This window comes from Capsicum annuum, chromosome 7, assembly GCF_002878395.1.
Source record: "Capsicum annuum cultivar UCD-10X-F1 chromosome 7, UCD10Xv1.1, whole genome shotgun sequence".
In the NCBI taxonomy this organism is placed as follows: domain Eukaryota; kingdom Viridiplantae; phylum Streptophyta; class Magnoliopsida; order Solanales; family Solanaceae; genus Capsicum; species Capsicum annuum.
In genome coordinates, this window is record NC_061117.1 from 60,726,785 (window position 1) to 60,798,873 (window position 72,089).

General features: G+C 35.3%; 1 protein-coding gene across 1 annotated transcript; it reads left to right on the forward strand.

Moving 5' to 3' along the window:
- The first annotated feature begins 25,686 nt into the window (after positions 1-25,686).
- On the forward strand, positions 25,687-55,252 carry LOC107855750 (ATP-dependent DNA helicase Q-like 3). The gene is given in 20 exon segments (XM_047393981.1): positions 25,687-25,845; positions 26,537-26,701; positions 33,121-33,228; positions 33,355-33,362; positions 33,450-33,539; positions 35,466-35,600; positions 35,685-35,719; positions 42,204-42,291; positions 42,447-42,787; positions 43,216-43,668; positions 43,976-43,995; positions 45,660-45,794; positions 45,874-45,967; positions 46,250-46,403; positions 46,662-46,727; positions 46,839-46,972; positions 49,987-50,005; positions 50,177-50,281; positions 54,272-54,378; positions 54,489-55,252. Coding segments are annotated over 19 exon segments (2,706 nt in total). The 5' UTR covers positions 25,687-25,845; positions 26,537-26,550; the 3' UTR covers positions 54,952-55,252.
- The last annotated feature ends 16,837 nt before the right edge of the window (positions 55,253-72,089 follow it).

Consider the following 72,089-nt stretch of genomic DNA (forward strand, 5'->3'; position numbering starts at 1 on the left):
TATACTACTATGTGCCATTTTAGTACTCTTATTTATGCTAACTTAGAGATAAATACTAATAATGATTCTAATGATGAAGAACAAGAACAACCCGATTTGTGGACGGCTATGGGTGATGCAAACGCTTGCATAGATAAATTATATAACCACTATGCCGATTTACTTGATTTAGCTGTACCTACAAATATCACTCCAACTGTCGCTCCTCATTCTCCTGAGGATCCTTCATCTTATAAAAGGCTGGCACATAGTAGTTTTCCTTATTAATTTTATGATTTACCTTGTTGAAACAGTGTTGAGGAGGGATCTTTCATAACAACTTATCGAGAAGAGCTAAAGTATTATCTCTGAATGCCGTTAGAGGATCGCAGATGATGGATCAACGCATTGGATTGGTGGAGGAATAATGAAACACAATATCCTGTGCTTTCAAGATTAGCCAGACATATCTTGAATGTTCTAATGTCAACCATTGTATCGAAGAGCACTTTTCATTAGGGACGACAGTATCTTGGAGACAACCGACATTCATTGGGAAGCAATGCAATGAATGTTCTAGTTTGCCTTAGAGATTGGATTAGAGCGGAACAAAGAAACCAAGGAATGGAAGCGGAGCCGAACGACGAGTAGAGACTTGAAGAAATTATGACTTCACTGGAGAACTTAGCAGAATCAAGTCAAATGCATGATTTTTCCCTCGTTGACTTTGACTATCCTATTCAAGTTCCTGTTAATATTAACATAGATGAGGTGGAAAAAATGATGCAAAATTTGTAGATTTTTCATCCGTGTAAATTATAAATTTTGAATCATTTTACAATCAGTAAAATTCAATATTCATTCACTCCTTAGTCCTTAGTTTATAATTTTTTCCATTTAATGATTTAAATTGAATTTCTAATTTAAATTAAATACTTAGTTTTAATATATTACTAATTTACTATAAAGTATTATTAATTTATTATATTAAGTAGCATATTTTTTATTTAAAGAAGTACATATATTTTATATGTGTACGTATATATTGAATGGTACGTATATATGTGTATATATCTTCTATAGACGTACATATTTAACATATAGATGAGTATATGTTTTATAAATTAGTATATAACTATATATATTGTGTGTGTGTGCATATATTGTAGTATTTACATATTGAATGGTAGGTATATATGTATATATATCTTCTATAGACGTATATATTTAACATATACATGTGTATATGTTTTATAAATTAGTATATAACTATATATATAGTATGTGTATATATTGTACTATATTTTATTTAAAGTAGTATGCATATATATTGAATGGTACGTACATATATGTGTATATATCTTCTATAAACATATATATTTAACGTATACATGTGTATATGTTTTATAAATTAGTTATAACTATATAGTGTGTGTGTGTGTGTATTATAGTATATATATTGTAGTATATTTTATTTGAAGTTGTATGTATATATTGAATAGTAGGTATATAGGTGTATATATCTTCTATAGATGTATATATTTAACGAATACATGTGTATATATTTTATAAATTAGTATATAACTATATATATATATATATATATATATATATATATAGTGTGTGTGTGTGTGTGTGTGTATGTATTGTAGTATATATATCGTATTATATTTTATTTTAAGTAGTATGTATATATTGAATGGTACATATATATGTGTATAAATCTTCTATAGACATATAGATTTAACGTATACATGTATATATGTTTTATAAATAAGTATATAACTATATACATAGTGTGTGTGTGTATATTGTAGTATATATATTGCAGTATATTTTATTTAAAGTACTATGTATTATTGAATGGTACGTATATATGTGTATATATCTTCTATAGACGTATATATTTAATGTATACATGTGTAAATATTTTATAAATTAGTATATAACTATATATATAGTGTGTGTGTATATATTATAGTATATATATTGTAGTATATTTTATTTAAAGTAGTATGTATATATTGAATGGTACGTATATATATGTCTATATCTTCTATAAACGTATATATTTAATGTATACATGTGTACATGTTTTATAAATTAATATATAACTATATATATAAAGTGTGTGTATATTGTGGTATATTTTATTTAAAGTATCATGTATATATTGAATGGTACGTATATATGTGTATATATCTTCTATAGACGTATATATTTAACGTATACATGTGTAAATATTTTATAAATTAGTATATAAGTATATATATATAGCGTGTGTATATATTATAGTATATATATTGTAGTATATTTTATTTAAAGTAGTATGTATATATTGAATGGTACGTATATATGCGTCTATATCTTCTATAGACGTATATATTTAACGTATACATGTGTATATTTTTATAAATTAATATATAACTATATATAGTGTGTGTGTGTCTGTGTGTATTGTAGTATATATATATTGTAGTATATTTTATTTAAAGTAGTATGTATATATTGAATGGTACATATATATATGTATATATCTTCTATAGACGTATATATTTAACGTATACATGTGTATATGTTTTATAAATTGGTATATAACTATACATATAGTGTGTGTATATATTGTAGTATATATATTGTAGTATATTTTATTTAACGTAGTATGTATATATGGAATGGTACGTATATATATATATGTATATATCTTCTATAGACCTATATATTTAACGTATACATGTGTATATGTTTTATAAATTAGTATATAACTATATATATAGTGTGTGTATATATTGTAGTATATTTTATTTAAAGTATTATGTATATATTGAATGGTACGTATATATGTGTATATCTGTAGACATATATATTTAATGTATACATGTGTATATGTTTTATAAATTAGTTTATAACTATATATATATAGCGTGTGCATATATTGTAGTATATTTTATTTAAAGTACTATGTATATATTGTATGGTACGTATATATGTGTATATATTTTCTAAAGTAGTATATGTTTAACGTATACATGTGTATATGTTTTATAAATTAGTATATAACTATATATAGTGTGTGTGTGTGTGTGTATATTGTAGTATATATATTATAGTATATTTTATTTAAAGTAGTATGTATATTTTGAATGGTACGTATATATGTGTATATATCTTCTATAGATGTATATATTTAATGTATACATGTGTATATGTTTTACAAATTAGTATATAACTATATATATATATATATAGTGTGTATATATTGTAGTATATTTTATTTAAAGTATTATGTATATATTGAATGGTACGTATATATGTGTATATATTTTTTAAAGTAGTATATATTTAACGTATACTGTGTATATATTTTATAAATTTAGTGTGTGTATATATTGTAGTATATATATTATAGTATATTTTATTTAAAGTAGTATGTATATATTGAATGGTATGTATATATGTGTATATATCTTCTATAGACGTATATATTTAACGTATACATGTGTATATGTTTTATAAATTAGTATATAACTATATATTTAGTGTGTGTATATATTGTAGTATACATATTGTAGTATATTTTATTTAAAGTAGTATGTATATATTGAATGGTATGTTATATGTGTATATATCTTTTATAGACATATATATTACATGTGTAATTGTGTATATGTATTATGTGTATATATTTTTTAAATAGTAATGTAGTATATACTATATATATAGTGTATACTATTGTTTAACGTATTTAAAATGTATATAGGTGGGTATATCTAGTGTATATTGGAGATAAAACTTTTTTTTGGGTTTTTGACCGATTTTGACCGGGTTTAGGTGGGTTGGACCGGGTTTGGTTAAGTGGGTTGGTTCAGGATTTTTTTTAAAATTTTTACTGTTGGGTCCAAAACTGGACCAGCCCGTTTAACTAGGCCCGGATTCGGACCGGCCCACTAACTGTATAAAATTCACGGGCCAGTTCCGGGTAGACCCTCCCCGGCCCACTTAACACCCTTACTGGGAAGGATCAAGTGATTAGATGAGATAGCAGGAACTAAAAGGTGGGGGTAAATCTCAAATCACTGTCTTAATCTTCTTTTCCCAATCACAAGCTCCCTTGTAGAGATGAATGTGAATACAGGCTATCTCAAGTTACTGTAGATACTTGAGATTAATTATCATGAAGAAGATTAAGATACATTCATAAACCCTAGAACAGTTGAATCTCAAACTTCCTCTACGTAGCTAATCCGCTAGGGTTCCCACAATTCTAGTCGAGGAGATTAGTCACTCATGTTTGTGCAAGAATCCATGATTATCAATGAAGAACACATAAAATCAATTGCACAAGAATAAGATCATTAAAATCCAAAGTCTTTAATTGAATAAACCCTAAAATCTCAAGAACAATTGTGAAAGTATTGTAAAAATACCTAAAAGAGTGTAAAATAATGTGACCTAATAAAAGATAAACCCTAGGGTATTTATAGTATCGCAAAATAACCTTAAATTCTAATAAAAATGGAAAAGGTAAAGTTGAGTCGGCAGTCGGTATGACTCGGTCTTCACTCATATCAAAATCATACGAGTCATACCCTGCCTTAACGTATCCATTCCAGTGTCTCATCTCCCCAGGCTTTAACTTCTTATTCAACTTATAACTTCTTCTTACGAGTCGTACCTGAGTGTAGGACTCATGTCCTTCTCTCGTATCCACCTGGGACGTTTGTCCTTCCAAGTCTTGAACACTGATTTGTATACGACATCCCTATATAAGTCGTGCTTATGCTTTCGACTCATATACTTCTGATACTTCAATCTTTGAATAGTAGCTCAGTTTCTATTATGCTTATGACTTTTCTGTATGTATTGTATCCTCAGTGTATGGATCGTATGGACAAGTCGTATCTTTTCTTCACTTGGTCTTTTATTTAGGTCCTTGATTTTGGAATGCTTACAATTGGTTGACACAACTCGTATCCTTATCTTACGACTCATATACAAGAGTCGTATCTTACCCTCATTAGGCATTTTGTCATGGTGTTTGGTTCTGTTATGGGTAAGATTCCTCCTGTGAGTCGTATGTTGACTATATAATTCATGAGCTGATTCGTATCTTGATCAGCTTTGATATTTTTTTGATCTTTTTCTTATCTTTTCATTCGAACACTGTTGTAGACCTGTTTTACCTGCAATATACACCAAAATGCATCATATCTAACAAAACACCCTAAGTTCACACAGAAATTTACGGTTTTAAGCATCGAAAGTGTCGTGTTTCCATGTCGCATCAGTTGTTGGTGCTGAGAGGTGCACAATCATACAAAGTGGTATCATGATTTCCCTATGGCAATTTCCATAAGAGGGGCCGTGATTACCCTTAGCGATCTCCATCCATGGATGGCGATCACCACACCTGATTTTCTGTGGTGGCTATAAAAGGGACCCTTGGGTCGAATTTTTGGACATTTCCACTCATCTTTGAGACCAAGGAACCCTAAAATGGTGTGCCGAACTTATATTGAGTTTTTGGCGCAACTTAAAAGCTTGATTAACATATATTTTTGTGATTAATAATGGATTTGAGGTATGAATCCTTCCATTTTATGTTTAAATTTCTTAATTATTTGACCATAACCTCAAATAGCTTAAGGGTTTGATTTTAGCCCAAATAAGCTTGGTTTTCACCAATTTCTTAAGGGTTATGATTCCCTAATAGTGTATGAATATTGGGTTGATCTCGAAACATATTTTTCATAAGTGGGACCTAATTGGGGGTTTTGATGTCATTTTTGGATACGGATCATAATGGTGCAATATGAGTATTGATAGTCTCATAATGATGCATAGATTGTATTTTTGATAGCTTGACACCTTAAGGAAGCTTCTCGGAAGGGAAAAGCGAAGGTTTAGCAGATTGTTGAGCAATCTTCGGATTTGAGGTAGGCTAGGCTTACTCCTTGTTAGATTGAGCTATGTTATAGTATAATTGTGATATCTTATTAGATTGGAATGGGTTTTAAGTATTGGATTGATGAGGTGCAAGATTTGGGTTAGTTGGACCAATTAGGATATGTGAATCTTAGAAGTTGAAAGCTTGACTTGTTTCCCTCTATTTTAGGTGGAATAGACTTAATTACTCATGTTTAGTAGGAGAATGCCTTAGAATACTCAACCTTATATGAAATGCTCTAGTTGTTCATACTTAGATTAAAATTAGCCCTAGTTTCTTATACTAGAGGAGGTTGCCTTAGTTCTATTGGACTTAGTAAAAGTGCTTGAGTAGAATATCTACCATAGGGCTTATGGTGGCTTGCTATACATCTAAGAGCTGATTTAGATACCTTATCCTAGTCCGGGATAGAAATTGACTTAGAATTCATTTTGGGGATTTAGAAGTGTGCTAATTGACCCACCTTAGGGCATGAGTAAAGATTAGTTCCCTTGAACCCTTATGCTTAATAATTGATTAGAGAGTGCCTTTTTAGGGCAATATTGATTATTCTTAGTGTTTTTTGGTTATGTGGAATGGCATTCAGAATGATGCCCAAGTGATTATGCCTTTGTATGCGTTATTAGCTAAAGCTTATGTCAAGTTATTAATTATGTTATTGTGATTAACCATTGTTTGGGCTAATGAACGGCTATTAGATGAGCCCTTGACTGTAATATGGCCTAAGCCATTGTAAGATCCCGCAAAGTTTCCTCGTAGTCTGAGCCTTAGACCGTGTCAAGTGAAGTGTAATTCCGTCCCTAAAAATTGAGAAGAGACTTCCCAAGTGATTAGTGTTTAAACCATATAGAATTTTCTTAAATTTGACTTTTTGTCGTGTAGAGAATTGAATTAGCTTTCCAATGATACCAATTTCGTCCAAATTCGGCATCAGGGTGAGCAGTTATGGCTGTTTAACTAAGAGTTGTCGAAACTGCCCAGGTGCGATGGATGACCCGACGGACCGTCAGGCTAGCAACAGACCGTTTCTTCGATCATTGTAGCCCCAGTTCAATATTTTTAACTCATTTTTAAAAGGGTTTTTCGGTCTTTTCCACTCTTTTATCAACCAGATATATTCCAAGCGAAGCAAATGGCTTCATTCATCATCCAAAACACAAGAGAGCTAAGGTTTCTCCCTCAAGATCAAATCTAAAACCCTTCTCCAAGAAATCTAAGAACTTACCATAGATTTTACAAATTGAGTTGAGATTTAAGTTTTCCAAGTTCAAGGGTTGCAAGAACCCTCTCTCAAGAGTATGAAGAAGAGTTGAAGCAAGCTTGTTCATCCAATTTCATAATCTAAGGTATGTGGGGTTTTGAACAAGGGTAATCCTTTCACCATTGTGCCCAAAGGCTTATTCAAACTACAATTTTCTGCAATTTATGAGATTTTACATAAAATTGAATTAGGTTTTTTCACCCATTTTTATTGGTTGAAAGCATTTGATATTTCCCCACGAATTGAGAGTCTAATGGCATGATTTTTACATATTTTCTTGAGAAATTGCAGCTAGGTCTATAGCCTATAATTTTAATCTTTGAGAAGTTAATAGTTGAAATGTTTAAGATATTGAAGTATATGAGTATGTTGAGATTATGAGCTAAATTGCTGTAAATTCCAGATTTCTATATGATTTATGAATTTATATGCTATCTAATATGCATTTTGATGAGTTTTAACTTGAGATTAAATTATAGGTCATTAATCCCTACTTGAGACTTGCAATTTTATGAACTATTGAGCTATAAGCACCCATGATTTGAGTATTTTGAGATTATTGAGAAATATTTTGAACTAATGGTCATAAAGTTTTGAAATCCACTCTCCCACATGAGATTACAGATTTGATTGTTGGGTTCTTATGAACCATGAGATTATTTTGAAAGTGGATTTCCCTGAGATGAGCGAGATAAACTAAAGGGAGTAGTATTTAGCACCGATTTGGGTAAGTTACCACGGTTTCTTATCCCAAAACTACGTGCCATTATAGATTTAAGATTTTGGGCCTGAGGCCAAGATGATTGGGCCCGAGGCCGAGATAAGTGACCACTGAGTTGAGGTTATACTCCTTGGCAAGAGTATGACGCCTCTCCCCAACGTGAGGTTTCTTCCTTAGGAGGACAAGACGTTAGACTCCATGTAGCTCGCATGGTTTATGTCAATTAAGAGAACCTCCCTAAACTAATGTATTTTCCATTGAGATAGAATATTTCCCCTAAAGTTTTGAGATGAGATATTTTCTAAAGTGAACGAATTACTTTTGAGCATTTTCCAAAGAAGGAAGTAGTTTTCTCTACTAATAAGAGTTGATCATCAGTTTTTAAACCAAAGTCATATGATTTTGAGTTCCAAGTGTTTGAGTTCAAAAGAGTTATAAATTCTTAAGCAATAAAGAAGTTTTATTCTCCATGAGATATATGCATGAGTTGAAAGTATTGTTAAAAGCTTCTTTCATCCTATGAGTAATGAGAATATGAGGGGAGCATAGATTTTAAAGCCAAAGTATAATGACTCACGAGATTTGTGTTACATGCTTCATTCTACATGATTTATGAGCTTTACATTTTAGAATTATTCAAGCCACGTGAGTCATGTCTATTTGCATGCATGATTTGATTAAAGAGTATTGATATTATTTTATGTAAATGCATACACCCTCATATACTCAGTACATTCCCAAGTGTTGATCCACATATACGTCTATGTGTTACATTGTCTTATAATGTAGGTTCAGGTGCTCATTCCCAGCCTTGTCAGTGATTCCCGAGTACCTTTGTCTACATTCCTCCAATGGTGAGTCCTCATGGTTCAAGCGCCTATCTTCAAATATTTCAATACTTGAGTGTTTATTTCATTACTTTCAGTTTAGTTTGAGTTAGTTAGGGACCTGTCCCAACGGCTCTCGAGTTCATAGAATAGTAGAGGCTTTGTCAGACTAGTTATCAGACAGTGGTTGTGTTGAGATTTCTAGTATTATGGTCGTTTGGACCGAGTATTACCTTCCTAATCCCTTTTATTTGATATGACAGTGCCAGTATTTTGTGTATTCCTTCTTAAATGAGTTATTATGAGAAGTGATAGGCTCAAAGGGCTAGCTTGGGGCCACTAGTAAACTTAAGCACCGTGTGACGTCCTGGGAGGTGATTTAGGATCGTTACAGCCATAACGGATGTTAATGACCGTGCTATGAACAAGTTATAGATTAGGTCATGATTTAGCTATTGCTCATACTAATGATGAATTATCTTTAGGTCAATAGTAGGCCAATAATATGCTATTAATGGGATATTGTTCCTAATATTACTTATGGTTATGCCCATAGACTAAATGACCAGATTATGGATTATGTAATGATCAGTCTTTGATTATAATTTTGATTAAGCCATAGATTAGGCTAGTGTTTGGGCCGTTAACTATGCAGTTGTCCTAGTTATGATCATGCTTAATAATTACACTAAAAAATATATTGGAAATCTTCCTTATTGTCAATATTAAAAACGATGATGTTAATGCTGCTAGAAGGCACTCTTATTAACTATATGCAAAGATATTCAATAGATTATGCTTGGACTCATGATACTTCCTTATATGATTACTTATGCTAATGTTTTTGCCACTTCTTATACATATCTATATACCCACCTCTCCTGTATGGGATGGAGGAAAGACGTTGAAATTAAAGATATAAGTTCTGAGGAAAAATCATCCTACTTTCTCATATGATTACTTATGCTAATGTTTTTTCCACTTCATATACATATCTATATACCCACTGCTCCTATCTGGGATGGAATAAAGATGTTGGTATTAAAGATATAAGTTCAGACAAAAAACCCGATGATAGTTTATGTTATTCATATTACATAAACATATATCTATTGATAAATTCACATTGATGATGAACGTTGAATTATGGAGGTATGCTCTTCTTCGTTTCTCCTTTAAATCTATTTACTTTAAGCCCTCCTAGGGTTTGTCATTTACTTTAGCCCTCATGGGGCTTGTTTTTTATTAATGATATAAATTTGTGTACTATGAATATTGATGTTATGATGATACCCAGCATGAATAGAGGATATTATGATGTTATGTTGATACTCGAAAAGGGCGGAGGATATTGTGATGATATAATAATACCCAGTATGGCCAGATGATATTATAATGATATGATAATACCCGACAAGGCCATATGATATTATGATGATATGATGATACCCGGTGCAGCTGGATGATAATGTGATGATATGATGATACCCAGCAAGGCCGGATGATATTGTGATGATATGATAATACCCGGCAAGTTCGGAGGATATTATGATGATATATTGGTACCCGATGTAGCCGAAGGATATTATGATGTTACATTGATACCCGACAAGGCTAGAGAAAACTATAATGTTATAATGATGCCCGAAAAGGACGGAGGATGATTATTGATGTACTTACGTGAACATCTACCGATTTGAATTCGGCTAGCCCTTTGTATGGCAATTATGTGTTTATTTATGCTCTTGTGTAGTTAGGTATACTTTGATACTAAAGATGTCGATCATAGTTTTTGATTGAGTTAAGGTATAAAGTGGTATAGTTGATGATTTAAGGATGAGAGATGCTTAGTGGTGGGTATTGCTTAAGTGGCCAATAATGACTAATGGATTAGTAAACCGTGGTGACAAAGAGGACTAGTGGCATTGATGGTTATTAATAGTGATTATCAATTTATTATGGAGGTTAGTGATAATAGGTTTAGTATTGGTGGTGATTAGTTGCTATTGATGACTAAGTTTATAATGTTGATTAGTTGTTAAGCAGGGATTTATGGATTAATGATGCTAGTTAACTAAGAATGTTGGTTGATAGATGGTTAGTGGATAAATAGTGATTAGCGGTTATTTGATGATTGGTGACTAGTCGGATTATGATGGCTAGAAATAAATATTGGTTAATGGGCAAATATGGTCTAGTGGTGAATCATTGACTAGATGCTAGATATTAGCTAATTAGTGAATAATGGTAGTTGTTGAACCATGAAAAGTGGTTATGTAATGAATAGTGGATAGATAATAATTAGAGGTTATATGATGACTAGTGAGTAAATGGTTTGGTACTAAGCGTTGGCAAGCTACTAATGTGTGAATAGGGTGTATTGACGAGGCAGATGCCTCTATAATGGTATGGTCACGGTTATGAATATATTGGTATATGTAATTCCATTATGATTATTGGTGATGATCATGAATGTTCGCAAATGGTCGTTCGATAAAAATTGAGTAAGACTATGGATAATAAAGAAGTTTAGATATATTGTTGATTTGATTCCTTTATATTTCTCTTGGGTGTACTATATGGTGGTATGGGACACTGAGATGAGTTCTTTACTTTATACACTAGTTAGTGTATGGGCGCCAACTCTGTCCTTGTGTTTGCTTGTGACTCTACTTGTATTACTACATGATTTCGAATAGTTTATTTCTTATGCACGACCGTATTGACGTGCCTTTATGCCTTAAGTAATATTGTTATTCCGTTAGGTAATGCTTATTATGTACATCGATATTGGCATGTGTTGATGCCTTATGTTACACTATTATTTCGGTTTGTTTACTTATTATATATAGTGGTGATGGAGATGATTCAGGTTTGATTCTGTACCTTGAGTTAGTTATGATTATCTTGAACTTTATCATTCTTATATCATGATTTAGCTTAGTCGGTTGATGATGCCTACTGAGTACCCATTATTTTGATACTCATACTACACTTCTGTACTTTTTTGGTATAAATCTGAGTATTAGCTGTCGTCGTTGATCGTGGTTCGTGCGGTGATTGATTTTCGGAGATAGGGTGAGCTCTTGGAGTTTGAGTCACCTAATTTTCTTCTATCTCTTGTATTCAATCTGTAGTATTTGAGACAGATGTATTAACTATTCCAAACTTGGAGTTGTATTGATACTACTAATTGCTCTTGTACTAACTCTACCAGATTTTGGGATTGTTATCTTATTAACTTTTATTCTATTTAGAACCCCTTATGTTCATAATGGATGTCCTTGAACTCCGCCTATGTTGGGCCTTTCTTACCGAATAACCCATTGTGTTAGCTCTTAGTTAAGGTATTGGCTTACCTACTGACGGGTTGTGGTAGGTGCCATCATGGCTCATAAATTGGGTCATGATAATTTGATAGATAAAATATTTGTCCATCGATCAACATACATTGAAGAGGTTTTAGGAGATTAAAATGTATAAATCACGTTTATGGAGTACTCCGACTGTTATGAGATTGTTTAACATAAATAAAAATTCATTGTGGCTTCAAGAAAAGAATAAAAAGTTTCTTATACAAGAAATACTAGCTATCCATAAAGCAAGTCAAGAGTTTTTCAACTCACGATTTTGAGAAAAGGGGTGAAACAGATGTTTAACAAATTTGATCAGCTGACAATTTGGCGAATATATTCATTAAGGTGTTTCCAATATTAATATTTTAGAAGCTAAGATATAATATTGGATGCACCATCTCTGAGAAATCAAGTAAAATTATCATCAGAAGGAGTAAAATACGTATTGTACTCTTTAATTGGGTGTTGTCCCAATTGAGTTTTCCTTAAAAGGTTTTTAATGAGGCCGCAAAATGTGTATTACAAAATATGTGCACTCTTTTTTCTTGACTAGCAATTTTTGCCACTGAATTTTTTCTAGTAAAATTTTAACGAGACACATTATCTATGTACATCAGAAGGGGAGTATTATGAATATAATAATTTTTAAGTGAATTGACCTTATCAAATACATGAACTTCTTACATTCATATGTATATACACAATACATAACTACTAGGCTACATGATCAATTTGTAGATAAGAATGTATTTATTAAGTTGACCCTTAATGTTGGTGATCTTTGATGTGATTTCTCATCTTATAAATTGGGATGTTATTTACCATTATAAGACACACTTGAATATACTTGAATAGAAGAAAGTTCTCTCCCCTTTCTACATATCTTGTTTTCTTAACTTCATATTTATAGTGTTTTGAGCTTAATTTTACAACATTCATAATAATATCTATAATATAATGTATTTATAACATGTTGAAATTCTTTTTAGTTTTTTTCCAAGTTCACTTGGGGGTTTGTAATGATAATAGGGAAAATTAGATAAATTCACAACATGAAGTGGTAGAATCAGCCACTAAATCAGCCCTGGAACGCCCAACAACAACAAATGCAGCAACCACAGGCACAAGGAACTAGTCAACTAGCAATATGGAAGAGATGATGAAGCAGATTCTTGCTAATCAGACACAATTCGTTGCGGATGTAAAAAATCAGCAAGCTGCCACAAGAAGTTTAGAGTTACAGTTGGGGTAGTTATCACAAACATTAAATGCCAGGCCTCAAGGTGGGTTTCCCGAAGATACATCAAATCCAAAAAAAAGCTATGGCAATCACCTTGAGGAGTGGTAAAGAGCTTCATGGAGAACCTCCAAAGGTAACTAAGAAGGCTGATGCTGAGGTGGTGACTCAACATGTATCCGAAAATATTGTCGAAAATTCAAGGAAGTTTGAGTACTTGAAAACTAAAGTTGTTGAACTAGACAAGAAGCAGACGCCACCACTTTCTTTACCATAAGGGAAAATAAAAGTGAACGAGGATGCTTGTTTCAAGAAGTTCTTTGACACGTTCAAAGAGCTTCACATTAACTTACCTTCGTTAGATATTTTGCAGGGTATGCCCAAGTACGCTAAGTACTTCAGAGATGCATTGGCTAAAGAAGTTAAATTGTAGGATTATAAGTGGTAGCACTCACTGAAGAGTGTAGTTTTGTGGTTACTCAAAAGATGCCAAAAAACCTTAAGGACCCAGGGAAGTTTACTCTTCTTATTCAGATTGTCAACAATGAGGTGGTGCAGGAAGTTAGTGATATAGGGGCAAAAATCAACTTGATGCCCCTACTTTGTAATACATTGGGCTTGGGAAAACCTAGATCGAGATCTGTACCATTGTAATTGGCGAACGGGACCATAGCTCCCCCACAAGGAATTATTGAGGATGTCCTCATCAAGGTTGGTAAATTTGTTATTCCTACTGACTTTATTGTTTTAGATTTTCAAAAAGACGAACAGGTACCAATCATCTTAGGGCATCCATTCTTAGCAACGGAAGAAGAGTAGATTGACGTAAGAGACGGTATGCTTAAAATAAGGTTGGAGGATGAAGAGGCATTATTTAAAGTTTATAAGTCGCTTAACACACTGTCCCACTATAAAGACATGTGCATGATTTTTGTAATTGAAGTGGATAAGTGTGGGGTGGTTAATCCATCAAAGGCCTCTTCTGACACCCTCATTGAGCAACCCAAGGCTCTAATACCACAACCTTACATAATGGAAATTGATGAGCCTGAAAAGGCTAAAGGTGAAAAAGCAGGTACCCTTGAGCGTTCACACCCAAGAGGGGTAAAAAGAATAAGAAGATGGAGAGCAAGTGTGAGAAAGAGACAGAAAGAGAACGACTAAGTCATTAATTGTTGCGACACTAAATTAGCCGCTGCTTGGGAGGCAACCCAAGTTAAGTAGGTATGTTATATTTTTAGTTTTTAGTTTTTACTTCACGTAATTTTTATTTTGTTGAGTCGCAGGTTGATAGGAGGTCTGAGTACCAAAAATTTGAGTTAAGGAGCATGACAAAGACTGAGTGTAGGGTCCATGGACCTTCTTTATGTGTAAGGGCTACTAGCTAGGCCTAGAGGCCTCAAGAGTATACCTATCTCTTACTTTTAAGTCACTTTGGAGACAAAGTAGATTTTTTTAGTGTGGGGTAGGGGAAATTCCCAATTTTTGGCTCAATTTAAAATTTCTTTGTGTAAGATATTTGAGTTGGAGTTATTTTTTATTACATGGTGAAAGTGGTTCGATTGTATAAGCATGCTAATTGATGCGAATTACTACTTTTGAGACTCTTAAGCTCGTGTTTGTGACTCTAGTACTTGTGGCTTAAATGTGAATTCATGCTTTTGTTTGGTTGAGAGCCTATGATGATCCTATTAAATTGAGCATGTGCCATGTGCGTGTAAGGTATTTGTATATTTCTTGCTATATGTGATGTCTAGAACTTGACCGGTATGTGTGCAAAGAGAAATAAAGAACGTGGGTTTAGGAGATGATATATGCATTTCTTTGATAGCCTTGTTTTATACCTTCTTTTTTACCTACCCTTTATGCGTATTCCTAGTCAACCTCGTTGAGCCTTTAGCTTTTCTTTGGCAACCTCATATGTAGCCAAACTCTTATTTTATAGACCTTAATTTGATCCAAAAGCTCCTAGGTGCTTTAATAAAAAATTAATTGAGTAAAGAAATTTAAAAATAAAAGGAGAAAGGTGAAATTGATGCCCCAAGGTAATAATTATTGGCGTTGATAATCGATGTGTGGTGGTTAAGAGTGATAGACATTGAGCTAGAAATACTACCATAGTTATGAAAAAGAAAAAAAATTATTCATGTAGTAATAATCAATACTTCCACCATGTGTTTGTGAAAATGTTTCAAAGAGATAGGGCAAAACAAAAGATATGGGTGGATGAAAAAAGTGTAATTTGGTTGTTGGAGATTGGTTTTAAATGTATGATGTAGTGTATTAAAGTGCTTAGAGAGATTAGTCATTATTCTCAAATAGTTCCTACCCGTCCCATTGCCTGCATTACAACCCAGAAAAGACCTAATTGATTCTAAGTTCATCATTATGATATTAGTGGAGCACTACACTAAGGGCAAGCCTATGGTTCATTGTGTGTAACTTATGAATTCTTTATGAGAGTGAGTGTAATTTGATTCTTGTACCCATCATGTTATAAATTGCTTAATTGTGAATGATTATGGGTAACTCTCTTATTGTGAGGGGAAAATGCTTGATGAATATAGATGTTTTGTAGGATGTTCTTGATTGAGCAATATGCATGAGTTTTCCAATTGGTGAGTCAACTCTTGAGGCTAAGATATTTTGAAGTAGTGTTCATAAGCTTTCAATTGTGTTTGTAACATGCTTAGAGTAGAAACTTGCATTCCATGTAGTCATTGTAGTACTAGCTTGAGTGTCTTGAATTTAGTAGAAGTATGGAGTCTCTTCAACTCATGATGCTTATATTTAAGGGTTGTTCGAGGACGAACAAGGCTTGAAGTGTGGGATGGTGATGTTAGGTGTATTTATGCATTCTAGCGTTACTATTCTAGCCTATTTAACCTTGTTTAGAGGATGATTATTGTGCTATATATGTTGATAATGATATAAATGTGCATCTAATTGTCCAAGTATGTGATTACAATGTTTTATGGTGTTTTCACACAAGTTTTGATTCAAATTGATCATTTGGAAGTCAACCGAGAAAACTAGTGTGACTAGCTTGAGCTAGGTGTTTGTCAAGTCTATCGTGTTGGGTTATAACGTGTTTAATGAGTTCCTAAGGTTTTTATTGTGTATTTATATGTGAAACAACTTGGTTATAATGTTCAAGGGTCAATTGGATCAAGACAAGAGTCAAAACAACAAGCTTAAGATCAAAGTGAATAAAGTTTATGCTTAGCTCGTGTTTTTAGTTCACCGTTGAGGATGTTGTGTTATTTTAAGCTCTAAATTATTGTTTTTAATGCTATATGGTTCTTTTTTAATGTATTATGATGATATATTAATGACATACAAGCTTCAAATCAAGTGGAAACAACTCAAAAAGGCTTGAAATGGATCAATAGAATCACAATACACAATTTGGACACCTGGAATGTCCAGGGTGAGTGAGGGTGCGTGGAAAGGCCTATTGGTGCGTGCAACCCACCACTAGATTCATAAGGGGACTAAAATGGTAACCCACTATGTCGCGTTCCTAATAGTGTTGAAGGAGGTACCGCATCACAGTGAAAAATAAATCTGCAATTGTCAAATTCCAAAATCTTAACGTAATTTCACCGCTTCGCGGTCTAATAGCGATGATCCCACAACCGCGATGCGATGGCCATCAAAAGTAGAGTTTTTGTGCCCAGATAAAGGATAATTATGTGTAAACCTAATCCCATTTGGTTTATGACTTGTCTACTATAAATATAATGTCTTAAAACATATTTTGGACATCTTGGAACTCCTAGATCAATTAGAACAACATTGGAGGCTACCACAGCTTCTTTTTAGATTTTTATTTATTTTATTTAGCTTTCTTTATGGCTTTAATCATTCATACAATTATTTGGATGTTGATTATGGCTATGAGTGGCTAAAAACTCCTTTTTCCGGGATTAAAGCCAAGAACATGAGTATGATTGTTTTGAATTGATTTTGTTTGATTTACTTATCATTATTGGTTGTTTGTTTATTCTTGATTTAACTATTTGATAGATTGATCACCTGAAAAATACATCTACTGTCACCTTTGTGATCTTGGAAGAGGGAATTGGGGGATAGAACACGGGAATGAACAAAGTATGATTTGTATTCTAGAATAAAATAAGGAGTTCAAATTAGTATCTAGGACAGGGATGTACTTAAATTCCTTACTTGATTCACACGTAGTATAATATATTTAAAGAACTTCAATAGATTATTACATCCTCTCTCAACGATGTAGTTGTAATGTCCAAATTAGGTAAACGGTTAGAGATCAGGTGACCGTGATCATGCAATTAACCTTACGAATCAACAACCAAGATAAGTAAATTAACGAATGAAGTTGAATAACATAGTATGATCGTTCGAAGTGCTTTAAACCTGGGCTTTACTCTGTTGATTATTTCAAGACCTTTATTTTTCGGATTGTTTACTTTAATTTTAATTACAATATTAAACACTCTATTTTGGTTACGCTTGCACCAACTGAATCTAAACTGTGAACTGAAATTAAATAGTTGTTAAATCAAGTCCCTATGGGATCAATAACTCAGCTTTCTTGAAGACCACTTTACTACTTGGTTGACCACGTACACTTGCGTGTGCGCTTGGCGCTGTTAGGTTTTTGGCTCCGTTGATGGGGATTTGAAATTTGGAAACTATTTTTATTTTAGTTTTGCTTTTTGGATTTATTTATTATTTTACGCTTGGTCTTGTTTGTGTATTTGCAGAAAATAGGTTAGTAAGCTGGCAAGGGATAGAGATTTGGTAGAACCAAGCCCCTAACTTGAGCAACACTTTCATAAAAAAGGAGAGAAACAATCCTTCTCCCCCAAATTCCGCAAAGCCAAAAAGACCAAGAGAATCCTGCCATCATGACTTATGAACAAGCAACCCGCAGGACAGTCAAAGAAGTGGCAATCCCATTTCCAACTAATTTGACCTCCCTATTTTAAAAGCCGATAGTTGGAGGAAATTTCGAGCTTAAACAGAATATGGTACAACTTCTGATTAGCAATGGACAGTTCATAGGGCTTTCACATGAAGATCCATAGGTCCATTTGTGAAATTTTCTGGAAATCAGTGACATATTCATTCCTACGGGTGTGAATGCAGACTATGTAAGGATGATGTTGTTTCTCTTTTCACAAATTGGGAAGCAAAAAGGTAGTTGAATACGGAACCGAAAAACTCAATCATATCATAGGATGACATGGCCAGAAAATTCCTTATTTGGTTTTTCCCGTCAGGTAAGACTGCGAGACTTCGCATTGAGATAGTGTACTTCTAATAGAAGCCATATAAGAATATTCATTATGATTGGGAGCGCTTCAAGGCTCTTCTTCGGGACTGTCCACACTATCAACAGTCCAATGAGGTACTTGCTCATACTTTTGTAAAGGCTCTTGATCACAATATGAAAATTTTGTTAGATTCTGTTGTAGGTGGTGAATCTCTTGAGATGACATATAATGAGATGTACACTTTACTGAACTGCATAGCTCAAGGAATTCTAGAATGGCATGGTGATCCTAGGAGTGCAACAAAGAAAATTGCAGGTGTATTATAGGTGGACCAATTTACCGCCTTATCAGCTCAGGTTGTGGCATTGCAAAATATGATAAACACTCAGTTCAGCAGCCTGAAATTAGGAGCTACACAGCCTAATTCAGCAGTTAATGCAGTTCAGCAAACTAGTGGTTGGTGCGAGGTCTGCGGAAACAGTGGTCATTCTGTGGCCATGTGTACAGCCAATCTTGAATCTGTGATGTATGTAGTAAATGCTCAAAGGCAAACTATGAGAATGCCTACAACATGAAGTGGCAGACTCAGCCACTAAATTAGCCCTGTAATGCCCAACAGCAACAAATGCAGCAACCACAAGCACAAGGAACTCAGTCAACTAGCAATATGGAAGAGATGGTGAAAAAAACTCTAGCTAATCAGACACAGTTGGCTGCGGATGTAAAAACTCAGCAAACTGCCACAAGAATATTAGAGTTGCGGTTGGGGTAGTTATCACCACCATTAAATGCCAGGCCTCAAGGTGGGTTGCCTGAAGATACATAAAATCCAAAATAAACTATGGCAATCACCTTGAGGAGTGGTAAAGAGCTTCATGGAGAACCTCCAAAGGTAACTAAGGAGGTAGATGCTGAGGTGGTGATCCAACATGTATCCAAAAAAGTTGTCGATAATTCAAGAAAGTTTGAGTACTTGAAAACTAAAGTTGCTGAACCAGAGAGAAGCAGATGTAACCACTTTCTTTTCCTTAGAGGCAAATAAAAGTAAAAGAGGATACTTGTTTCAAGAAGTTCTTTGATACGTTAAGAGAGCTTCACATTAACTTACCTTTGTTAGATATTTTGTAGGGAATGCTCAAGTACGCTAAGTACTCGAGGGATGTGTTGGCTAATAAAGTTAAATTGTATGATGTAGAAGTGATAACACTCATTGAAGAGTGTAGTTTTATGGTTAATCAAAACATGCCGAAAAAGCTTAAGGTCCCAGGGAAGTTTAATCTCCCCATTCAGATTGGCAACAACAAAGTGGTGCAGTCACTTAGTGATTTAAGGGCAAGTATCAACTTGATGCCCCTATCTTTGTTTAATACATTGGGCTTGGGAAAACCTAGACCGAACTCTGTACAATTGCAATTGGCGAATGGGACCATAGCTCCCCCACAAGGAATTATTGAGGATGTCCTCATAAAGGTTGGTAAATTTATTATTCCTGCTGACTTTATTGTTTTAGATTTTTAGGAAGACGAACAGGTACCAATATTCTTGGGGCATTCATTCTTAGCAACGGGATGAGCTTTGATTAATGTAAGAGAGGGTATGATCAAAATGAGGTTGGAGGATGAAAAGGCATTATTTAAAGTTTATAAGTTGCTTAACACACTGTCCCACTATAAAGACTTGTGCATGATTTCTGTAATTGAAGGGGATAAGTGTGGGGTGATTAATCCATCAAGGGCCTCTTCTGACACCCTCATTGAGCAACCCAAGGCTCTAATACCACAACCTGACATGATGGAAATTGATGGGCCTAAAAAGGCTAAAGTTTAAAAAGCAGGTACCCTTGAGCGTTCACACCCAAGAGGGGTAAAAAGAATAAGAAGATGGAGATCAAGTGTGAGAAAGAGACGGAACGAGAATAATTAAGTCGTTAATTATCGCGACACTAAATTAGGCGCTGCGTGGGAGGCAACCCAACTTAAGTAGGTATGTTATATTTTTAGTTTTTATTTTTTACTTCACGTAGTTTTTGTTTTGTTGAGTCGTAGGTTGATAGGAAGTCTGAGTACCAAAAATTTGAGTTAAAGAGCATGACAAAGACCAAGTGTAGGGTCCACAGACCTTCTTTATGTGTAAGGATGCTACTAGCTAGGCCTAGAGGCCTCAAAGAGTATTTCTATCTCTTACTTTTAAGTCATTTGGGGACAAAGTAGATTTTTAAGTATGGGGTATGGGAAATTCCCAATTTTTGGCTCAATTTAAAATTTCTTTGTGTAAGATATTTGAGTTGGAGTTATTTTTTATTGCATGGTGCAAGTGGTTCAATTGTATAAGCATGTTAATTGATACGAATTACTACTTTTGAGACTCTTAAGCTCGTGTTTGTGACTCTAGTACTTGTGGCTTAAATTTGAATTCATCATTTTGTTTGGTTGAGAGCCTATGATAATCCTATTAAATTAAGCATGTGCCATATGCGTGTAAGGTATTTGTATATTTCTTGCTACATGTAATGTCTAGAACTTGACCGGTGTGTGTGCAAAGTGAAATAAAGAACGTCGGTTTAGGAGATGATATAAGCATTTCTTTGATAGCCTTGTTTTGTACCTTCTTTTTTACCTACCCTTTATACGTATTCCTAGTCAACCTCATTGAGCCTTTAGCTTTTCTTTGACGACCTCATATGTAGCCAAACGCTTATTTGATAGACCTTAATTTGATCCAAAAGCTCCTAGGTGCTTTAATAAAAAATTAATTGAGTAAAGAGTTTGAAAAATAAAAGGAGAAAGGTGAAATTGATGCCCTAAGGTAATAATTATTGGTGTTGATAATCGATGTGTGGTGGTTGGGAGTGATAGACATTGAGCTAGAAATATAACCGTAGTTGTGAAAAAGAAAAAAAATTGATTCATGTAGTAATAAACAATACTTTCACCATGTGTTTGTGAAAATGCTTCAAAGAGATGGGGCAAAACAAAAGATATGGGTGGATGGAAAAAGTGGAATTTGGTTGTTAGAGATTGGTTTTAAATGTATGATGTAGTGTATTAAAGCTCTTAGAGAGGTTAGTCACTATTCTCAAATAGTTCCTACCCATCCCATACCCTACATTACAACCTAGAAAAGACCTAATTGATTCTAAGTTCATCATTATGATATTAGTGGAGCACTACACTAATGTCAAGCCTATGGTTCATTGTGTGTAACTTATGAATTCTTTATGAGAGTGAGTGTAATTTGATTCTTGTACCCATCATGTTATAAATTGCTTAATTGTGAATGATTATGGGTAACTCTCTTATTGTGAGGGGAAAATGCTTGATGAATATAGATGTTTTGTAGGATGTTCTTGATTGAGCAATATGCATGAGTTTTCCAATTGGTGAGTCAACTCTTGAGGCTAAGATATTTTGAAGTAGTGTTCATGAGCTTTCAATTGTGTTTGTAACATGCTTAGAGTAGAAACTTGCATTCCGTGTAATCATTGTAGTAATAGATTGAGTGTCTTGCATTTAGTAAAAGTATGGAGTCTATTCAGCTTATTATGATTATAGTTAAGGGTTGCTCGAGGATGAACAAGGCTTGAAGTGTGGGATGGTGATGTTAGGTGTATTTATGCATTCTAGCGTTACTATTCTAGCCTATTTATCCTTGTTTAGAGGATGATTCTTGTGCTATATGTGTTGATAATGATATAAATGTGCATCTAATTGTTCAATTATGTTCTTACAATGTTTTATGGTGTTTTCACACAAGTTTTTATTCAAATTGATCATTTGGAAGTCAACTGAGAAAACTAGTATGACTAGCTTGAGCTAGGTATTTGTCTAGTCTATCGTGATGGGTTCTAACATGTTTAATGAGTTCCTAAGGTTTTTATTGTGTATTTATACGTGAAACAACTTGGGTATAATTTTCAAGGGTCAATTGGATTAAGACAAGAGTCAAAACAACAAGCTTAAGATCAAAGTGAATAAAGCCTATGCTTTGCTTGTGTTTTTAGTTCACCGTTGAGGATGTTGTCTTGTTTTAAGATCTAAATTATTGTGTTTAATTCTATATAGTGCTGGTTAATGGATTATGATGATATATGAATGATATACAAGCTTCAAATCAAGTGGAAACAACTTAAAAGGGCTTGAAATGGATCAATAGAAGCACCATACATAATTTGGACGCCTGAAATGTCCAGGGTGAGTGAGGGTGCGTGGAAAGGCCTCTTGGCATGTGCGACCCACCACTAGATTCATAAGGGGCCAAAATGGTAACCCACTATGTCTCGGTCCTAATAGCATTGAAGGAGGCACCACGTCGCAGTGAAAAATAAATCTGCAATTGTCAAATTCCAAAATCTTGACGTGATTTCACTGCTTCGCGGTCTAATAGCGATGAGCCCACCACTGCAACGCGATGGCCATCAAAAGTAGAGTTTTTGTGCCCAGATAAAGGATAATTATGTGGAAACCTAATCCCATTTGGTTTATGACTTGTCTACTATAAATATAACGTCTTAAAACATATTTTGGATATCTTGGAACTCCTAGATCAATTGGAACAACATTGGAGGCTACCACAACTTCTTTTTGGGTTTTTATTTATTTTATTTAGCTTTATTTATGATTTTAATCATTCATACAATTATTTGGATATTGATTATGGCTATGAGTGGCTAAAAACTCCCTTTTCGGGGTTAAAGCCAAGAACTTGAGTACGATTGTTTTGAATTGATTTCGTTTGATTTGCTTATCATTATTGGTTGTTTGTTTATTCTTGATTTAAATATTTGATAGATTGATCACCTAGAAAATACATCTATTGTCACCCTTGTGATCTTGGGAGAGGAAATTGGGGGATAGAACACGGGAATGAACAAAGTATGATTTGTATTCTTGTATGAAATAAGGAGTTCAGATTAGTGTCTAGGACAAGGATGTACTCATATGTCTTACTTGATTCACATGCAGGATGATAGCTTTAAAGAACTTCATAAGATTATTACATCCTCGCTCAATGATGTAGTTGTAATGTCCAAATTAGGTAAACGGTTAAAGGTTGGGAGACCATGATCATGCAATTAACCCTACGAATCAACAACCAAGATAAGCAAATTAACGAATGAAGTTAAATAACATAGAATGATTGTTCGAAGTGCTTTAACACTAGAATTTACTCCGTTGATTGTTTCAAAACCTTTATTTTCCGCAATGTTTACTTTAATTTCAATTACAATACTCAAAACTCTATTTTGGTTACGCTTGTACCAATTGAATCTAAACTGTGAACTGAAATTAAATAGTTGTTAGATCAAGTCCCTGTGGGATCGATAACTCAGCTTTCTTGAAGGCCACTTTACTACTTGGTAGATCACGTACACTTTCATGTGCGCTTGGGCGCTGTCATTTACGTATTGGAAAATTAATAATAATTAATAAAATAAATTAGTAAAATAGACATTTATAACATGTCTGCTTTAGCTGTTTCAACCATAATTTACTAGAGTACCTCTAATTATAAATCATTTTTGTATTAAAAAGTTATATTTAAAAAAAAAGTAAAGTAGACATAAAATGATTAATTAACTCTTTATGTTTTAAATTAACTTGACATCTTAGATGAGACTCACTTAAATTATTTTTACAAGTATTTTTATAGTAATTTTGCTATATCACTTCTAATTGGTTATTATAAGTCATTTAGACATGTCTGCTTCACTACTTTAATCGTGATATTTGTTTAACTCTCGAAATTATATCGGTGTCACTTAAAATAGAATAAAATAAAAAATATTATAAATTAAAATAATTAAAAATTTCAATTATTTAAAATTATTTACTAATAACAATTTATTTCACTACTTTTATAATAATTTTAAAAATTGAAGCTTAGCATGAGCACGAGCCTATCACCACTAGTATATAATAAGTGGCAAAGAAGCAACTGAAGCAGCCTGCTCATGGTCAACATTCCTGCTTCAGCTGCTTCAACTGTGATTTTACTATATTATTCTTAATTATATCAATTATTATAAGTCATTTACATCCTATATAATAAGTGGCAAAGAAGCAGTTGAAGCAGGCTGCTCATGACCGACATGCCTGCTTCAGCTGCTTTAATTGTGATTTTACTATATTACCCTTAATTATATCAATTATTAGAAGTCATTTACATCCTATATAATAAGTGGCAAAGAAGCAGCTGAAGCAGGCTGCTCATGGCCGACATGCCTGCTTCAGCTGCTTCAATTGTGATTTTACTATATTACTCTTAATTAATTATTAGAAGTCATTTACGTATTAAAAAAATAAAAATATTTAATAAAAAATTTAAAATAAACATTTATAACATGACTGTTTCAATTGTTTTAATCGTGATTTTACTATATCACTTATAATTAATTATTATAAGTCATTTAAGTATTAAAAAATTAATAATATTTAATTAAAAAAGATAAAATAAACATAAAATAATAAATTATTTTTTGATGTTTTTATAAGTCATTTAAGTGTTTAAAAATTAATCATATTTAATAAAAAAAGATAAAATAGATATAAAATGATAAATTATTTTTGATGTTTTAAATTAATTTGACGTCTTATATGTGACCACTTAAAAATATAAATTATCTTTTGATGTTTTAAATTAACTTGATGTCTTATATGTGACCACTTAAAAATATAAATTATTTTTTGATGTTTTAAATTAACTTGACGTCTTATATGAGACCACCTAAAAAATTATCACAAGTATTTGTTATAATAATTTTACTATGTCACTTCTAATTAGTAGAATAGAAGAAAAAATATTATAAATCACAGTAATTAAAAAATAAATTATTTAAAAAATATAATTGATTATCAATGTCACAAAAGTTTAAACAACTTAAAATATTGTTATACAAATTTCATCAATCTAAATATAATAATATATGACAACTTAGAATTTATCAATTAAATACATAAAAATTTTAATTAAATAATAGAATTATACATAATATAAAATTTTTAAGAATTAATATTGAGCCGTGCTAGCGTAACACTAGTCTTTTTATGTAAATATAAAAACATAATCATATTTGTTGTCAACTAATTATTCTACGCAAATAACGGTTCTCAGTGGACCAATTTGGCCTCGGAGGAGAAAACCAGTTGCGCTGAAACATATAGCTTCAAATTCCTGAATTTCTTCAATTTCATATTTACACTCAGCGCTTTCCCGGCAAAACCTCCGTTCCGCTTCTTTCGCTGGAATTATCTTTCAAGGTATCGTTTGCACTTCAATAATGCTGTTCATATCATGAATTTTTTTGAACTTTTTGTCCGATTTGTTAGTTCTTTCCTTCAAAATTTATGTAGAATTTTAATGTAATGCTGTTGTCTAGTTCTATGTTTAGGTGAGCGCACCTTGTTGTTGATATTACGTTTCCTTACATATATGTTCCGTCATGCTTTCCTATTAGTTGTCATGTTTTTCTTCACTGCCGTTATCCATTTCCTTCCATCACTACTTTGATTTGCTTTACTTGAGCCGAGGGTCTTTTGGAACAGACCCTCTTCTCTACCTCCACGAGGTAGAGATAGGGTACCGCCCCCAGATGCCACTTTGTGGGATTCCACTGGGTGTGCTGTTGTTGTTGTTTTCTAGTTGGTCTACTAGGACTTGCCTGAATTTTCTATTTCATTGACAGATTGTGCGTTTGCTTGCATGGATGTGTCTTTTTCTGGTTGTTTCGTTGAGCTGTCTTTTGTTTCCAATATGAAGAGAAATTCAAATTATTTCAAAGTTAGAATTTTGGGCATGTTAAGTATATATATTTTCTTAAAAATTGAAAAATTGTGTCTGGGACTTGGCCAGTTTGAGGGACTTCCGCGAAATCCTCTGATCAGTAAATTTTATTGGCAAGAGTAGTAAGATGCAAGACAAATTGAAATAAATGATTGGGTATTGTTTCAGCTTTGGTGGTGGAAATGAAGAAATCACCATTACCAATTCAAAGTAATTGTGGACGTCCGAAGCATGTGCTTGGGAAGGTAGATTTAGTCAAACTTTTGAGATGGCACTTTGGACATTCTGATTTCAGGGGGAAGCAATTGGAAGCTATTGAAGCTGTTTTATCTGGTAAGGTTCTTTCAATGTTAATGAGTTAACTGCATTGTGCATTATGAAAGAGTAGGTGCCATAAAACTATGCTATTTGTGGTACGATTTATTAGTTATTAAAGTTCTACCTTGGTTCTATTCTTTGTCTTGTTAGTTTTGTCTTATTAACCTTTTGTTTTCTGCTGGATAAGTAAAGAATGTGGAATGTAATGTGAATCCTATTTTAGATTTTGTTGGGTGAATACAAATCAAATACAATCAAACAGAATCCAAGCAGCTGAATACTTATTCAAAAAGTGTTTATTCGACCTAATTGTGCCATGTAATCTTTTAAAAAGCATTTTGAGCTAGTTATTTAGCCTTATGCCTTTTTTCCTTTGAATCAAAAGTCAAGCAAAATCAAATAGAGCACCAAGTCCAATTAATTTATTTGTAGCAAAAAAGTAGTTAGTTTATCCGAATCAAGGTAACATTTGTATTGACGCAGTACTTAGGTAGTACTGAAAACCATATTTACAAGGAAATAGTTACAAAATCTACCAAAAGAGAGTCAGACCTAAATGGTGCTTAAGCCATCTAGGATTGCTTCAGTGTCACTAGAATACAATTTTGTGCACCAAAAACAGAATAGCAAAATACAGTTAAGCTTAATATTTTGGACTGAATTTTTTCATCTTCAAAGCATCTATCATTTCGTTCCTTCCAGATGGTCCACCATATACATGATGGAATAATCCTCCATCTCTCTCTATTCCCTGCACCACTTCCTGCCTCCTCCCAGCAAAAAAGAGTGTCAGCAATCTTGCTTGGCATTGTCCATATGCCTCTGAGATAGATGAAACTCTTCTATAGTTGGTCCGTTATGCTGCAGTGCAAGAACGGATGGTTAACTGTCTCTAACTCTTTTTGACAGAGGAAACATCTAGAGCAAAGAGCAATATTCTTTTTGATTAGATTTTCATGTGTTAAAACTGCGTCTTTAGCTAGAAGCCAGGTGAAACAAGATACTTTAAAAGGTACCTTCATTTTCCAAATATGTTTCCAAGGCAGTAATTGAGGTGTGGCTCAATCTGAGTCAAGATCTTGTAGCCAGAGCTAACTTTGTATATTCCACTTGTGTTTTCACTCCACCATAGGCAGTCAACTCCATTTTGTGTTCCCTGAAAATTTTTCAACTGGTTAAATAGTTCCAGAAGTCTAGGTATCTCCCAGTCATTTAAACTTCTTTTGAACCTCAAGTCCCAACCTTGTTTTGTCCACATCTCACCTATTGTTCTTTGTCGGTCTAGAGCCAGAACAAACAAATCTGGGAATAGGTCTAGGTGGCACCTTGTTCCAATCTATTTGTCTTCCCAAAACCTGGTCTTGTTTCCATTAAACACTCTAATGTGAGAATGATCTTTGAGAAATGGTCAAAAACATCTTATGGACCTCCAGAGACCGATTCCATATGGAGTGGTGACCTCCTTGGAAACCCAACTGTCTTCGTACCCATATTTGCTCTTAATGACTCTACTCCATAAAGTTTGAGGTTCATGTGAATATCTCCAAAGCCATTTAGGCTTCAAAGCTTTGCTTTGATGCTTCAAATTTCTGATGCCAAGTCTTCCTTGTCTCTTGCTTCTAGTGATATCTTTCCATTTGACTTGGTGAAAAACTCTTTTTTTCTTTGTTCCCTTGCCAGAGGAAAGTTCTCCTGCCCAAAAGGGAAAGCATGTAGGTAGGCAAAGCATCCAGCACAACATTAATTAAAGTGACCTACCCTCGGGATAAGTATTGTAATTTCCGCCTTGACAATTTCTTCTCACACTTTTTCAAAATAGAATTTTAAATTCCTTTGGCCTTTGATTTGGATCCCAAAGACATGCCTAAGTAAACAGTAGGTAAATTGCTCACTTCACCTCCTAGAATTATAGCCAAAAGCTCTATATCAAGCACCTGATTTATGGGATAGATGTGGCTCTTCCTCCAATTGATGTGAAGACCTGAAATAGCCTCAAACAGAATTAGGATCACTCTCAAAAACTTTAATTGCTCCTCTTCTGCTTCACAAAATATTAGAGTATCATCAACATACTGCAGGTGAGTGATTTCCATTCTTTGATTATTGTTCCTAGTCACTTCAAACCTTGGACCCATCCATTAGTACTAGCCACCTTTATCATGCTATTAAGCCCTTCCATGGCTATAATGAATAGGAATGGAGGCATGGGATCCCCCTATGTGATTCCTCTCTGAAAGTTGAAGAAACCTTCAGGGCTTCCATTGACTAAAATTGAGAACTTTACTATGGATATACAAAACTTTATCCAGTTAACCCATTTGTTACCAAAGCCCATCTGTCTAAGGATTTCTAGGATAAAATCCTAGTTGACATGGTCATATGCTTTCTCAATGTCAAGTTTACATAAAATGCCAGGTTTTTTTTGGAAGATTCTTGAGTTTACTTCCTCATTAGCTATTAACACAACATCCATAATTTGTTTGCCTTTTATAAAGGCCATTTGTTAAGAGTCTACCAAGTTCTCCACCACTTTTTTCAACCTTTCTGGTAGGACTTTAGAGATTAGTTTGTAGAAACTCCCTACCAAACGAATTGGTCTAAAATCTTTCAACTCCTTTGCCCCTTCTTCTTTGGAATCAACGCTATGCAAGTAGCATTGAAGCTTTTTTCAAACATTTCTTGTGAGTGGAAGTTGTGCAAAACTTCCATGATGTCATGCTTCAAAATCTCCCAACACTTGATGTAGAACCCCATCGTGTAACCATCTAGACCTGAAGCTTTATCTTCTGCACACATCTTGAGGCAATTATATACTTCCTGCTCTTCAAAGTCACCCTACAAAAATTCTTTTTCAGCTTCTGTAATGGTAGGAAAGTTTCTGATATTCATGGTTGGTCTCCATTCATCCTACTCTGTGTATAGATTACTGTAAAATTTAACTGTCTCTTCTTTTATTTTGGTTGGTTCCAATATATTTTCCCCTTGCACCTCTAGTTTATCAATGTGATTGCATTTGCCACTTGATAAAAAAACTTAGTGTTTTATCCCCTTCATTGAGCCATAGTACTCTAGATTTCTGTCTCCATGCACTCTTCTCATTCTTGAGGACTTCTTCAAGATCTAAAAATAAGCCAGCTTTTTCAGCCACTTCCTCCTCTGTCAGCATTCTAGTTTCCAAGATAGAGTCCACTGCTGCCATTTGATTGAGCAACCTTGACTTTTGTAGATTCAGATTCCCTGTATCACTCCTACTCCATTCCTTGAGCTTCCCTTTGAGGGCTTTAAGCTTGGAGGCTAAGATGTAATCAAGGCTTCTAGAGAATTCAAAAGAGTCCCACCAATTTCTAACTTTATCGACAAAACCTTCTTTCGACAACCACCAGTTCTGGAGTTTGAAATATGATTTAGGAGCCTCCCAAGTGCCACAATGAAGAGCAATAGGCACATGATAAAAAACCAACCTCTGCAGAGACACTTGCTTTATGTTGCTGAAGTTTCTATCCCATTCAGAAGAAAAAAAAATTTGTCTATTCTTGAAGCAACTTCTTGACAATCTCCTTTGAACCATGTGAAAGAGTCATCTTCTACAAGTTCTACTTCCTTAATGAAGTCCAAAAATTCAACCATTGCAGATGTCCTCCTGTTGCAGTTCCTTTTTTTAGAATGGAACCTGCAGACATTGAAGTCTACCCAAATTGCCCAATGTCCTTTTGCCAAACCTTTCACGGCTCCCAATTTATCCCAAACTAATCTTCTTTCTACCTTACCATTCAGTGCATAGATACTAGAAATATGACAAGAGAAATCCTGCAGAATTGCGTCAAATCTACAAGTTAGGGAGTAAGAACCTATTTGTAACACTTCTCCCTTCCAAACTCTGGAATCCCACAACATGATAATTCCACCTCTAGCACCACTAGCTTCTAGACAAGCGAACCTTGTCCATCTTCCTCCCCCAATATGTTTTATGTGATGCTGACAGTCTCCCGCTAATTTAGTCTCTTGTAGATTTATACAATATCTGCCTTCCAGCCTAAAAATTGATTTTTGACCACTCTTTTCTTCCCCTGATCGTTTAATCCCCTCACATTCCATGTAATTAGTTTTATCTTCATTGATCATTCTGAATATTTCCCTCCCCCCCGACTTTGCCTCCACCACTTTTAAATTTCACATCAAATGTAATTAGATTTTTCAGCTCAAGAGAACCTTTGCTTTTAGTTTTCTCGATATCTATAGCATGTTCAATTCTCCTCGCTTGCTTGCTTCCATCAATTCGCATGAATAATTCAAGGGTCTCCTTCTCATGGCCTTTGTAATCAATTCCAAACATCTTGCTGAGTTTTACCAAGTTTTTTTAAACCCACACAGTAGTTTCCAACTCCTTTTCCATTAGTGCATAATTTTGTTCTGTTTGTAGTGGTGTCACATCTTCCACTTCCCAGAATTTTCCATTAATTGTTGAGTTGTGAGTGACTTGTTGTTGTTCTTGATTTGGAACCTCCCCTTGTGCATTTCCTTCCCCCTCAACATAATTCTCGCCTCTTTCTTTTTCCCTTAGTATGATTTGCCTGCCGCCATCTGGTGTCAACAACTGCAGTATTTCAGAAGAATTAATGGATTGGTCTGATGTCGGCGTTTTTGTCATTGATGCTCTAAGAGTAGCAGATCCCTTTTATTGCAATTAGGCTTCTTCACTATATTGTTATAAATTTTTGGGCTGGATCAGGCCCAGTCTTCTTGTTGTTGTCATAATGGCCCAAAGGATGAGGCATATCTACCAAAGCAAAACCCTTTTCTTCGCATGACCCCACATGGGTTTTAAAATTTGAAATTGTTGGCCCCACGTGTCCCTGTATTCTCCAGTCTACAGCTGTCAAACATCCCACAGAGTCTATAACATCGTAGAGAGTGTAACATCGTAGAGCTCTATGGACTGCTGGACAAAGCTATTGTTTGTACCTCTGGGGGTTCTCCGTCACCGGTCTCCGGAAGGTCCACCAGAATTCTTTCAAAAGTGGGTTTTCTCTCCACCCATGCTGGAATAAGGAATTTTAGACCCTCTTTCATGAGCGTAACTTCGCCTAGGATATTCCGACCATCCCCCATTACTTCGATCCGCGCCCACTTTAGATGATTCTTCAATTCAGTTTCTTCCTCAGTTGATTTCCGGCCACCATAAAGATCTCCGATTTGTCGGAATATTTCTTGCGACCACAAGTGAAGAGGAAGCCCGATCGCTCTAATCCAAGTCGTTTTGCACTTTTGTACAACCAGAGTACACCCAACAGTGGGGTTCTACCATTCCAACCTAACCTTGATTTCTTCCAGGTCCACACACCTTGGAGAGTTTGTTCAGCCATATTCCTGTTAGGGAATTCAAAAAGGAATGAGCTTCCTGCCTTCTCATAGATATTTATCCCGAATACTTTCTTCCAAGTTGCAGAGGCCCATTTTCTAACCTCAGAAAGAGTAGGCAACTCAGGGGTAAAATCGCTGAAACTTCCAATGATGCATCTTACGAGTAAACCTTTGCTATAATCAGATGAAGCAGAGGTGGATCCCTCTTTTGTCTTTTATTCTCAAGGATATTTGGTTGCCATTTACTATCTTCAACTACCTTAGCATAGGGATATTTAGTATCAGCCGTTCAGTGGGGAATTTTGAAGGGTTTTGGCTGGTTGTAATTAATGGAGTTACCTATCTTGAATGCAATGTCTCTCCAACCAGCATTAAAGGCTTCTGGCAAAATAATTACTGTTCTTTCTGCATCTTTAAGGGACAAAATGCTCATAAATCTTCCGTGAGCATTAAACTTTCTCGTACCAAAATATTCTGCCAATTGATCCTTCATTCTCCATCTCCCCACAACATTCTTATTGTCGTTTGAGGCTTCTTTCAAGACGAAACAAATTCACTCCGTCGCCTTTTTGCTGAGAGTTATTCTTCTCATCAAGTTTCTGCTTCATTCCATCCAGTCAAGTCAAACCACACCTGCTCATCAGCTGACCATCTGGTAATGTCGAAAGACTTGAAACCAGCATTGAAAAAAAAATCCTGTTATTCCCCATGTCTGTATAGAAACTGTTGTAGAGATATGAAAGAAAAGCTATCACAGAAGGAGATAGCTGGGAGAGAGGAGGTTGGTAGTTCTCAGGTGACCTGCCGGAAAGAGGGTTCTCTCTCTCCTTGGAAGTAGGAGAGAGAGAGTTTTTGGAGAATGTGCCTGAGAGCTCCCCCCCCCCCCCCCCACACACACACACAAGGAATATGTGCATCTAAAAGACCTTTCATAGTGTGCCCAATCTCGAAATTGGTACTATAGTTATGATCGGCAACTAGAAAAACAAATGCAATAGCTAAATATTGGTCAGCCATAAACTTTGCTTTCTGTTAATTCTCCTGTGTTAATAATATATCTAGCCATTATGTAGGAAGGGACTACTTTTGCCTCATGCCAACTGGTGGAGGGAAGTCCATGTGCTATCAGGTTCCTGCTTTAACAAAACCAGGAATTGTGCTTGTTGTTAGTCCTTTGATAGGTGATTTCTGTTATCTTTGTTTGATTTACCTTATAAAGAAAGCACAAGCTACTCTATTTTTGCGTTTGCTTGGAAATTCTAGGACACAACATTGACTCCTTTCATCGGTTTGCCATTTGCTTTCAGCTCTCATGGTAAGTACAGTATAAGAATCTTGCTTTTAGTCTTCTATTTAGTAGCTGTCATAGTTTTATCTTCTAAATTTTCCTTTTCTTGCTTAGGAAAATCAAGTTTCAACATTGAAAGGAAAAGGAATTCCTGCTGAGTTTCTTTCATCAACCCAGACAGTTCAAGTGAAAAATAAGGTGAATATGGATAAGTTAATTTATCTATAAAGAAGTTTCAAGTCTATATCTTCTGAAGCATGGTGAAGTTATTGTGGGAGCGGGATTAGTGGCTGATAGTTGATTTCGAAAATACTCTTTTGAGATAGACCATGTTTTTATCTACAATCTCAAGCTAGTTTGATATAGCCAAAACAAGGTTGTTTGTAGTCTGTGTGGACCCTTACATATTGATGATAATGGAGAAAAGAGAGGCGTAGCCGATACTTTTATTTCTGATATTTTATTTAGATCAACCAAATATACAGGTGAGGTTATTTTTAGTACTGCAGATTTCTTGAATCGTTTGATCCCAAGTTGCTTGGACTCTGTGCGGATGCATATCTAGAGGTCGAATCCTTCATGATTTGAATTTTAAAATTCGGGGATACAGATCCAGGTGTGGATACGGATGTAGGGTTTCGGCTAAACATAATTCAAATATCTAAAAATAGAGTTATAAAACCTAAATTATGAGATAGTATGTGGAAAATTGGAGGAAATCAAGAGGACTTTCCTGGAAAGAGGTAAAAGAAAGGGAGTGATGTAGAAATTTCTGCGTACAATGTATTCCATTTTCTTCAATTTCACCTTCGCTTTTGTTTTTATTTCAAAAACATTGAATCTGTCCAAAAATTTTCCATCGATTTTGGTCAAAGTACCCAAAATTGGTTCACCAAATCAAGTATGGATCCCACACCCATGCCATGTCGATAGGGGTGCAACACCGAAAGTGAAAAATCCGAGCAACTTAGCTTTTATCAGCATGGTTGACAGGGATCAGTTTCTTCCTATCCCATTTGCCTAGATATTTGATCATTTGATAACTCTCTGAAGTTTTATCTTTTACTCCCTCCATCTGAACTTTAAACACTCCCTCCCTCACATGGCTGTTAGCAAAATAAGTTGTTTTGGCACATGAAAACTTGATAAAGAGAGGAATCCCTCTATGTTCAAGATGCTATTTATGTGGGAATGAAGCTGAGAGACGGTGAGCCACTTATTTCTACAATGTAGAGTCACAAAACAACTATGGAAGATTTTTATCAATCTCAGAGCATCTCCTCATCAGTGCCTAGTATGACTGTTGATACTCTTTTTAGCTGGGAGGAAGCTGGAGTTGGGGCAAGAGACAAAGATAGATGAGGATCATCTTTGCATGTATATGGTGGACCATCTGAACGGAAAGAAATGTCAAATGTTTTGAGGATAGAAGTAACACAATAGAAAAGATTAAACTTAACTGTATTCTTTTATTTTCTTTTTGGTGAACAAGATTTTCTCTGCAGATACAGAAACAATTATATCTCGTAGTTTCTTATTCTCTATTTTCACTTTTCTGTTACCACCTGTTTCTTGTGCTTCGGTTATTGCAATATTTCCTTATTCTATTTGCTATGTACTGCTTTCCGTATCACATTTATTCATTGTAGTCACTGCTTTTATTTCTGTATTCCGTTTTTTTTCTTTCAATTTTCAAATTGCTTTGAAGTGTTTTACTCGAGCCCAGGGTCTATCGAAACGACCTCTCTATTTCTAGGAGGTAGGGTCATATGCTGTACCCTCACCAGACCCCACCGGTAGGATTACACTGGGTCTGTTGTTGTTGTATATAGAAACAGTTGTAGATGATTTTTATTCATGTTAGGTTTGTTTTTTTTTGGGCAGCTTCTCTTTAGCTTTGTGTTTGTAAATATGGTTTCCGGGTACTACCTAAGTACTGGTTTATAGTACAAATCTGTTACCTGTTAAAAAAAGAAAAGATTCATTATATAGGTGCCTTAAATTGGTTCAGTCATGAACGATTTGAAGTGTGAGCCAGATGCTTGGAAATGTATTTCAAACCGTGGAGAGAAACGTGAGGGTCCAACATGTATATGATTGCATTTTTCCTTTGAATCTTTAGATATATACGAGGACCTCGAATCTGGGAAGCCAACTGTAAGGTTACTGTACGTGACACCAGAACTAATTGCAACATCTGGGTTTATGTTAAAACTGACAAAGATTCTTGCCAGAGGATTGTTAAATCTCATTGCCGTTGATGAGGTTTTACTTGATCTCCATTTACTTCTGTTAGATGTTTCTCTTAACTATTTATCTGTTACTATCATTTTACTTTGAAAAATCCAGGCACATTGCATCTCTGCATGGGGCCATGACTTCAGGTGACTTTTCAATATATCGTGTTTGTTGATGGTTGTGGTTAATTTACTGCACTTCTGTCTTTTTTGGTTATACATGGTTTATTTTATGGACATGTTTTGGGCTTTATCAATGTTTCTCTGAGCTTGTACACTAGACTAATTTTCTATATAATGATAATAATGTTCCAATTTAAGATATAGAGTTTATGAGCACTTTTCTGGAATGTCCAGTGGCAATGTACAACAACATAGCCAGTGTAATCCCGCACGTGGGGTGTGAGGAGGGTAGAATGTACACAGACCTTACCCCTACCTTGTAGAGATAGAGAAGCTGTTTTTGGTAGATCCTCGGCTCGAGTAAAGCATTTCAAAGCAATTTGAAAATTGAAAAGAAAAAAAAAGGAATATGGAAATGAAAGCAGTGACAACAACTAATAAATGTTATGTGGGAAGCAGCAGTACATAACATACAGAAAAAGGAAATATTGCAATAACTGAAGCACAAGAAACATTGGTGGTAGCAGAAAATGGAGAAAAAGAATGTACGAGAATAGTGCTAATACTAAAGGTTAGAAAGCAGGTACAGAAACGTGAGAGACCAACACAAGAAACAAACTAAACAAGTAAAATCTTTTGTAGATCTACAACCAATTTTCGACCAAGATGCTCAAGAACACACTTTTTGGTAAGAGCTTCCCAAGATTGGGTTTGTAAGAACAAAACCAAACCTTGAGCTTTGATACTAAATGATACAAGACTAGGTGTGTATCAAGAGATTCCAACCAACACAAGAATAACAAGATGAACAACAAAGTGCTAGTGAATCGAAAATGGCCACACACGGCTTCACTAGGCTTGCAACACTTGTTTGAACTAGAAAAGTGAGTTTAACAACAAGAACAACAAAAACAATAATTCTAGTGAATCGAAAGAGCCTCACACGGCTTCACTAGACTTTTAGATTCAACAACATCATGTTAACAAGATTTACAAAAAAAGAGATAGAAACTTGACACACAATATTCATTGATCTAAGAACTCTAACAAGAGAAAGGACCCTAAGACTAATGAATATCAATACCAAGTTCTTACTTGGACCAAGAGAAACTCAAAGCACCCTAAGAACCTAGTTTCTAGCCAAGATACAACTCTAGTATCACTCTACTAGTGAGAATCGATTTTGAGCCTCTCCAAATGAGAAAGACAAGTCAAAATATTACAAGTCTTGTTGTTTTCTATGATATGAATGAACTAACTAAAAGACTAGCCCTAACAAATGGCTTATATAGTCAATTACAAAGGAGGGACAAAAGACCAAAATACCCTTGGCATTAATTGGGTGGGTTTGGGGTGTTTTGTTGGGCCTCTTGACACTTTAATAAGTATAGGCCCTTGGATAGGCTTACAAGGGCCTCACACACGGCCAAGGATGTGAACAAGACTTGGAGTCGTTGCAACTCACACGTTTGGCTTCGTGTGAAAGGTCTCGAACTAGGAATTCACGTATCAAGAACACCCTATCTCCAACCTCAAGCTCTAACTTCCTACGCCTCATATCCGCATAGGAATTTTTGCGACTTTGGGCAGCTTTAAGCCTATCCCGAATCACCTTCACCTTCTCCATGACTTGGTGAACCAAACCCAGGCCAAACATCTTCGCCTCATCAACCTCGAACCACCCAATAGGAGACCTGCACCTCCTACCATACAAGGCTTCAAACGGAGCCATCCTTATGCTAGAGTGGTAGCTATTATTGTAAGCAAACTCTATAAGAGGCAAATGCTTAACCCAACTACCACTATAGTCAATCATGCAAGCACAAAGCATATCTTCCAATGTTTGAATAGTCCTTTCCGCTTGCCCATTCGACTGTGAGTGGAAAGCAGTACTTAGACTCACTTTGGTCCCCTAACCTTTCTGAAATGACTGCCAAAAGTGCGAGGAAAACTGCGTACCACGATCCGAGATGATAGAAATAGGTACCTCATGCAACTTCACGATCTCTTGGAGATACAACCTCGCATAATCCTCTATCGAAAAATTAGTCCTCACTGGCAAAAAGTGAGCAGACTTAGTCATCCTATCCATGATGACCCAAATCGAATCGAACTGATTCCGAGACCGAGGAAGACTGGTAACGAAATCCATGTTGATGACTTCCCACTTCCACACAGGCAACTCGATCTTTTGATATAACCCTCCGGGCTTTATGTGTTCAACTTTCACTTGTTGGCATACCATGCACTTAGCCACAAAACTAGCCACATCCCGATTCATATTGTTCCACCAATACATCTCCTTAAGGTCATGATACATCTTCGTCGAGCCAGGACAAATAGCATAGCGCGACTCAGGTGCCTCAGCCAAGATCCTCTCTCGTAATCCATCCACATCTGGAACACAGAATCTCCCTTGGTACCATCACCACCAACCTCAAAAGCATTACTTTCTGCCCACCTATATCACCCTTGATCCTCATCAAGATAGGATCTAACACTTGCTTCTCCTTCACCTCAGCACCCAGGGACGACCTCGCCACCTCCTGAACGAACACACCACCATCCTCAGAGTCCAAGAGGCGAACTCCAAGGTTAGCCAAACGGTGAACATCTTTCACCAATTCTCGCTTCCCCTTATCCACATGAGTTAGACTCCCCATGGATAACCTGCTAAGAGCATCAACAACCACGTTAGCTTTACCTGGATGGTAGTGAAGACTCATATCATAATTCTTAAGCAGCTCAAGCGATCTCCTTTGCCTGAGGTTTATCTCTTTCTGAGTAAACACATATTGCAGACTCTTATGATCGGAAAAGATATCCACATGAACTCCATACAAATAGTGACGCCAGATTTTTAATGCGAACACCATAGCCAAAAGCTCCAAGTCATGAGTAGGATAATTCTTCTTATTCACCTTCAACTCTCTGGAGGCATAAGCTATCACCTTGCTATGCTGCATCAAGACCGCAACCAAGCCCTATTTGGGATGCATCACAATTGACTACAAAACCATTCGTGCCTTCAGGCAAGGTCAAGACAGGTGTTGAAGTCAGCTTATCCTTCAGCTTCTCAAAACTACCCTCACAAGCATCAAACCACAAGAACTTTACCTTTTTCTAAGTCAACTTAGTAAACGGGGCAGCTATAGTCGAAAAACTTTCCACAAACCTCCTATAGTAACTAGCTAAACCCAAGAAGCTACGAATATCGGTTGGAGTCATGGGTCTAAGCCACTTCTTAACCATTGCAACTTTCTGCGGATCCATCATGATCCCTTCACTAGATATGGCATGACCCAGAAAAGTGACAACGTCAGAATTCACATTTCAAAAATTTGGCATACAACTACTGATCTTTCAGGGTCTGCAACACAAAGCGGAGGTGATCGGCATGATCCACCTCACTCTTCGAGTACACTAGAATATCGTCTATGAACATAATGACGAACAAGTCCAGAAACTGACAAAAGACTCTATTCATCAAGTCTATAAATGCCGCCGAGGCATTAATTAACCCAACAGACATAACAGAAACTCAAAATGCCCATACCGAGTACCGAAAGCAGTCTTAGGAATATCCACCTCCCTAATCTTTAGCGGATGATACCCAGACCGAAGATCAATCTTGGAGAAAAACTTAGCACCCTGAAGCTGATCAAACAAATCATCTATCCTTGGAAAAGGGTACTTATTCCTTATCATTACCTTATTCAACTACCTGTAATCAATACACATCTGAAGGGAACCATCCTTCTTACGAACGAATAAAATCGGTGCACCCCACGGAGAAATACTAGGACGGATGAAACCCTTGTCTAATAGATCCTTTAGTTGCTCCTTAAGCTTTTTTAACTCAGCCGGAGCCATTCTATACGGGGGAATAGAAATAGGATGAACATCCGAAATGAGATCTATCCCAAAATCAATCTCTCTATTGGGAGAAACACCAGGAAACACCAGGAAGGTCATCAGGGAATACCTCCGGAAATTCATTCACCACCGGGACAGAATGTAAAGAAGCACCATCCGAGTTAGAATCTTTAACCCGGACCAGATGATAGAGACACCCCATGGAGATTAATCTCCGAGCTCTAAGATATGATATGAACCTCTCCTTAGGAGCTAGGAAACCACCCTCGCACTTAATAACCGGCTCATTTGGGAATTTAAAGATAACCTTACGGGTCCGACAGTCTAGAGAGGCATAGCACGAGTGCAACTAATTCATCCCCAATATGACATCGAAATCAATCATGTCTAATTCAAACAGATCCACCGAAGTCTCCCGACCACCCACAGATACCACGTAACCCCAATAGACTCTCCTAACAACCACAGAGTCACCCATCGGGGTAGAAACAGAAAAAGGGTCCGAAATATAATTGGGACCAAAACCAAAATGCACAGCCACAAATGGGGTTACATATGAAAGAGTGGACGCCGGATCAAGTAAGCAGTACATGGGAAAAGAGTTTCGACATACCAGTAACAACATCAGGCGATGCCTCGGACTCTTGACGGGTAGTGAGAGCATAGAGTCGGTTCCGTCCAGTGCTGGAGCCAGATGGTGCACCCTTTGGTGCCGGGGCTGATGAAGAGGCAACGGGAACCTTGTTTGACCCAGAGGCAACTTTACCAACAGGATAACTTTTAAGCATATACCCTGACTGACCACAGTTAAAGCACTTGTCCTTTCCTTCATCACAGTAACCCCGATGCAATCGACCACAAAATCTGCAGGGGGATATGATGGAGTTGACTGAGCCCCACTAGCCTGAAATAGGGCACCCTATGCCCTATAATTATCGCCACCATAAAAATGCCTGCTACCCGACGGCTTTGGGTAGGGAGCACTGGCCGTCGAGTAAGACCCAGAATTGCCTCATTTCTTTTTGGACCACTTTCCACCATCCCTGCCACTCTACTGTTGGCCACCACCCTGCTCAGGAAATCTAAACTTTTTGCTCAGCCTTTCCCCTATCTCTGCCTGCTTCATCTTCTCTTCCTCAACGTGCTGCATATACACAACCAACCTGGAGATGTCCATGTCCTTGTTCAACAGGGCAGCCTTACTCTCCAAAATCAAGTCTTGGGAAAACCTGGAAGTGAACTTCCTTATTCTAGCCCTTATGCTAGAAACTACCTCCGGAGCATACCGAGACAACTGGTGAAACTTCTAGGCATACTCCTTGACTGACATCTTGCCTTGCTTCAAGTTAACAAACTTTTCCGCCTTCGCTTCCCTCAGCTCTTGAGGAAAGAAGCGGTCCAGGAAAGCATTAGAGAAATCATCCCATAGGACTGACTCAGTATCGTCACCCCTAGACCGTTCCCATTCCTCATACCATTGGTAGGCTACATTTTTCAGCTGGTAAGCAACAAATTCCACACCCTTCACGTTAGTAGCATGCATAACGCGGAAGATCTTTTCCATCTCATCAATAAAACCTTGAAGATCCTCCTCAACCTTAACTCCAGTGAACACAGGCGGGCTCAACCTCATAAACTAGCCAACCCTTGTGGCCTCAGAAGATGGCGTAACAGAAGCACCCCGCTCGGCCTGAGAAGCTACCAACATAGACTGACAAAACTCATCATTCGTCACATCAGTCTGAGGAGCTCGAGAAGGATTGGAGGGGACCGGAGGAACTTTAGGAGGACAATTAGGAACTGGACCCCTAGACCGAGTCTAGACCCCATAAGTAGGACATGTTCCATTAGCATTGTCCTTGGGTGGGACAGAAGATTTTCCGTGAAATTCAGATCATTTGAGAGGCATGATCTGAAAAGCGAACAAATGGGTATTAGAGAAGATTTCGGGACCTTATACTTTACAGCTTGAAAACAGAACACAAGAAAGAAACATTCCTAAATGCCTCATAGCCTCTCCCTTATGAGTATGGCTCGCTAATCACCCTTAAAAGAGACTCTACTCGACACGGCTTTGTGGACTCCTAATTGACCATGAACCTAGGGCTTTAATACCAATCTGTCACGATCCGAACCAGGGCTTAGTCGTGTCGGGCATCTCAAGTCCAACCAGGATCGGAGACCACCCCCAATACCTAATCGTTACTTGCCCTGCACTCCCATGTCGGATGAATTTCGAACATATAACAAGATAGAACAATAATAATCTAAAGACAATAAAGTAAGCTTAAAACCAAAGTCGAAAATCACAACCAAACGACATCCAAATATCCAACTAATACCAACCAATACCGACACTGCCCATGCCCATAGTAGTCCGACAAAGCCTCTAACCAGAATCAAAGAATGTGAGGCAGAGAGAGGAAGCTAATGACTTCTATAAGCAACTTTGGATAGAAGGGCTTCCTTTCAAAATTGTATTTTTTATGTAGAGAACGTGGATGGGACAAATTTCTGTAGATGACACAGTTAGAAGATGGGGAATTCAAGGTCCCTCAAGGTGTCGGTGTTGTCAAAACCCAACACAAGAGACCATAGCACATGTGCTATTGAGATCCTTTTCTGCTAACAGGACATGGTCCTATTTTTCTTCTTTTGCTGGAATAAACATACAAGGAAGGAGCCTAAGAGAGACAATCTATGCATGGTGGAATGCTCAGGTCAAACAAAGAGAGAAAGCCTACTTCAGAGCAATAACAACAATCATTATGTGGGAATTATGGAGGAGGAGGAATACCAAGAAGCATGAGGATAAGGAGTTAGCACGCATAGACTAATATTCAATGTCACAAGACAATTAAGGATGCTACTGAAGGTAAGGAAACCAGCTATGGAATTTGCTACGGATTGGCCAACTATATTACATCAGCTAAGTCAGCTAAAGCCTAGAGTAATAGCTAAGGTGGTGTTATGGGAACTACCACTGCATGGCTGGCGTAAATATAACACAAATGGTGCATCAAGAGGGAATCCAGGAAGTAGCTCATGGGCCTTTTGCTTAAGGGATGTAAAGGGGGATCTGATTTATGCTGAAGGAGCAACAATTGAAGATACAGATAACATGGTAGCAGAAGCTGAAGCCATAATGCAAGCAACATATCATTGCAGTCACTCAGGACAAGAAAAGATCATTATTCAGATAGATTCACTAGCAATGTAGAAATTTTTAAATCAGGAATGGGAAATACCATGGAGAATTGCAAATACAGTAAATAGGATTAAGAAGTTGTTGCAACACAAGTACAGATAGTTCACATATTCAGAGAAAGCAACAAACTTGCGGATTACTTAGCTAACTTAGCATTTGAGCATGAACAGTTCATATTTACAGCATTCAACCAGCTACCAAGTGAAGGTAGAAAGATACTAAATAGTGACAAGCTGCAATGTCCCTATCTGAGACTAAGCTTAACAAAATGCTAAGAGGATTGGAAAGGCTACAACGGTTTCTTTCACCATATTTACAAGCAGAGAAGAATGTCTTTAAGCCTATTTACACCAGCCAACAAAAAGGGATTTTCAGTAGGTTAGGGGTCACCAAGTCAGATTAGATTTAACCGACTGAGCTCCTTGGTCTTCTTCAGCTATCAAAGGGTCCGAGTATCCCATTATCTCCATCCTAGCTATAGCTGTATATGGAGAAGAAAAAGAGGGTCAACAACAACATATAGGGCAAAGAGCAAGCTTATAAATGCAGAACACTTACAAGAAGAAGGAATCAAGGGTCAGAAGACGAGACCCAGCGTGTTAGCACCAAAAAACCATGGGAACGTACTGAAGATTTCACCTGGAATAGTAGCAAAGGAGGAATTAAGTTGGGAGCTTAATCAGCTGGTGAACATCACACTAAATGTAAAAGAAAAGATCTCACTCATGCAAGCTGGAATCATCAACTTCGAGCAACAATGGTATGGTATTTATCACCCACAGATGCAGAAGAACGAATTAAAGGTTGGTGAACAGGAACATGGTGAAGGAGGCGTAGGGAAGGAAAGCTCAGCTCAACTGAGGGATTTGGAAACCCTCCTCTTTTTTAAGTATGTAGGACCGGTTCATTGTTTTTAGTTGGATTATTTTTAATTTGGGCCAGTTTATGTATGGTCTTGTAATGTTTTTTGCTCTACATGTATTAAACTGATTTTTTATTAATAAAAACCCAAACTAAGCCAAAAAAAAAAAAAAACCATCCGGTCGGGACATGCTCCCAACCATAGCCAAAACCAAAACCAAAGAAATAACAGTAATGAAAAGAAGTCAATAGCATGAAATGGGGTCTTCCGGAGTATGGAAGCTCACCACTTCAATCTGACTAAAAGCTGTCGCCGAATCTATGTCACTGAGCAGGAGAAATGGTAGTATGGGCGGTTCCTGCATCGCGTGGGGATACAACGCCCAAAGACAGTTAACGAACTGAACGCTAGCATGTAACTGAGGCTATATGGGTTCTGCGCCCCCTACTAAAAAGGCCCCAGTGCGTGTTAGCCGCACAATCGGAGAAAAGAACCCGAGATACTAGTACATCCCAAAAATATAAAATATGACATCATGCACACGGTCACCAAGACCACTCTCACATCGGCAAACGTTAGTTCCCAGTGTCGGTCCCCCCGGGACCTCCACCTTATATGGCTTTACTACTCAACCCCCTTTAAACCCATATTAAATCATTTACACATTCCTAACCATTCACTAAAAAGTCTTTTAATTAGGGATTAACCATTGGTATCGTCATACCAAAATTAGAGCTTGCAAGTCTATTACCTTATGCCATATAAACCATTAAACCAAATTAGACTCCATCGTTTCCAATTAATCAAAACCATTTATAATCAATTCATGACCACCAAGGCCCTTCCGAAAACCATATGAAAACAACCAAAACCAATTCATGTTTCTTTAACCATTTATGCAATGCAAAGTTTCCAAGAATAATCAAACTATGTGACAAAATCATTCTCATTGACAATTTCACAAACAGGTTGAGGGCAATGCCATTACCAAAGCCAAAATCATCAAATTTGGGGCTATGACCCCTCAATTAAATCACCATTCCCATGCATCCACACGTGGAAAACCATAATTAAAACATGAAAAACCATAATTAAATCATGAGAAACATTAATCAACCATGAACTCCAAAACCCCCAACCTTTATTTCAAAACCATAACAATACCATGAAAATCGTACATTAAAACATATGCCTTTAGTAAAATAACGAGGGAAGAGTCACATGCCTGAATTAGAAATATTCACGGAGAGGAATTGATCCTTAAGCCCTTAGATGACCACTTTGGAGAAAACCCTAGCCAATTTTGCTTGAGAGGATTTTGAGAAAGTAAAGAGGATCTTTAATCTTGTAAAGTCTGGAATGAATGACCAAAAAGTGTTATAGGGACGTGAGGTCTTAAGGGTTTTAAGTGGGAAATGTCCAAAGTGCCCCCAGCTTAAAACCGTAAAAAGGTCGCAGGTGGTTACGAGTCGACCCCCTTGAATTGTGACCACAACATACGACGCGTACCCTTGATCCGTCACCAAGACAGTGAGTTGGACACCCATACACTGTCCACCATACGACTCCATGACCCCACTCGTGACCTGACCATACGACTCGTATGGTCCAATCGTATCCAGACAGAATCCAAGGGATTGGACACTGGACAACATATGACCCAACCCTACCACTCCTCACGGCTCTTAGTGAGCCACTCGTACTCTGAGCCAAGTCAAGTCAATAAGTTACTGATTTTATTAAGGATCGTCCTAACGACCCATCACCACCCCTAACGATTCGTACCATCAAGTCATTATCAAGACCGAAAACCCAACCACCATCTACTGGTCACATAACGACTAGGGTCACCTGACCGGTACCAACACCATATGACTCGTATGGTTAAGTCATCTGCAGGACAGTGAGCTCAAAGCTCAGGATATTCCCAAGGGCCAAAATCCAGGGTGTTTCAATTAGTACCCTATCAGTCATCATTATCCTATCACCTTTAGACCTACTTCTACTATCAGTTTAAGAACTGTATCCATATGCTGACGTGTGTAAATTACTAAAATCTTGTGGAAATGTGTGCGCTATTATTTACTGCCTGGAACGTACGATGTGTGATGATCTTGCGATCCATCTAGCCAACAGCGGCATTTCTTGTGCTGGTAATGAGTGATTCAGTTAAATTCTATGCAATTTTGTCTATGATACATCTTCCTGACATGTACATTAACTTACTACTAGCATATCATACTGGGCTGAACAACAAAACGCGGAGCTCTGTCTTGGATGACTGGATTTCTTCAAAAACACAAGTAGTTGCAACTGTAGCTTTTGGGTAAGGGTTCTCTTGCAAAAATAGATAATCCCTACTAGCCTCTAAGTGATGGATTCAAGTAACATATTTCACTATACTCTCCATTAATGTCTGATATGGGGTGTGATGCCTCTATTTTAATGCGTCTGGATGACAATGGAGTATCTGAGGCTCAAACAGCTGCTGAGATCTTGCTTCCGTTGCAGGATGCTATGCATTATCTTGATTCAATTTTCCAGGATAACTTGTAATTCCAAATCTTGAAAAGGATTATACAGAGCTCATATTTTTTTAATTATTATTATAGGGTATAGATAGAAAGGATGTCAGAGTGGTCTGTCACTTCAATATTCCCAAATCAATGGAAGGATTCTATCAAGAGTCTGGTAGAGCTGGACGTGATCAGTTGCCTTCCAGAAGTGTCCTGTATTATGGAGTGGACTACCGCAGGAAAATGGTTGAATCACCTGGCACCAGTTGATTTTTCGTTTGAATCTTTCTTTCTCAATCTTGCTACTAAATTTGAATAAGTCACATCATGTAAGCATATTACAGGAGTTTATTTTAAGCAATACTAAAAGGAATACTTCAAACAGCCCCCCCCCCCCCCCCCCCCCCCCCCCCCCCTTTATTTTTTTTAAAATAATCTAATTATTCCGGTTAGCTTTTCATACATTATAACTAACACGATTCTTCTTGCCCGACATATGTTCAGATGGTTGAGTATTGTGAAGGCTCTGGTTGTCGTAGGAAAATCGTACTTGAGAGCTTTGGAGAGATGGTATATTCAGTCGTGATTGTTGATACTTGATAGCCCGTCTTAAATTGTAACTTCTAGATGTTGTTTTTACCGGCTTATGTCATCTCATGTTTGTATTGTCTTAAAAAGTAGGTACCTGGTTCATTATGTGAAAAATCATGTGATGCGTGCAAGCATCCTAATCTAGTTACAAGTTACTTGGAGCAACTTAAAACTGCAGCTGCTTTTCAGCATGGATCTGGATCTTCAAGAATATATATGACCAGGTATCTTGCTTTGCATCATCTTACTGCTAAAACATGGATTACCACTTTAGTTGGGATATGCTGCATTTCCTATCATCTTCACTAAATGCTCATTGTTTCATAATGTGTCAAAGACTATAATAAAAGGAGATACGTTTTGCAGTTTGCTTTCTATTTTCTCTTTTTCGTCTACAGAAAGGTAGCATAATATGCTTCCTGGTGTCGTATTTTATTACCTGTCGAGATTTTAAAATAAAGAACTATGAACGCGGTTTATTAGTTAGTACATGAATGAAAAAGTCGTGTCAATTAGAGACAAGTACTTACACGGATCATCCCTTTCTTTTGATACCGAATGCCATGTCTTTTGTGAATGTTAAGATGTTGAGAAAGGTGTGAAATATGATCAAATTGGACACTTCATATGGCAGTGGCAGAGACAATGCAAGTTGGAGGATGAGCAAATTGGATGTCGGGAAAAAAAAAGTTATAGAAGGCTGTGCCTATTTTTGTGTATATTTTGGTTATTATGGAGAGAAAGGATAGTAGATAATTTGGAAGAGTGGATAATTCAATATTAAGATCCAAAACATTTTACTTGTATTTTTAGTGTAAAGGAATTTTCCATAAAGGGGCAGTTCGGTGCCTAAAGCTCCTGGAGAAGGGCCGACCATAAGGATCTATTGTACTCAGCCTTACCTATATTTTTGCCAGAGGCTATTTTCAAGGCTTGAACACGTGACCTCCCAGTCACGTGGCAACAACTTTACCAGTTACTCCAAGGCTCCCTTTTTAGTAAAGGGGTTTTCCATGTTGTAAGATAATTGGCTACACTTTGGGTGGTTCAATACATACTAGTAGGGGTGTCAAATGGGTGGGTTGTGCTGAAATTGAGCAAGTTAAAATGGGTTGAGTTGATAAATAGGCTATAAACAACAACATACCCAGTGAATTCCCACAAGTGGGGTTCGGGGAGTCTAAATCAGGGTTCATTGAATTTATAGCAGTAAGTAAGGCACTTCACACTTCCAACATTAGCTAGAATGGGCTGCTTATTTGAATGGAACTTTATACTTGTTAGAATATGAGTAGAAATAAGAATAGTATATAAAAATCCTACTTGGAAAATAATTGTATTATAGTGTCTATAAATAGGGTCTTGATGTAATTATGTAAACACACAATTCAATAATAATATTTTCTCTATTATTTCTCACATGGTATCAGAGTTGGTGAGAAACTTCAGAAAAAAAAATAACTCAGTCACCGTGCGTCAATTTTCGGTGACGGATTTGTGTCATTATCTATTTTGTGGATTGTGTGCAAAATACAACACCACCAAGAGGATCAGAAAGCTCAGGCGGCAAAAACCTGACCCAAACCTCCGGAACATAACCATCCACGCGCTCCCATGCACCCGCTGGAAATCCGGCGATATCTATTATGCTCCGGCGCGTGAGATCTTCTCTGGTAGAATTTTTGAGTGGTTCCTTTTTTGTTGGGGTTGCCGGTTATTCCGACTCCAACCAGTTACCTGTTTTTCAGATTCCGACAAGTCATTGTAGATTCCGACCGCCGGAACCCTAATTCCGACGACTTTTGTTTTTTTTTTTAGAAAATTTTCAGATCCAGATCCTGTTTCTTGGTGTTTTCAAGTTAAAATTTCCAAGATGTCTTTTGGGTATATGATGTTTTTGGCCCCAAAACTACTGGGATCGGAAGTTCAAGTCCTATGATCACTTCCGAACCATTAATGGGAAGTTCAAATTATTTAGCCTGGGCTTCCTCTGTTGAGTTGTGGTGCAAAGATCAAGGTGTCCAAGACCACTTAAAGATTAAGGTTAGTGTGGTAGATGAAAAGGCAAAATCTAGCACGGAAGATGCGAAAGCCAAAGAACAATGGGAGAAAGTTAACGCTTAATTATGTAGTCTCTTATGGCGATCTAGTTATTCTAAGTTGATGCCCTTGTTTCACCTATTCCAGACATGTTCTTTAGTTTGGGAAAAGGCTCGTGCTCTATACACTAATGACATATCTCGTTTTTATGATGTGATATCTTGAATGACCAACTTGAAGAAACAGGAGTCCGATATGTCTACTTACTTGGGACAAGTACAAGCAGTCATGGAAGAATTTGATACATTGATGCCCGTCACTGCGGATGTGGAAAAACAACAAGAGCACAGACAAATGTTGTTTTTAGTTCTTACACTTGCTGCACTTTCTACTGACCATGATTCAGTACGTGATCAGATTTTAGCTAGTCCTACGATTCCTACAATTGATGTGGCATTCTCTCGTCTACTTCATCTTGCCGTGCCTCCCAGTCACAAAGTAATTTCATCACCCACTGTTGACTCCTCTATTCTTTCATCTCAAACCATAGAAACAAACATATCAGCCTATGAAGAATCGACGAGGAGGTCGTTCTGGAAAATCTCGATCAAAGTGTAGTTATTGTCATAAGGTTGGACACACTCAGGATATATGTCATATTTTGCATGGTCCACCACCTAGTTATGATCCTATTGTTGTAAAGGAATATAATGAGTTTCTTTGAAATCGAGCATGTAAGCAGACATCTCCACAGCTTAATCGACCATCCAATAATGCTCATATTGCCTAGACAGAATATGATGAGTTCCTTCAGTATTGAGCAAGTAAGCAAACATCTCCACAAGTAGCCTCAGTTGCCCAGCCTAATACTTCTGTTGCTGGTAATACTTTTGCTTGTGTTTCACAATCTAGTACTCTTGGATCATGGGTCGTGGACTCAGGTGCTTCTGATCATATTTCTGGTAACAAATCACTTCTGTCTGATATTGTTTATTCACAATCCCTTTCTGCTGTTACTTTAGCTAATGGGATCCGAATAAAACCAAAAGGAGTTGGACAAGCCAAACCCCTATCTTCTATCAATCTAGACTCTGTTCTTTATGTCCCTGGTTGTCCTTTTAATCTTGCATCTGTTAGTCGTTTGACACGTGTCCTTTATTGTAGCATAACTTTTTTTGATGATTCTTTTCTAATGCAGGACTGCAGTACGGGACATATGATTGGCACAGGACATGAATCACAAGGCCTTTACCATCTTACCTCTTCAAATTCCTTCACAGCATGCTCTGTTATAGACCCTCCAGACCTATTTCACAAATGTTTGGGACATCCGAGTCTATCTAAGCTACAAAAGATGGTGCCTAGTCTGTCTAGTTTATCCACATTAGATTGTGAGTCATGTTAACTTGGAAAACACACCCATGCTACTTTTTCACGTAGTATTGCAGCATGCAGAGGAAAATTATTATCAGAACAAAAGCCGTGACAAACAGGTGGATTTTAAAAGTTTATTCTTTCCAAAATACATTTTGGTTGCATAGTATGCGTTTTTAGTTTACACATTGTATTACTTTTCATACACTGGGTTGCATTATTATTTCACATTGCGCCTAAAGTCAAGTCATCCTTTTATTAAAAAACTTGGTATCACTGCATAGTTTTTGCTTGAATTTCTTTTGATTTAAAGTTATTATATTTGGATTTTCAATAATGGAATCAGCATGTGAAATCCATTTTTGCTAAATCTTAATCCAGTTAGGTCTATTAACTAATTTATCCACACTTTGTGTTCAATTTATAAGTGGAACAGCCACCAAGGGATGTAGGAATCACTGAATGGGTAAGTCGCAAATCCTTGGACTACGTAATGTACTTTAGCTGCTGGGTTATGGACGGTCTTTACACGAGAGGTAGAAATCTACCCTTGTGTGATTGCTGTTGAAGCATATCCTCAAAGGGTGGGTTCATGGAGGATGATTTTACAGAGGACTCTCCATTCATGAGATCGAGAAAATCACCAAGATTTGCGATCCGCTGCTGAATTTATTCCAATTCCAAGAGCTCGCATTCAATTTGTATATCAGTAATGATCAAGCTGAGCTCTCATACTGCGAATGATAAGCATTCTCAGTATTATGCCTTTAGTACGAGATTTTGAGCTTCATGTGTCTATCCTTTCACAACCAAGGCATCTTGAAAGTGAATCATATTCCATGAATATGATATCTATCTAGTGTGATGCATGGGATATGCGATATCTATTAATCGGTCATGTTATATAGGCCCGAGTTGGACATCCGATCACTTCGATTTGAATTATCATGAGAATGCAATTCCTGAAATATATAAAAAATGTGACGATCAAACCTATTTCTCGATTCACTCAAAGAGGTGAGTAGGGGCCAGTCCAATTACACGTATTCCTAATCCTAAGGAATGTGATGACATAGGGATCCATATGTAAATATAATATCTATTTAAATAGTCTCGAATGACTCCTTCTCATCATGTATATAACCCTATTCCATCTTGGTCCATTGTGGAATGAACTTATAATCATGGAATCAACTTGATCATTAGAGAAGCTCATAACCCTAGCCCATTCCCATTTTGTGCGGAACGCCCCAGAGGTCTGGATTCATGCCCAGGGAATGGAGAAATTTCTGGTTGGGAGCCCCTTTCTCTTCGTGGGCCTTATGTGGAGCAAATATTGATTAGTTGGGCAAGTGAGTTCTGGATACCAGATGGTTAACTTTTTAAAAAATTCTATGCCAGAAGAAATTATATTGTTTTTGAGTCAGATAACAAGTTATTCATCTGTGTGAAGATGATGCTGGCAATCAAATCTTTAGGGGTAGTTTGGTAGAGTGCACTAGAAAAAATAATGCATGCATTAGCTTTGTGTATTACTAGTACCTTGTTTGGTACACTTTTTTAACCTATGTATATCTAACATTCTATTTGGTATTAAGGTGTGTATATCTAATACATGGAAATCCATGGTATTAGTAATGTAATGAGTTCTAATGCATGCATTAGCATGGTTAAAGACACAATAGCCTTTCGAAACCTTTTCCACATCCTTTCCACCATATTTGTGGAGGATAATTTTGTAAACAAATACTTTTTTAAAAAGGAATTATGCAATGCATTCTATTTTTAATATATCAAACCATACACTGCATAAGAAAAATCTCAACATTACTAATGCAAGCATTACTAATACCAGCATTACTTTACTAATACATCATATTTTGCACTATTCTTATACACTACCAAAACGACCCCTTACAGATTATAGGTACCTTGTGCCGTACAAGGAGTCACAAGAATCTACAAGTGATTCTACATCTTTTATATACTTCTCTTTATACCAGAATTGAAAAGACCAAAAACAATTCAACTTATTACTTTGTTTGGAACTACTATTCTCAAAGCACTAGTATTCTTTTCTTTCCACAGTCCACCATATGCATGCTGGGGCCATTCTCCACCACCTCTTATGTCTGTTCTTTGTTCTAATGTTGTTCCAGAACCATAATAGGTCCTTAGTAGGTTAGTGTTCTTTGGGATCATCCATTGGATCTCAGCTAAGGCAAAGAATAACTGCCACAGTACATGAGTTACTTTACGATGAAGGAAGAGGTGACTATTACTTTCTTCCTTCTCTTGGCACAAAAAGCAGCTGGAACTTAGTTGAATCCCTGTCTTTTATAATGTCATGAGTCAACAAGCTCTCTTGATAACAAGCCCTGCAAAAGAATGTCACCTTGTAGGGAACTTTTATTTTCTAGATAACTTCCATGACCAATCTGGGGTGTGAGCTGATTCTAAAAGTAAGGAATATGCAGAACTAACTGAGAATCTCTTGTTTTTTCCTCCATTCCATGTAACTGAATCCTCATCATTCCTGGAACCATGAAAAAAAAACGTCTTCAGCTTTTCAGTCACCCTTTTCTCCTAGTCCTTTGACTTTTGAAAGAAAGGTTCCATCCTCTAGAACTCCATGCCTCCTCTAATGTAGCCTAAGATGTAGTTGTTAAGCAAAATAAATCAGAGAACAAATCCTTAAGAGGATCATGCCCTAACTAATTGTTACTCCAAAATGGCATTCTCCTTCCATCACCAATTGTGAACCCAATGTTTAAAGCATATTCCTATTCCCTCCTAACGTTTCCTAATTGCTTTCCATATGATTGCCTCGTATGAAAACTTGACTGGCTTTGTAATCTATTGTCTTAGGTGCCAAATTTTTTTAAATAGTCACCCTCTTCCATTGGGAACTGTCTTCTATATTAAATCTCCTATAGCCATTTTCATCATAGATTTTTGTTGTGCAATCTGAAGTTTCTGACCCCAATCCCCCTTCTATTTTGCTGGACATCACAAATTTTAGCCCAACTAAATGAAAGTATTTTAGCTTCTCTCAAGGAGTCTAGTCATTTTTGACCTTAGCAGGTAGGGAAAAAAGGAACATAACATATGTGAGCAATGCATCCAGAATGCTATTAATTATTATAATCCTTCCATCCCACCCCAAAAGATAGTATGGTGCCTTCCATCTTGGTAACCTCTTTTCACATTTATCAATCACACCATTCCATATCTCCATGGACCTCTTTTATTGCCCCAAATCCAATCCCGAATATAATGTAGGTGGTATTGCAGTATCACATCCCAGAACACTAGCCAGCACAAAAAGATCTTCAATCTCATTGACAAAAAGTAAGAGACTTTCCCAGGTTGACGTGAAGGTCAGATACTGCTTCAAAACCTGTAAGAATCAGTCTGGTCACGCTTAATTGCTCACCTTTAACTTCACAAAAGATTAGTGGGTCATCAACATAGTAACTGAGAGATCTCCATACCACCATTCATGCTATTTATCTAATAACCTCTAATCAAACCACTAGCACTAACCATTTTCAGCATATTGTTTAGATCACCGTCGATATCAATAATAAAGAACAAAAGAGACAAGGGATTCCCTTTTGCCTCAATCCCTTTTGAAAGGGGGGAAAACCCTCAGGGATTCCATTTATTAGAACTGAAAATCTTACAGTTTTGATGCAAAAAGAAATCCATTTCAGCCATTTTATATGAAAATCCATATCCTTCAGGATCTGAATCAAGAAATCCCCATCGACATGATAATATGCTTTTTCTACGCTTTTTCTACATTCAGCTTTCACAGAACTCCTGGTATCTTACTTTTCTAGACCTTAGCCTAGAGGTTTTGAGAAGGGTAAAGACGAGAGTGTCGTTAGTTTACTCCTCTTAGGTGGAATATGAATAATTTTCTCTGGGTTTTTTGGTTATGAGGATATATCAGGCTCTCTAGTTTTACTTTTTTATTAAATGAGGAAAATTGCCTATAACCCTCCTCTTCCACTTCCAACTATGCGAGCTGTTTTAATCCCAACCTAATGTGGTGTAACTAACAGTTGTCTGCATGGCCTAACATATTATTTTACCATTACTAGGTCAATAAACTTGACAAGAATGCCATACCCGAAACACTGAGGGAAGCAGGCAAGCAGAGATTGCTGAATGCAATAAAGCAAAACCAGCAGATGGTCAGTGATTCGATGTATGAAATTGGTCTTTATTATATTTCAGAATTTGTAGCTAAAAGAGTTTCTTCTTTGACATAAAACTCTGCTCTATTATTGGTGTTTTTACTTGCTGTGTATTTTGCAGGATTGACATTGCAAAATCTGTAGTTTTCCTTGAAAATGAATGTTACAAGAAGTATGGCAAAAGTGGGAAGTCGTTCTATTTATCACAAATGGCAAGCACAGCTAGGTGGCTTTCTACGGAAGGTCCTATGGAATTGGTGAATAAGCTCAGGACTTCTAATCCTGCTCCTCCTGAGAATGTAACATCCATAGCCAATTGCCCTCCAGCATCATCAAATCTTTCAGTGCCTATAACAGCCAAGGTTAATGAGGAAAAAGTCCACGATAAAGCTGGATCACAAGATCCAATTAGGTCATCAGCCTCACCCTCACATGGATCCGCAAGTGCAAAGTTACCACCCATCCTGTCTTTCTCTCAGTTTATCAACAGTGGAAAGGCAAAGGAGAACCTTGCATCTGCATCAAAGAGGCGATCACCTGATAGAGTTAAAAAGAACTCAGAGAAGAGGATGCGATTTCAATAGGCTTTTGATTCTTTAGTAATCAGACTGCAGATTTTTGCAAAGCAAATCCCTGTACATTAGCACAATTCTACTGGAGGCCAGTGGCAGTCATAACTAGTTGTAAGTACTTAACTTCTGTTCAATTATTTATTCCAATTGTATCTTACTCGAGCATGCTTGCATATTAGGATCATGCGATGAATGCCCATAATGTGCTCATGAATTTTCGATCTCCTCTTGATTCGTTTGTAACTTGCATTCTGTTTGGAGGATGTTTTCATAACTTGAAGAACCAACCAAATACTTGGCTTTTATTTGGAAATAGTTTTCTTATCCTTCTCTCATTTATCATTTCTGCAGTGTAGATGTTGGCGAATTTAGTAAGAGTGTTCTCATGTTATACAAATTCAAAATTCTAAACGAAACTCTTCTTTAAGCTAACTTTGAAACCTTTTTGTTTATTAAAAAAAAACGTTAAAAATTCCTAATCACTAGAGCTAGCCTAGAGGTTTTGTGCTTAGGAGTTTGCAGAAACATAACTGTGTCTAATTCATGTCAGTGCTTTTCCTACTTGTTTGTGTTAGGGGGTGGTTATATCTGAACTTACTGCATGCTGTAGAGGTACTTAAGACAAATTAATAAAAAAGGAAATAAAAATAATTTAACCATATGGAAGGAACTAATACAGAATGTAATTGAGAAAATTTTAAACTCACACATATATGGAAAGAGCATTTATTGGTGCTTTTGTAGAAGGGGTAAAAACGTGTATGAGAGTAGTTATGTTTTACAAAGTTTTTAACAGTTTTCACTTTCAAAACTTAGTAGAATTTTATCAGAACTTAACAAAGGAGGAAAAATGAAAAATATATGGTGTAATTTTTTTCCCCACAAACATGGAAGTAACATTTAAATCCATTCAGAAATCCTATTATACATACTGTCATTATCTCTCTTGTTTATTTAGAATTGTATTATTATTTCATCGTTTTGACAACAAGATTATTGAAAAGGAACAAGTATTGCGTTTTTTTTTCCAGTATGGCCGATGGTATCATTAAATTTATCATAATATATATTTTTAATCTCAGTAATGCATAATTGTTTACAAATTTCATATATTCAAACATGTAAAAACAACAGAAAAAGTGAAGATACACCATCTATATACAAATTTCAGAGCCCATAAATAAAATGAAAATTTTTACAAAATACAACTTAAATTACCTAAAATACTAAAAACTTCTTCACTTTGTAAAAAATACAAATATCTCCAATTTACACTCTCTTTTTAAATTTTCAGATACATAACTTCTACCCTAAAAATTAGGATATATTAATGCCCCCTAAAAATTTACCTGAATATCTTCTCTTTATCAATTTAATACCATTAATATCTAACCTCCTCTTCCTTTAAAAGTATTTTTCAGAAAACTTTACTACTACAATTAAAGAAACGAAAGCTAAAAGGAATAGCATTTATTTTTCATAAAAAATATCGAACGTTAAAGTAGTAGTATCAAATTCACCCCTTTTTTGATTTCTCCAAAATTATCTGATCACTTCTGATCTCTATTTATGATTTTTTTGGTTTCCTTCATTTAAGTCAGCTCAATCATTTTTTTGTTAGTTTTGGGTAAAAAACTTTTTCTTTTTTTCCTTCAACTTTTCTCACCCGATCATTTTAGTTTTACTTTTTGAACCCTTGTCAAAAAGGCAAACAAAAGCTTAAATGGGTTTCATTTCTACCATTGAACCAAGAGATTACTAACTTGCGTCCTATGCAAACTTTTGCCCTTATCTGGATTGATCTTGTTGGTACAAAAGGCGATAAAGGTCAAGATACATCACCAAATCCTCCGTCACTAGTTATATTTTTGAAGATCAAGAATTGATTCTACCTCATGAATCTAATACATTATTATAACTTATTTTAGACTATACTATGTATCGAATACATGAATATATTAAATAAAATTAATAATTTATCCGATACAAATGCATATTTTGTATTTTTTATATTTATGTTTTTTATAGAAAAAAATATAATTTAACGGAAAAGGGTCAGAAACACCCTTCAAGTACTAAAAATGGTTTTAAAATACACTTCATCTATTTTTGGGTTCTAAAATACTCTTCCATCCACCTATAGGGCTCAAAAATACCCTTCCACTTAACAGACATCTGATTGGGCTTTAATTTAACATATGGCAGCTTGTCATTGGTTAGAAATTTAATTAATTAATATCTAATTATTTTTAAAACCCAACTTAATTTTCACTTAAACTACCCACCCATCTGCCCAATCCAATGACCCGACCCAAACATAACAACTAAAGGGGGAAACCATTCTAGACATTAGTTTCATCGTCTCAAAAATTCAATCGCAATTTTAGGATTTCTCAAAAATTTAATTGTGGTTTCTAAGCTACCTGACGTCGACGCCGACGCCGGAGCTCCAGCGACTTTAACAGCAGCGGACCAGTGCCAAAACGTGTGCCAAGCCTCGGTGAACCTAACCCAACAAAAATCCCCAAAAAATACTGTCTCAAACATTGGGAATTTGTATTTCAACGCGGAGCGATCGTTTGTGATTTTCAACAGTGGCGCCGCCGCCGCAGCTCACCATCAAACGGGAAAAACTCAACACCAAACAGAGCGCCTCCTTCAGGGGAACAAACCTCATCTAGAAGATCCAAAAAATACGGCATCAATCGATGTCAATTTGAGATAAAAAATTTTGTCTGTAGCAGCAGAACTCCAAATCCAACAATTTCAACGCCAATCGAATCCAAATGAGGTCAGGAACACAAATTTCACAAAATCCCTTTCGATTTCTTCATAGAACGTGTCTAATTTTGAAATTAGAATTTCAAAACGTTAATTTCACGGCTGTGGTGCTTCCGACGACTGTAAATCAAAATTGGTCAGTAGATATGGTTCAAAATATCTCAAGAAATGTATCCCTTATGAATGTCAGGGCCGATTCATCACAGAACTCAACTAATTTGAATACCGATGAATCAAAGTGTGTTAAAGTTGATGAAAATGCATTGCATTCAGTTGGTGACCCTAAAGGTAACTCTTCTTTATCTCCTAGCAACATTCTTGGTGCTAAAAAATCTGTTGTTGAACCCAAAAAGCTACATATAGCTCCTCCAAATCTGTTTTTAGGATTTTTTGGAGGAGCTGTAGGTATCTACTGATTTGGCAGAGGCTTGGCGCACGTTTTGGCACTGGTCCGTCGTCGACAAAGTCGTCGGTTCTCCAGCGCCGGCGTCTGGCAGCTAAGAAACCGCGCTTGAATTTTTGAGAAACCCTAAAATTGCGATTGAATTTTTTAGAAGATGAAACTAATGTCTAGAATAGTTTTCCATTTTAGTTGTTATGTTGGGTTGGGTCATTGGGTTGGGAAGATGGGTGGGTAGTTGAAGTGGAAATTAAGTTGGGTTTTACAAATAATTAGATGTTAATTAATTAAATTTCTAAGCAATGACAAGCTGTCATGTGTTAAATTAAAGCCTAATCGGATGTCTGTTAAGTGGAAGGGTATTTTTGAGCCCTATAGGTGGATGGAAGGGCATTTTAGAGTTCAAAGATAGATGGAGGGTATTTTACAACCATTTCTAGTACTTGAAGGGTATTTCTAGCCCTTTTTCGATAATTTAATGTATTTGCACTAAGATACATAATTATGTACTAAAATACATAGTATATCTTAGTTCTTTGTATCTAATACAAATGCATATGTTGTATATCTTATATTTATATTTTTTTATTAAAAAATTATAATGTAATGTATCTACACTGAGATACATAATTATGTATTAGAGATACATAATATATCTTAGTCCTCTATGTCTGATACAAATATTTTGTATCTCTTATATTTATGTTTTTTATTGAAAGAAGTACAATGTAATGTATTTACACTAAGATGCATACATAATAAATATAACAAATGAAATTAAACATTAGTAATGTATCTTAGGTATTAAGGAGGTTACGTATCTCTACATTTACATACAAAACAATGTTTAAAAAATATTTTTACCCTGAATACATATGTTAGATGAGTATTATACCAGGAATTCTATTTATGTGTCAAATGTGTCTTATATTTATAATAAGTATATCTAATATAACATATATCTATTGTTATATTGAATTGATAAATATAAGCAACAATTGTTGTCTTGTACAAAAATAATGGCTAGTAGTTGAATGATTTACAGTATCAGTTGATTAAGTTACATTGGTATACAAGGATTTTAATGTTGAAAAAAATATGTATATTATAACACGAAAAAAGCTAATCTAAACTTCATTATATTTAGAAAAATTTTGTTCAATAAAGATTCATCATTACAAGTAAAACTACGTAATAGATACATAAATGGAGACTGGGACATTATACATTAATAACTTTATTATAGAATTATTGTAGTTATGTATATATACAATGTAAATACAAAAATGTGATACAACAAATATGTAACAGACATGTAATATGATATCTTCAATTATGTATGTCCATACCAAAAGTAGATTGATATCTTCAATTATGTCGGTTGGTGTGTATTATCTTATGATTGACTAGTTTCAGAGCTGCAAAATCGCTAACAATGAAATCATAGCTTGAACTTAGGTGAACATTCTATCTTTCCAGGGCAGGCGTGTACATCATCAAGCATCCTTACTTTGAAGAGTTCTGAACCCGTTCGACATGACGCCTTAAGAATCCAACTACAATCCTCCAAAAAATATTTTAGGACATAGCTGTAAAAAACACACAACCATATTAAAATCAACATATTATTAATAAATGTATCATTAATAATAAATACATAATGATTATTTATGAGATGCAATCTTAATTTATATTATTCACTTTAATGCTTAAAGTATCTCACAAATTTTGCCTTATACATAAACTAAATTATGTATCTCACTCTGTACTTGCCAATCTATTATGTATCTCAATCAAATATGTTCATAAATTTTGATATGTGGTCTCTTGAAATTATTTTAAGATATGTATTTTACTTGAAAAATATTTGAAGCCCAATGAATGTAATTCTTTTATAGATAATTTTAAAAATCGATCCAAGATTTATAATTATGATAACTTTTATAGAACTAATACAAAATTAATAATTAAATTTAGCTAAAAGTGAAAAAAACTAACTGGGGTGTGTCGACGATACCGTGGATGAGGACATGCGCCACATGTACTCCAAAAGGTTGAAACTCCTTTGCTAGACATTAGGATACTTTTTTCATTGCAAACTTTCCACAGCCTGACATATGTATATATTCCTCTCCTTTTATATGTTCAAATTATTTTCCAAACTTTACGCACTCTAATCCGTATTGATATGTTCATTGAGAATTATTGAAAAAATGTACAAATAAATAAAATTAGAGAACAGAGGAGAAGATGATTCTATAAGTTGAATGGGGAAAAGGATATTTGAAAATATACATAATAACTAATTGTGGGTTTTTAGGGATTTTCGACTTACCCTTATTTTTTTTGCTTTTGTATTTTATATTTTATAGTTTATATATTTTTTATATTCTATATTTATTTGCATCATACTATATATTTCACAATAAATTTATTATTTTTGAATAGTTTAGTCATGAATATGTATAATTTATCATTTATATTTATATACAAACAACTATATACATTAGTTATATTTGCTTGAGTGTAAAATATGTAAATATACAACGTGCCATTCAATGCAAATGTATCATTGGTATTTGTATGTCAAATTTATCGTTTGTATTTGTATATAAACCAGTATCATTTGTATGTGTATGATTCAAGTTGTATAAACATGTATTATTTGATGCAAATATAACATTTGTATTTGTACAATTTAATATTTGTATTCGTATTGTTCAATTTATATCAGTAAAATATAATTTGTATCAATGAATATAAATATAAGTGTTCGTAGAAAGAAAAATAACAATTCCTTTTAAATTGTTTTATAATACGAATGATGTTGTCAACTACAAACTCAAATGAAACAAATTAAATTACAAATGCAAATATAATATGCGGTCAATTTACAAATACAAATATAAAATAGTTCTTTAAAAATACAAATGTATCGACGAAAATAGAATACAAATACAAAAAAAATAAAACCACAAAATATAAATACAATATGCAGTCAACTATAAAATACAAAACACTTCGTTAAACTACAAGTACGAATTGTATAAAATATAAATGATGGCACAAACTGAAAATACAAGTACAAGTGCAAACTATAAAATACGAATACAAATACAAGTGCGAATTATAAAATATAAATACAAATACAATTATATCAACGAATACAATAATATAAATGATGGTGCAAATATAGATACAATAAACGATTATGATATTTTCGTTTTCGTTCATGACTTGGGCTCGACGTAGCCATATTTTTTGAAAATACAAAAAATAGAAAATAGAAAAAAAAAAGAAAGAAAAAATAAAAAAATAAAAACTAAAAATTAAAAAGAAGAAGAAAGAAATAGAAGCTAGAGATAGAAAAAAGGAAAACAAGGGAAAAGAAAGAAACGAAAAAACAAAAATAGGAAAAAAAGAAGAAAAGAATGAAAATAAAAAACCAACACGAATAAAAAGGAAAACACAAAAAAGAAAAAAATACAAAAAAATGAAAAAAACAAAAAGGATAAAAGCGGAAAAGGAAAAAAAGGGAAGAAAGAGAAATAGAAGAGAGAATAAAAAGCAAAAAGAAAGAATTGAAAAAGGAAAAAAGAAGATGAAAATTGAAAAAATAAAAGTAAAAGAATGCAAAAAAAAAGAAAAAAGAAAAAGAAAGAAAAAGAAATGATGGTGAACACAAAATACAATGAGCGGTTATGATGTATCCGTCATCATCCATCGCTTGTACTCGATTGATTTGAGGTGATTTTATACACTTCGGTAGCATTATTCTAGCTTATTTTGCCTTGTTTTGAGAGCAATTCGTGTGCTTAACGTGTTCTTATTGATATAAATAAGCATTTAAGTGTCCAAGTATATGATTACAATGTCCAATGTATTTTTCAAACAAGTTTGTGCTTACTTGAGTCATTTAGAGTTCAACCCGAAAAACTAGTTTTACTAGCTTGAGTTAGGTGTGTGTCTAGTTGGTTTTGGTGGATTCTAATGTGTTTAATTTGTTCCAAATGGTTTAAATGTGTAATTATATGTGGAATAACTTGTTTTTAATGTGCAAAGTTCAATTTGATTAAACCAAGAGTCGGAATAATAAGTGGAAGATCATTGCGAATTTGCCTTATATTAACTTTTATTTTGATTTTTCGTTGAGAATATTGTGTTATTTTAGTCTTTAATTTGTGGTGTATTAAAGGCCAAAAATTCATTGGAAATACACTACAAAAGGCATGAGCTAAGGATAGGACATTCTACACTTAACCAAAATTTTGAAAGCAAATTCCAGTGAGTTGACGTGTCGCGTCGATGGACACACAATTTACACTTAGAAGAATTTTTTAATGCTAATTCCAATAGAGCGACGCGGAGTCGATGCGTCGCGTCGATGATTACATTGCACGTCTAATTGAATGCGCCGAGACAGAAAAGTGTCTGTACCTAGTTCAATTCTAATTTGCATGCACAAAGAGGGATAAAGTGGGGAATCATTTTGAAATCCGTGCAGCTTATTAATTTAAATCCTAATAAAATAGGATCATTATATTATATTAGACAGCTGGACATATATTTCCTTGGTCAACTAGGAAAAAAGGAATTAATTCTTGGACAATTTATATATACTGGAACGTTAATGGACAAGGAGAATACGCTGGACACTATTTTGGAGAAAATGGACGGAGGCCGCTACACGGTATATTAGATTTTAATTATTTTATTTAGTCTTTAATTTTTCATATCATGTATTCAATTATTTGGATCGTGATTATGAATATTATTAGCTAAAAAAACTCTCTTTTCGAGGTTAAACCAAGAACATGATCACTATAGTTTTGGATTAAATTTGTTAATTTTGCTTATCATATTTGACTGTTTGTTTATTCTAATTTTAATTATTTTAAGGATTCGCGACCCTTAGAATACATATATTGTCGACCTTTTGATCTCGGGAGAGGGAATAGGGAGATAGAACATGGGAATAAACAAAATTTGAGTTTTTATTTTTTTATAAAATAAAGAATTAAACGTAGCATCTAGGACAAGGATGTTCTTAGATGCCTTACTTGATTCATACTAGTATGATAGCTTTAATTAACTTAATTGAATTATTACATTCCCGCTCAATGATGCAATTGTAATGTCCCTATTAGGTAAAAGATTAGAGGTTGGGAAATCATGATCATGCAATTAACCTACGAATCAACAACCAAGATAAGCAAGTTAACGAATGAAGTTCAATAACATAGTATGATTATTTGAAGTGCTTTAACCCTGGGTTTTAATCCATTGATTGTCCCAAAATTTTTATTTTTATGCATTATTTATTTTATTTTTAATTTTTAAAGTTACAAACTCTCTTTTTGTTTACTTTTTCTCAATTGTTAAACTAGAATTGGATAGTCGGCGAATGCAAGTCCCTGAGAGATCGATACTTGGACTTTCTTGAAGTCACTTTACTACCTGATAAGACCACATACATTTCTGTATGTGCTTGGGCGGCTGTCAAGTATTTGACGCCATTGCCGGGGACTTATAACTAAACAATTATCTTATTTTTAGTTTTTCTATATTGAGTTGTAAATAGTTTTTATTATTATTATTTTTATTTTTTATTTTTCTCACACTCTTCTTGAGATGTCAGCTTGGAATAGATGGTTTTCGAGTGATGACGATTCTATATGGGGTATGGTTTTTGGCCATAGTGTTGGCCATAGTGGTCATTTTGAAAATATGTGTGCTGTCAATCCTGATTCGATAATGTTTGTGGGCTATGCTGAAAGGAAAAATTATATAAACAACTACAATCAAACGGTGCAGAATCAGCGACAATCATGGAATAACCACCACCAGCAGTTTTAACAGGCCCAACCAAATCAGTCAACTCGCAACATGGAAGAGATGTTGAAACAAATTTTAGCAGCTCAAGTACAGTTGATGGAAGACATGAAGAACAATCGGGAGGTTGTAGAGCAATTGGATAATAAGCTGAAAGTAGATGCAGAATTGATTCCCTAACTAGTTGCAGAAAAAGTTGCTGATAATTCGAGGAAGTCTGAGTATTCGAAAATTAAAATTGTTGAACAGGTTGAGGAGATACCAATGTCAGCATGTCTACAGTGGCTAAGCAAAGAAAAATATGAGGAGGATATTAGCCAATTTGTGGAGAAAACACAAAAATTGCAGCCACTCGATTGTCATCTTTATCTTAAGACCGAAATTGCGAAGGTGAATAAAAATGAGTGTGTAGTAGATAGTGTAAATTTTGAAGTAGGATTTGTTGGGTCTCATTCAAAGTACTTTTCTACATTATGTTTAGATGATATCTTATCTGTGGAATCATCTGAAATAATGGAAGAGTGTGAAGAGGAGGAACAAGAATCCTATATTCTTAATTTTATACCGGATAAGCAATATAAAAACATATCTCACTTTAAGGCCGAGTGGTTTATCATGCACATTTCATTACTCGGTTCCTTAATTTTTGGACCACCACCCTATGAGCGAGGCAAAAAGATGGATGCGATATTAGGGATTAAATTTATATCCTCAAGGTCGAGGAAAAAGTTGATATGAGTCGTGCTGCGACACTAAATTAGGCTCTTCTTGGAAGGCAACCCAAGTTAATTAGGTATGTTTTCTTTTTAATTTTTTAATTTTTATTTCACATATTTTTTGTTTTTGGTTGAGTCAAAGGTTAATGGAAAGTCTGAGTACCATAAACTTGAGTTTGGAGCATGGCAAAGATTGAGTGTGGAGTCCCATGGATCCCATTTATGTGTGAAGATACTACTAGCTAAGCCTAGAGGCCTCAGAGAGTATTTCTATCTCTTACTTTTAAATTCACTTTGGGGACAAAGTAGATTTTTAAATGTGGGATGATGATATTCTCAAATTTTGGCTCAATTTTTTTTTTTTGGTGAAATATTCTTGTTGGTGCTATTTTTGATTACATAATGCAAGTGGGTTTGTGTGTAAAAAGCATGTTGAATAAGTGAATTGCTACTTTTAAGACTTCTAGGCTCATGTTTGTGACTCTTGTACTTTTTGACTTAAATTTGAATTTGTGCTATTGTTTGGTTGGGAGTCTATGATGATCCTATTGAATTGAGCATGTGCCATGCGTGATGTAAGGTATTTTGTATATTCCTTGTTGCATGTGAGGTCTAGAACTTGCCCGGTGTGTGTGCAAAGCGAAATAAAGAATATGGGTTTAGGAGATGATATAGGCATTTCTTTGATAACCTTGTTTTATACCTTCTATTTGTCCTACCCTTTGTGCATTATCCTAGTTAACCCCATTGAACCTTTAACTTTTTGTTTGGAAGCCTCATATGTAGCCTAATTCCTTCTTTGATAGACCATAATTTAATCTAAAAAGCTTCTAAGTGCTTTAATGAAAAATTGATTTAGTAAGGAGTTTGAGAAATTGAAGAAGAAAAGGGTGAAATTTATGACCCAAGGTAATAGTTGTTGGTGTTGATAATTGATGTGTGGTGGATAGGTGTGATCTAATTGATGCTAAAAATATTTCCATGATTGTGAAAAAAAAAAGAAAAAGATTGATTCTTGTGGTAGTAAACTATGTGTCCACCAAGTGTTTGTGAAAATGCTTAAAAGAGATGGGGCAAAAACAAAAGGTATGAGTGGATGAAAAGTGTAAATTAGTTGTTGAAGATTGGTTTTAAATGTTTAATGTAGTTTATTAAAACGCTTAGAGAGGTTAGTCACTATTCCTAAATAGTTTCTATCCGTCTCTTAGCCTACATTACAACCTGGAAAAGACTTACTTGATCCTAAGCGTTACATTTGACTATTAGTTGAGCACTACACTAAGATCAAGTCTATGGTTCATTGTGTGTAACTTGTGAATTCTTTGTGAGAGTGAGCGTAATTTGATTCTTGTACCGATTGTGCTATAAATTGCATTATTGTGAGTGATTATGGGTAACTCTTTTTTGTGAGGGCACAGTTTGATGAATGTGGGTGATTTGTATGATGTCCTAGATTGAATGATAAGCATGAGTTTGCCACTTAAGTAAGTCAATTCTTGAGGCTATGATGTTTTGGAGTAGTGTTCATGAGCTATGAATTATGTAAATAATGTGCTTTGTGTAGAAACTTGCATTCCGTGTAGTCATTGTAGTACTAGCTTGAGTGTCTTGCATTTAGTAGAAGTGTAGCGTCACCTCAGCTTTTTATGCTTATAGTAAAGAGTTGTTCGAGGACGAAGAAGAATTTAAATGTGGGGTGATGATTTGAGGTGATTTTATACAATTCGGTAGCATTATTCTAGCTTATTTTGTCTTGTTTTGAGAGCAATTCGTGTGCTTAACGTGTCCATATTGATATAAATAAGTATTTAAGTGTCTAAGTATGTTATTACAATGTACGATGTATTTTTCAAACAAGTTTGTGCTTAATTGAGTCATTTAGAGTTCAACCCGAAAAACTAGTTTTACTAGCTTGAGTTAGGTGTGTGTCTAGTTGGTTTCAATGGATTCTAATGTGTTTAATTTATTTCAAATGATTTAAATGTATAATTATATGTGGAATAACTTGTTTATAATGTGCAAAGTTCAATTTGATTAAGCCAAGAGTCGGAATAATAAGTGGAAGATCATTGCGAATTTGCCTTATCTTAACTTTTGTTTTGATTTGTCATTGAGAATATTGTGTTATTTAATCTTTAATTTGTGGTGTATTATATTTTAGGAGGCTTTGTGAACTAAATATGGTGATATGTTGATGATTTAAAGGCCAAAAGTTCATTGGAAATACACTATAAAAGTCATGGACAAAGGATAAAACGTTCTACACTTAACCAAAATTTTAAAAGCAAATTCCAGTGAGTCGACAAGATGCGTCGATGGACACATAATTTACACATAAGAGAATTTGTCAATGCTAATTTCAGTATGGAGACGCGGACTCTGACGCGTCGCATCGACGATTACATTGCACGTCAAATTGAATGCACTGACACAGAAAAGTGGCGGGCCCTAGTTTAATTCTAACTTGCATGGCACAAAGAGAGAGAAAATGGGGAATCTTTTTGAAATCCGTGCAGCTCATTAATTTAAATCGTAATAAAATTAGGATCATTATATATATATATATATATATATATATATATATATATATATATATATATATATATATATATGTATGTATATCACTTGGAACGTTATTGGACAAGGAGAATATGCTGGACACTGTTTTGGGGAAAAAGGACGGAGGTCACTACACGGTTTATTAGGTTTTAATTATTTTATTTAATCGTTACTTTTTTATATTATGTAGTCAATTATTTGGATCGTGATAATGAATATTATCGACTAAAAGAACCCTCTTTCCGGGGTTAAAGCCAAGAACATGATTACTATTGTTTTGGATTAAATTTATTAATTTTGCTTATCATATTTGGTTGTTTGTTTATTCTTGTTTTAATTATTTTAAGGAATCGCGACCCTAGAATACATATATAGTCGACCTTTTGATCTCGGGAGAGGGAATAGGGAGATAGAACATGGAAATAAACAAAGTTTGGGTTTTTATTCTTTTATAAAATAAAGAATTAAATGTAGCGTCTAGGACAGGGATGTACTTAGATGCCTTACTTGATTCATACGTAGGATGATAGCTTTAATTAACTTAATTGGATTATTACATACCCACTTAACGATGTAGTTGTAATGTCCATATTAGGTAAAAGATTAGAGGTTGGAAAACCATGATCATGCAATTAACCCTACGAATCAACAACCAAGATAAGCAAGTTAACGAATGAAGTTCAATAACATAGTATGATTATTCGAAGTACTTTAACCCTGGGTTTTAATCCATTGATTGTCCCAAAACTTTTATTTTTACGCATTATTTATTTTATTTTTAATTTACAAAATTACAAACTCTCTTTTTGTTTACTTTGTCTCAATTGTTAAACTAGAATTGGATAGTCGGGGAACACAAGTCCCTGAGAGAACGATACTTGGACTTTCTTAAAGCCACTTACCTACTTGATAAGACCACATACACTTGCATGTGCGCTTGGGCGCTGTCATCGATATAACAATACTTTTTGAAAATATAAACAATGTTTGTATGTAACCTTATATAAAAACAATTAAATAAATCAGTTTGTATACTCATTCCATACATATATAAAAGAACGTGAGCACACCGTATTGTATGTCCCAGTATCAAATGTCAGATAGGTAAATGTTCAAAAAGGTGCACATCCCATACTATATATCAATTTAATAACCTAGAAAAGAGAAACAATTTTGACGAAGAATCACAATAACGAAAAAAATATAAACAGAGAGTTATGAAAGAGAGAACATTTTAAATTTTCTTCTGTTGAAAAATAGAATAATGGGGAAGGAGGGATAAACCTGCTCAACACCGTCTCTCTACTTTCGTGTATGAAGCCTACAATATGGCAAAGTTCTCTTCCAAAATCTGCCCCAATCTGCTACATTTTATAATATAAAGTTATGTTTGGTAAATAATAAAAACTATCTTTATATATTATAGAGAAAATGGTCAAATACCCCCCAACTATTATCTCAAATTCCAACTACACACTTAACTTTGAGAGGGACCTATGACCCTTTGAACTATTTTAAAATTAAATTATTACCCTCCGAACTATTTTAAAGTGGAATATATACCCTTCTAAAAACTCATAACTAGATTTTATTTTGATTTGTGGTGTACACGCGCTGCCACGTGTCATGCCACGTAATTCCACATCATATATCATTTTTTTACTATAAAAAATTAATTCCACATCATGCCACGTCGTCATCATCATCATTATCATCTTCTTCTTCCTCTTCTTCCTTTTCTTCTTCTCCTCTTCTTCTTCTTCTTCTTCAATGGTATAATGAATCATATGGGATTCACACGATATGTAATCTTATCAAAATAAAATCAACAATTAATGTTCAAAAAATATTCGATTTTCATAAAATGGCGTCGCGACAGTGATTGCGCCGCGACAGTGATGGCGCCGGAAAATTCAAAATTCCGTTGACTTTATTTTCCAATTTGAATTGATTCAACATTCTCACGTAATTTGAGTTTTTGGATGCCATTGAAGAAGAAGAAGAATAAAAAAAAAATGTCATTGATGGGTTCTTGGATGCCATTGAAGAAGAAGAAAAAAATTAATTGCCATTGATGAGTTCTTGGATGCCATTGAAGAAGAAGAAGAATTGGAGAAGAAGAAGAATGGAAGAAGAAGAAATGAAGAAGAAGAAGAAGAAAGAAAAATAATAATTAAAATTATATATATTTATTTAAAAAATATTAAAAATAAATTTTTAATAAAATATTTTCGTTCTCACTCTCTTTAAAGAGAGTGAAACACACTCTCTTACCATATCAGCATTGGAGGGGTAATAATTTCATTTTAAAATAGTTCAGGGGGGTCATAGGACCTTCTCAAAGTATAAGTGTGTAGTTGGGATTTGGGGTAAAGATTGGGGAGGTATTTGACCATTTTCTCTATATTATAATATAGGATCTTAAGTATTTACGTGGTATGATTTTTTCTTTCTTAGAATTGAATCCTTTCATTCATAACATTCTAGGATTGTGTTCTCCATGATTTCATAACTTAGTAAGCACATCGTACTAGTGATCAATTTCGATCCTTAGTATGAAAAATCGATAAGCTAAGTTAACCTAGACAGTTAGTCCCTTAACCTAGACAGTTAGTCCCCTATCTAGATGAATATCACTCAATCACATGGTCATTCATGAGTACTTGCTTTCGATTAGCTATCTTTGGACAAAACTCAAGCTATTAGATGAAGATTGGTAACTTCAAATTTCTGTTGTTAATTCCTTTCCTCATTCTTACCCTTTTATCGAGCAAGTAAGAATAAGCGATTTCTAACGCATGGACTCGTTAAAAAGCAATCAATACGAAAGGGAGAACAATACATGCATAAACACCATTCATGAATCACTAAGTACTTTAACCTATGTTGTTAATTCATCATGGTTCACACAACCCTAGTTATGGAATTTTGCTACTCATGTTTTTAACATCATAATAAGAATTTGTACAGGAATTGATAATCATAAACTTACGAAATAAGTAGAAAAAATTCAGAATCTTGAATTATCAAAGAGAACTTAATATTCAAGAATCAATGTATGAATAATCTCAAAAAATCCAAGAACAATGTAACACACAATAATATAATACTTTTCTAAGACTTAAGAGTGTGTAAAATGTAAAGGAAAATCTATAAAAGCTATTTATAGACATTATAAAACGTATACTAAAACAAATAGGAAAGCAAGATCGACAAGCTTCTATGAATCGTAAATAGGATCACACGACCCGTGGTCTCCAATCTAGGGCTCGTAATCTTGTCTTGACTCAATTTCTTCTAGATTTCCACAAGTCTTCCCACGGCTCATGGTCAAGTCCACGGCTCGTGATATGGCCTCATGGAATAAAGATCAACATGCATACTTTCAGATCAGCTCCCATGTTCTATCAAATAAACTGTGAACTGGATCACAGGTTGTGGGGGCCTTCGTAAAGATTGGGATAATTTGTATAACTTCTAGATATGTTTTATGGACTGACATAATGGGCTTTTAGGATGTTCCACAACCCATGAACAACTTTTACGAGGTAGTATTTAATCATTTTTCAACCTTTTTCTTTGTTTTTGCTTTCAGATCCTATTTTCCATCTCAAACACTAAAAACACATTATATCTACATAAACATACTTAAGAACTCATAAATTCCTATGTTTAAGTGTTGAATATGTCGCAAAACCATGACACATCAATGACTGAGCAGTGAAGGATTTCACTTAAGGTTGAAACTAGAGAGTTTGATTGCTTTATTCAATCTAAAAGAAAGCTTGATGCAGTTCGAAGCCACAACATGGGTAGACGTGCACAATAGGTATGAATTAAGGATCTAGATTGAGAACGATTATCAGATAGTTAAGAAAAGACCTTGCTTACGTGGAACGAACCAAATCCCTTGAAAAACCCATGGAGTGTAGGAGAAAGATCAGCTCAGAATCCCCTTTGACAAAATGATTCAAAAGGCTTGACCTAAGGGAAATGTGACCTCTATTCGACGGACTCAAAGGATAGTGGTATCAGGGTAGAGAATTCTGAGCATCAAGTTGATCTCGACAAGACAGAAGGATAGAAAGAGGACCATCTCGAAGCGAATTGCAAGCCTAGGAGGCAATGAAGCCTTTGGTGTATACTATCGATGAAGCACCCATACTCTCAAAACAATGCTTCAATGTCAATATTGAGCGGCTAGTTTTGGTGATCTGAGATACTAAAGGAGCTAAATTCCTAAAGTCCCTCCACTCTAACCTAGATGCAAGGGACAAGAACTTTTAGTGTGACTTTTATAGGAATCACGAGTATGATGCTGGGGTTATCTCCACCTTCGGGAGGTAGTCGCCGAGCTACTGAAGGAGGACACCTCAAGGAGTTTTTGAGTAGACACGCTAAGGGAAACAATGGGAAGTTTTTAAAAGCAACAGGGTGCCCACAGATCACAAGTCCCTTGGAAGATAATAAACTTAGCAACAACCCCTAAATAGGTACGCCATTCTCTCTTTTATTTTCCATTAGTTAACTATTTGGTTTATGGTTCTTTGAGATTTATGCACAACAAAGGTATGACATGCGAAGCCCGAATGCCTCAATCGAAGCCCAGGAGGAGGGAAGAGACTATACTCTTTTTTTCTTTGTCCAATTTTATCCCAAAAAATGTTTTTTAACAAAATTTATAACGGGGTAGCAGTAGGGACTTCTAGGTATACCCTAGGATATTTCTCTTTGTAATGGTCAACTACCTATGAAAGATTGAAGGAACAAAAATGGTTTTTTCATGAAATTTGTTGATGTATGCGTTAATAATCAGGAACTTTATTATATCTTAGATATCGGAGTGAATCCTTTAGTTATAT